The sequence below is a fragment of the Phacochoerus africanus genome, chromosome 2 (assembly GCF_016906955.1).
Source record: "Phacochoerus africanus isolate WHEZ1 chromosome 2, ROS_Pafr_v1, whole genome shotgun sequence".
NCBI classification, from domain to species: Eukaryota; Metazoa; Chordata; class Mammalia; order Artiodactyla; family Suidae; genus Phacochoerus; species Phacochoerus africanus.
This window is the reverse complement of record NC_062545.1, coordinates 268,914,987-268,987,075: the sequence shown is the minus strand read 5'-3', so window position 1 is coordinate 268,987,075 and position 72,089 is coordinate 268,914,987. Positions and strand designations below refer to the sequence as shown.

The window sequence follows — 72,089 nt, the reverse complement described above, 5'->3', positions numbered from 1 at the left end:
TTTAAGTTTGCCATGATATAGTTGTTAATTCCTGCTGACAGGAAAATCTACCACCCTCACCTCTTTTATTGGTTGTGGGTAGGATAGGGCTTTCCCTGTCATTGGATATAGTCCATTCCATTGGTTTGTTTGTTTGTTTATGCTTTTTAGGGCTGCATCCGTGGCATATGGTGGTTCCCAGGCTAGGGGTCCGATCAGAGCTGTAGCTGCCAGCCTACACCACAGCAACATCAGATCTGAGCTGCGTCTGCAACCTACATCATGGCAACACCAGATCCTTAACCCACTGAGCAAGGCCAGGGATTGAACCCGCAACCTAATGGTTCCTGGTCGGATTCGTTTCCATTACGCCACATCGGGAACTCCTGGTTTTTTTTTTTAAACCATAGCATGTATTTAAATAATACTTTAAGAAACTGACCATCACATTGTACTATTGGGAGTCTAGGTTCCTTTTGAATGTGTAGAAATTAAATCTCCCTCAGCATCTCTGCTCTCATCATCACCCACCTTTCTGGAGTCTTGTACCTAAAATACTTGTCATAAGGTTAACAATCTGATAGTTATTCTCTAGAATAACTACCCACCATAGAATATGCTTTAGGGAGTTCCCATTGTGGTGAAGCAGAAACGAATCCAACTAGGAACCGTGACGTTGAGGGTTTGATCCCTGGCCTTGCTCAGTGGGTTAAGGATCTGGCATTGCCATGAGCTGTGCTGTAGGTCTCAGATGCAGCTGAGATCTGATATTGCTGTGGCTGTGGTGTAGACTGGCAGCTGTAGCTCCAATTCGACCCCTAGCCTGGGAACCTCCATATGCCGTGGGTACAGCCCAATAAAAACCAAAAAAAAAAAAACACAATAAAAAAAAATACTATAGTATGGAAGATTCAGCGTACATTGAAAAATATTTGAACTTAGTTTCTTAGTTCTTTATTTCCACCAACCAGTAGTCTTATCAAAGTAAGAGAATGATGAATGTTTGGAGAGTCTTGGGCAGTGGGGAGAAAGAGTGCTAGTTTTATGAAATTATTGATCTAGGGCCTCAGGGAAGCAGAACCCTGTGATTCTGATGACTGCATTAGCAAAATCATGTGAGAGTAATTGTGAAAGAACGTTCATATGCATTATTTAAATTTCATAATGTGTGGTCTTAATAATGAATGCTGAGTGACTCTAGTACTTATTCTGAACAATGTTTTATATATGAAAGTAGTTATAAAACCACTTTTTGGCAAATAATGCATGTGTGAATCTCAAATAATGCATGTATCTGTGTTCTGGCCCTTTATACTAAATCTTGTCAGAATTCTAGAGAAAGTGGCCTTTTGATAAAGCAGTATGGCAATTACATTTTCCACCCTTCTAGAACATGTGGTTTCACTTAAAGCATGATACTTTGACTCTCTTTCATCAGTACCTTAGAACTGGGCAGTGACCTAGGTAGCTGAGTACCAAGCTTTGAGCATTGGCATGAGGTTTCTGGGCAGGCTCACCAGTTTGTCATCTAGAGTTCTTACAAACTGTGCTTTGGTTTGCAAGTAGAGAAGCTACACTTTCCTTTCAATTGACATTTACTAGTGGTTGCCCTCTGCTTAGTATTGACCTATGTATTAGGGATACAGGAAAAATAAGTCTTTCCCTGCTTTGTGGACCTTACAGTGTTGTAGAGGGAGATAAATAGATAAGTGCAGCAAAGTATTGGAGACACAATAATAGTAATTCTGAAAGATACAGAAGTTGTACAGAGGTAAGAGTGCTAGTTTCCATGTGGACTATGAGGTTAGCCTTCAACCAGGAAGGCAACATGACAGATTGGTCAATGTTTATCAAGTGGGTAAAGCAGGAGAGGGTCTCCCAGGCAGCAGGAGCAGCACGAGCAAAGGCGCAACAGTATAAAACAGTCTGAAAGAGGACAGGGTGCCTTTAAGGCCCACATAGGACAGAAAGATTGATCGGTTCTAGATGCAAAGGAAACCCTAGAGAGAGCTTTGGTCTGCGAATGCATACGCATAGCCCTACTGAGCAGAAGAGAGTCCTCTTCACATTCCTGTCAGTCTTTTTCTTGCAAATACGTTGAAGAGATGAATGTACTTTGCTAGGAGTGGGCACAGGTCTGCCCAGAGCCAAAGGCCTGGACACTGCTACTGCTGGGTTTTAGGGAGCATGCTGTAGCCTTACTTTACTTTGTAACAAATTGGAAGGTACTGCAGAAGTAGAGGCCTTGGGTAAATGGTTCTAATAAGTTAAAGTTACACCATCTGTGCTCTGGGGGAATTTTCCAAACAGAAATGGGGTCTGTCGTATTTTTAATGACTAGAAAAGGAGTCTTAATAATATTGTACTCAGACTTTTTCATGAGTTTAGACAAGAAGTTTCTTTTCGTTTTCCAGGGCAAGTTATTTTTTTGAGATAATCATTATAGTTTTTACTAGCTCTTGGTGAAATAGTTGATGACCTAGTAACTAAAGCATTATAATGTTTTGAATAGGTACTCTTGGATTCTTTCCTTTTTCAACTTAATTTAAAAATTAACATGCAGTAAAATCAGGGGTCTTAAAAGGGGTGTACAGTTATATGAATATTTTATGTAACCACCGCTAGAATAAAGATACAAAAGTTTCATTATCCCACCAAAAAACTCCCTCATGCCCTTACCTTAATCCTAAACCCCTAGCAATCACTAATCTGTTCTTTGTTACTATAATTTTATCTTCCCAACAATGTTCTATGAATGGAATCATACACTATGTAACTTTTGAAACTGGCTTCTTTCAGTATAAAGCCTTTGGGATTCATCCAGGTTGTTACATGTATCAGTAGCTCATTCTTTTTCTCTTGATGAGTAGTAGTCCATTGTATATTTGTTGATTCTTTCACCTCTTGAAGGACATGTGAGTTATTTCCAGTTCGCAGTGATTGTGAATAGAGCTGCTGTGAACATTTTATGTACAAGTTGGTGGGTGAACCTTAAGTTTTTATTTTGTATGGTAAATAAATAACTGGGAGTAGACTTGATGGATCTCATGGTGAGTATATGAGAACCAGCCCATCTGTTTTCCATAGTGGTTGTTTCCTTTTACGTTCTTACTTGCAGTATATGAGAGTTCTAACTGATCCAGATCTTCACCATCGCATAGTATTGTCATTTTTAAGTTTTAGCCATTCTATGAATAAAGACTCGATATACAAATACAATGGAATGCTACACAGCCATTAAAAAAGAGATCGTGGCTCAGTGGAAACAAATCTGACTAGCATCCATGAGGACACAGGTTTGATCCCTGGCCTTGCTCAGTGGGTTAAGGATCTGGTGTTGCCGTGCGCTGTGGTGTAGGTCACAGATGTGCCTCAGATCCTGCATCTCCAATTCAAATTCTAGCCTGGGAACCTCCATGTGCCATGGGTACAGCTCTAAAAATACAAAAAAAAAAAAAAGAGAGAGAGAGAAAGAAATGAAATCTTGCCACTTGCAACAACATGGGTGGACCTTGAGGGTACTGTGCTAAGTGAAATAAGCCAGGTGGAGGAAGACAAATACCATGTGATTTCACTCATGTGGAACATAAACAGTAAATGAACAAACTAAACCAAACAAAAACAAACTTTGGTATAGAGAACAGAGTAGTGGTTACCACAGGGTTGGTAGTGGAGGGTGAAATGGTAGAGGAGCAACATGTTGGGACAGATGGAAACTAAATATTTGGTGGTGAGCATGCTGTAGGGTATATAGAAGTAGAAATATGTTGTACACAGGAAACTTACATAGTATTACAAACCAATGTTATTTTAATAAAAAAAATTTTTAAAATAATGATCCAAGGAGTTCCCGTTGTGGCTCAGCAGATTAAGAACCTGACTAGTATCCATGAGGATACAGGTTTAATCCCTGGCCTCTCAGTGGGTTGAGGATCTGGTGTTGTCACAAGCTGCGGCATAGTTCACACATGTGGCCTGGATCCCGTGTTGCTGTGGCTGTGATGTAGGCCAGCAGCTGCAGCTCCAGTTTGACTGCTAGCCTGAGAACTTGCATATCCCACAGGTGCAGCCCTAAAAAGAAAAAACAAATAAATAATAATTATCCAAATAGCAAAAGTATTTATAAAAAGTATTACGTGATTAGAATCTTCTAAAACTTAGTTTATATGTAATTTTTTATTAAAGACTAATATTTGCATAAATGTATCTACCATGGGAATACATAAAGCAGAAAGAATTGAAAAAAAATTTAGCCATTTTAATATTCAGTGGTATCTCATTGCAGTATCTCATTTCTTTAAGGGCTAATGATGTTAAACATCTTTTCATATGTTTATTTGCCAGCCATATTTCCTCTTGGGTGAAATGTTCAGGTTTTTCCTTTTTTTCCCCCCATTTTTGGGCCACACTCATGGCATATGGATGTGCCTGGGCCAGGGATCGAATCTGAGCCACAGCTGCAGCAATGCCAGATTTTGAACCCACTGTGCCAGGCTGGGGATCAAACCAGCCACGCCACAGAGACAAGCTGGATTTAGTCACTGCACCATAGCAAGAACTCCCAAGTCTTTCCTTTTTTTAATTGCAATATGTTTAGTTTTTCATTATTGAATTTTGAGAGTTCGGTATTCTGTATATAGATCCCTTTTCAGATGAAATTTTTTCACAAAAATGGACTGAAGATAGAAGGGATAGAATGTCAAGTTGTTTATAATGGCTTGCTTATATTTCCAGATAATTTTTATTTTATTTTATTTTTTTGTCTTTTTGCCATTTCTCGGGCCACTCTCGCGGCATATGGAGGTTCCCAGGCTAGGGGTCGATTCGGAGCTGTAGCCACTGGCCTACACCAGAGCCACAGCAACGTGGGATCCGAGCTGTGTCTGCAACCTACACCACAGCTCACGGCAATGCTGGATCGTTAACCCACTGAGCAAGGGCAGGGACGGAACCCGCAACCTCATGGTTCCCAGTCGCATTCGTTAACCACTGCGCCACGACAGGAACTCCCTCCAGATAATTTTTAAATCATAGTTTATGCCTCATGCTTTTACAGCTCTCAGCTTTGTTCTTTAATAACCAACTGGTTTTCTCACAATTCTACAGTGCCTTGTGGGATTTAGGAATGTTAAGTAATTGAGTTGATGTATTGTGATTTCCACCCCTGTAATCCTCTCCCTAGATGTAAATTGACTCTTTTGACAATGAGAAAGGATTATTTCCTGTGAGTGGAAGAAAGGAGAACTAGATAAGGTCAGAGAATTAGGCTAGGACCTGATCATAGTGGATTGTATATAGGCCATGGATATTTTAAAAAATTTTATTAAAGTATAGATGACTACAGTGTTAATTTGTGCTGCACAACAGATTGATTCAGTTATATGTATATATGTTCTTTTTCATTCTCTTTTCCATTAAGGTTTATTACAGGATATTGAATATAGTTCCCTATGCTGTACAGTAGGACCTATTTGTTTATCCATTCTGTATAAAATAGTTTGCATCTGCTAATCCCAAACTCCCAATCCTTCCCTCCCCCACTCGCCATCCCCCTTGGCAACCACAAATCTGTTCTCTATATCTGGGAGTCTGTTTCAGTTTCATAGATATGTTGATTTGTGTAATATTTAGATACCACATTAAAGAGATATCACATGGTATTTGTCTTTCTCTTTGTGATTTTGCTTAGTATGATACTCTCTAGGTCCATCCATGTTGCTGCAGGTAGCATTATTTCATTCTTTATTATGGCTGAGTAACATTCCGTTGAACATGTATATGTACCATATCATCTTTATCCATTCATCTGTCGATGGACATTTAAGTTGATTCCTTGTTTTAGCCATTGTAAATAGTGCTGCTGTGAACATAGGGGTACATGTATCTTTTCAATTATAGTTCCTCTGGATATATGCCCAGGAGTGGGATTGCTGGATCATATGGCAACTCTGATTTTAGTTTGGAAACTTTTTGTTTGTTTTGTATTTTTGCCATGCCCATTACATGTGGAAATTCCCAGGGCAGGGATGGAACCCGTGCCACAGCAGAGACCCAAGCTGCTGCAGTAACAACACTGGATCCTTAACCCACTGCACCACAAGAGCACTCATATTTTTAGCTTAGGTTTTTTGTTTTTTGGTCTTTTTAGGGCCACACCCATGGCATATGGAAGTTCCCAGGCTAGGGGTCGAATCAGAGCTGCAGCTGCCAGCTTAGGCCATAGCACAGCAACACAGGATCCAAGCCTCATGTGCAACCTACAAAGCAGCAATTCACAGCAATGCTGGATCCCACTGAGTGAGGCCAGGGATCAAACCCTCATCCTCATGGATACTAATCAGGTTCTTAACCTGCTGAGCCACAACAGGAATTACTTGAGCTTGTTTTTGTGTATGATGTGAAGATATGTTCTAACTTTGTTGCTTTGCATGCAGCTGTCAACTTTCCTCATACCACTTGCTGAAGAGACTTTTTCTCATTGTTTTTTCTTGCTTCCTTTATTGAAGATTAATTGACCATAGATGTGTGGGTTTATTTCCGGGTTTTCTATTCTGTTCCATTGATCCATATGTCTGTTTTTGTGCCAATATCATGCTGTTTTGACTACTGTAGCCTTGTGGTAATGTCTGAAGTATGGGAGGGCTGTGCCTTCTGCTTTTTTCTTTTTCCTCAGAATTTCTTTGGCAATTTTGAGTGTTTTATGGTTCCATATAAAATTTAGGATTATTCTAGTTCTGTGAAAAATGTCATGGGTAATTTGATAAGAATTTCATTAAGTCTCTAGATTGCTTTGGGTAATAAGGCCATTTTAACAATATTAATTCTTCCAATCCAAGAGCATGGATTATCTTTTCATTTATTCAAATCATCTTCTGAATTCTTTTTTTTTTCCCCCCACCTTTTCTAGCGCCAAACCCGCGGCATATAGAGGTTCCCAGACTAGGGGTCTAATCTGAGCTGCAGCCGCAGGCCTATGACACAGCCACAGCAACGGGGAGCTGCATCTGCGACCTACACCACAGCTCATGGCAATGCTGGATCCTTAACCCACTGAGCAAAGGCAGGGATCGAACCCGCAACCTCATGGTTCCTAGTCGGATTCGTTGACTACTGAGCCCCGACGGGAACTCCTGTTTTCTTTTTAATAAAATGTTTTGTAGTTCTCAGTATACTAAGTCTTTTACCTCCTTGGTGAGGTTTATTCCGAAATTTTTTTTGGATGTGATTTTAAAAGGGATTGTTTATATTTGCTTTCTGATATTTCATTGTTAGTATAAAGAAAACCAATTTCTATATGTTAATCTTGTATCTGCTACCTTACTGAATAGTTCTGGCAATTTTTGTGTGGAATCTTTAGGGTTTTCTCTATATAGTATCATGTCATCTGCATAGAATGATAGTTTTTCTTCTTCCCTACCAATTTGAATACCTTTTATGTCTTTTTTTTTTTTTGTCTCATTGCTTCCAATACTGTGTTGAATAGAAGTGGTGAAAGTGGGCATCCTTGTCTTATTCCAGATTTTAGCAGGAAGACTTTCAGCTTTTCACTGTTGGGTATTATATTGTATGCCATGGATTTTATTTCATGTCAAGAAGTATTTAGAGTGTCTTGAAAGAAGAATTGATAGGGTTTGCTGATGATTTGTATGACAGAATAAAAAAGAAAGTAAAGGGATTAAGAATGACTTTAAGATTTTAGGCATGAACAGTTAATGAATATTGTTGTCAGAACGATGGGGAAGATTACCCAAGAAACATGTTGATGTAGGAGGTAGTGTATATAGAATTTGTTTAAAATAGAATTTGTTTGACTTTGATAAGTAGATGTTTATTAGAATGCCAAATGGAATGTTAAATAGTTTGGTTATAGAAATCTGGGGCTCAAGGGAGTTATCATTAAAGACACACTTTGGGGAATTATCACAATATGTGTAGAATGCCAAAGTCATTTACAGAGAGACTCCGTGGAAAAGAGATCCAGGGACTAAGACCCTTAGGAATATGCCAGCATTCAGGACAGCCAGGAGAGTGGTATTTTGGATGCCTAGGGAGGAAAGCGTTTGAAATAGAAGAGAATTCAAATGCCTGTGCAATTTCTTTCATTCATCCAGCAGACGCTCTTGAGTGCTTTTCGTTTTATATGACTCCATGGATAGGTCCAGAAGTGATCAGGAGAGATAAAGTAGTCCACAGTAGCAGTTACTTATATATTTTAAGGATTTCAGTGTGAAGCTATATAGGGGTTCTGGGGGCCCATCTCTATTCAGTTATGATATTTAAATTTCAGAAAGTTGTCTTGAACACTTTAACACTCATGGTTCCATACTATTCCCAGGTTTTTGTTTTATTTTGTTTTACTAGAATAGAAGGTTTGGTATGCCAATTCATGTGATCCAGAGTAGCAACATTGAGTATTACAGATACATGGGTCATTTAAAGGCTAAATGAAATGCAGAGGCAGCTGTAGAGGCAAACATGTGCAAGTTACTTTAATTCTCTAGACCCCAGTTTCTGCATCTGTAAAGTAAGGATGAGGAACTAGTTTATTTCTAAAGGCTTCTCTGGCTCTGAAATTTAATAACTCTGTAATCCAGGACCAAGTAACCAGAGAAGTCACAAATGACTGAGATAGAACAAATACATCAACCCTCAATGTTAGTAATATCCTTATCAATGAAACTTTTAGTAGCCAGATTAACCTCTAATTGAGTGTCTGATGATAAAAGCACAAGATTCCTTCAATTAGAAGCTACACTGAAGAAGGTCCAGGGGAGTGTCTTTGGAATAAACCCAAGGACAATTTTAAATATACATACTTTCCTAAAGGAGATTTTGACAATTCTGTTTTAATGGTTTGGTGTAATTGCATTGTGTGTATTTTCACCTCTCTAATAGAAATCTTTACATTAAAATTCAAGTTCATGGAAGATATTCCTTTTTTTGTTTTTTTTTGTTTTGTTTTGGTTTGGTTTTTTTGGTTTTAGGCCACACCTGTGGCATATAGAGGTTCACAGGCTAGGGGAAGAATCAGAGCCATAGCTGCTGGCCTACACCACAGCCGTAGCAACACTGGATCTGAGCCGCATCTGTGACCTACGCCACAGCTCATGGCAATACCGGATCTTTAACCCACTAAGTGAGGATCAAACCTGTGTCCTCATGGTTGTTAGTCAGATTCATTAACCACTGAACCATGATAGGAACTCTGGGAGATAGTTCTAAAAAGCGCTATGGCCCTTTGATAGGGAAATAATAGCTATAATCATAATGAAATACAACTGTATTTGTTGATCCACATCTTCAAGTACTCTACAGGTCATTTACATATTTTAATGTCATCATCTTGCAGCAGTCCTGTAAGATGAATATTTTTGCTTTATAGATGAAGAACCTGAAGCTTAGAGAGATTGTCACACAGCTAAAATAGGGACTAACTGGGTTATGGCCTGGGGTTGCTTTTGACTTTATAATAACAGTGAAAATAAAACAAACAGAAAAACTTCAAGGGCAATTTACTGCAAAAGCTTAATAAGTAAAATTTTGGTTCTCTAACCTAAGCAGTAATCTTTAAAACCAGAGGTATATGTCAAGGTGGACAATCAGGCTGCTAAGGAGAGCTACTGCGAAAAGGTGTTTTTCTGCCCCTGACTGGTAGGTAAACCCAGTAGGCCCTAGACATGCGTTAGAAACTCACTCAGGCAAATTACCACCTTTCTTCATAGGAACCCTGAATTTTAGATTTGGGACACTTTCTCATATATTCCTATTTAGTCCTCCTAGGAACTTTTCAGGGGGAATCAATATCCTCATTTTATTGCTGAGTAGCCTGAGACAAAATGGTAATGATGTGGTAATAGTAATAATATCACACATTTATTGAGCATTTACTGCGTGCCAGGAACTATATATATATATATGTATATATGTTAAGTCTGTTCTAAGTACTAAGCATATTAAATGTATGAACTCAGTCCCCACAGCAGCCTAATGATACAAGGACTATTGTTATCTTCATTTTTCAAACGAGGGAACTGAGGCCATACATTTAGTAAATGTAAAAGCTGAGGTTTGAATCCAGATAGTTTGACATCATAGCTCATCCTCTTAATCATTATACTTGTAATCACTTCACAACTCATCAAGTCATTATGTTGTACACCTTAATATAGTGCTATGCCAATTATATCAGTAAAATTGAGGAAAGGTATAAATTTTAAAATTAACTTTAATTTTTGATATTAAAAAATCACTGTACTTACTGTATTAATTTTTGATGTTAAAGAAAAATGACCAGCCTGAGAGCACAAGCCTGGCTTAATCCTGACCAATTTCGTATAAAAGCTGAAAGTACAGATATGAAATGTGGATCATGGGCTTCTATTGATGATCCTAAACTAGGAGGGAAAGCTCTTGTCTTTTTTTTTCTTTTTCTTTTTTTGTCCTTTTCGGACCACATTATGGCATATGGAAGTTCCCAGTCTAGGGGTTGAATTGGAGCTGCAGCTGCCGGCCTGTGCCACAGCCACAGCAACGCCAGATCCAAGCCATGTCAGCTCACAGCAATGCCAGATCCTTAACTCAGCGAGGCCAGGGATCGAACTGGCATCTTCATGGATGCTAGTCAGATTCGTTTCCACTGAGGCACGATGGGAACTCCATGCTCTTATCGTCTTAATAGGGAGGAATATCAGGGTGACTCAAACAGGCAGTAAATAGTACCAAGTCCCAGTTTACAGGATGTGAATGAGGTAGCTTGGCAGCAAAACATTTTTAAAAAGACTGAGAGATTTGAGTTACTGTATACTCAGTACTCATCAATAATATTAAACCATTATCTTTTATGCAGTCAGCTGACTTAAAGGTGATGAACCCGATTTGCATTCGTTAAAAACATAGTACACAAAAGGGAGTAGGGAGAATAGATCCCCTCTGTTCTGTACTCAAAGCCACACTAGATTGTGAACATCATATTTTCGTATGAGCCTTACAAGCAGGAACATGTCCAGAGAGGAGGGCAGATGACCAGTGTGATAAGGGGACTAGAAATCATATATTATGTAAGTCAGTTGTTGGGACTAGAGGTATTAAACCCCAAAGGCTGAAAACTCTTGGTGGAGCTGGTGAGGGAGCAGGTTTGTTCAGCTTGGGCAGTATCCACAGATTGAATTAAGATCAGTATGTTTTTATTACAGGGAGTCATTTTTAAGCGTCAGAAGCCATAGTGACTGCTCTCAACCCTAATGAATCCATGGGGTATATAGCACCTCTGCTTTACTTCAGCCCCGGCCCTCATAACCACCACTATCACATAGATGGGTAGCTTCTGCTTTTCCAGAACGAGGCCATCTTACTGGTCTCATTCACAGTTCTAGAGGCACAGAAGAGTCCTCAATTATTTATCCAGTGAATAAATGTCAAGAGATGATTTGAAGCAAGAAGTAATAATTAATGAATAGTGACTCAGTATCTACTTTATACTTCCAATTTCAAAAATACTTATTTGTTGAAAGTTCCCTTATGGTGCAGCAGGTTAAGGATCTGGTGTTGCTGCAGCTGTGGCACAGGCTGCAGCTGTGGTATGGGTTCAGTCCCTGGCCCAGGAACTTCCACATGCCACGGGTATAGCCAAAAAAAATCGCTTTTTTGATTAGATTGTGGATCCAAACTCTCTATTAATGAAATAGCTGTATATGTATATGTGTTTTATTTTTCAGAGAAGACTCCTTGGACTCAACCAGCACCCTTCCCCTCCAGAATGAACAAAGAATCCTTAAAAGATCTGTTAATAATCCAAATAAGACAAAACCACAGATTTTCAAGTTCTTTTCTCAACTGGAAAACCTTTTTTTTTTTTTTTTTTTAATCTTTTTAGGGCCTCAGTCATGGCATATGGAGGTTCCCAGGCTAGGGGTTGAATTGGAGCTGTAGCTGCTGGCCAATGCAGGATCCAAGCCGCATCTGCAGCCTACACCACAGCTCAAGGCAATGGCGGATCATTAACCCACTGAGCGAGGCCAGGGGTTGAATTGGCATCCTCATGGATGCTAGTCAGATTCGTTTCTACTGAGCCATGGGAACTCCTGGAAAACCTAATTTTGCATGAATTTGAAAACTTTTCATTGCAAGTTGAAACTTGATTCCTAATTCAAAAATTACTACATGTAAGAGACTGGAAGGAACTGGGGACTTTGATCTGAAATATTATATTCTTACCCCATCTACTGAGTGATGGGGTAGTGTTTTCACTAGATCAATTCCTTTGGCTTTCAGCTAATTATAATTTGTGAATCATTTCATCTTTAGTTTTTAGGCCTAAGCAGTTAATGGTGGTAACATTTTCTTTTGTATTTTCCCATCTTTTATTCAGTTACCTGTAAGGATAACTCCCAAACATTCAGTCCATACCAATCTTGTAAACTGCTTACTTGTTTTCATTCAACTGATGTGATTTTTTTTAGAAATGTCCTCCGTGGAAATTGTGTGTGGCTTTTTATAATAGTATGTGTAGTGGAGGAGGAGTATATTAGTAGAGGAGAAATACTATGACTTATTTCTGTTTAAATGCTATGTATACAAATGAAATTTTGAAGGTACCGTTTCCTATTTCAATTCTACTATACCACCTGAGGCCTTCACTTGAGGTGCTAGCAACCTGTAATACTGAGTGCAGTCAGTACTTAGACTGTGCAGCCGATCAGGGAGTTGGAATCAGTAATCCAGTTGAAACAGATCCCTTTTGTTTAGATACCCTTTAGCCAGCCAAGTTCCACAGTGTCTTAGTTGTCGGTATAATTTTGGTCTAGTAAGCAGCTGTACTCTCCATTTCCTAAATCTGGCCTTCATCACAGTCTGAAAAGCAGGTTTTGATAAAAATCAGTTTCCAAATGTAATTTGTGTAACCTGAGCCCTTGGAATGGGTAAAATGCCCTTTGTGAGGTCGGGGAGATAGTTTTGTAACAGCAGGGCTGAGTGGAGGTATGAGAGTAAGAGGCATTTTGATAACAGGGTTTGGTCTGTATTTAACCAAATTAAAGTAGAACTGGTTGCTAATATGAAGGTACCAGTGCTCATTCACTGTATGGGAAGAATATATCTAGTTAGTTCTTTGTTTCACAGGTTTTGTTGTGACTCCAGTTGTTGTTGTTTTTGTTTGTTTGTTTGTTTTTTGGTTTAAAAAAAGACAGAGTCAGCACTGAGGCTCAATTTTGTTACATACCATCCTTCTCTTCCTGTACCCTACCCCCCTAGGAGGTCGTTTAGTATAATGAGAAGTCTGTCTTTGGAAAAGTAGTAAGGTTGAGATGAGACTCAGATCCATCACTGACCAGTTGTGTGACCTTGGGTAAATCACTTTCCTTTTCTGACCCATGGCATATACCTTTATCTTTTTCTTTTTTCTTTTTTAGGGCCGCACCTGTGGCATGTGGAAGTTCCCAGACCAGGGGTCGAATCAGAACTACAGCTGCCAGCCTACACCACAGCCACAGCAACAGCAGATCCAATCCCTGTCTGCGATTTACACCACAGCTCATGACAATGCTAGATCATCGACCCACTGAGCGAGGCCAGGGATCAAATCAGAGCTGTAGCTGCTGGCCTACGCCACAGCCACAGCAATGCCAGATCCGAGCTGCGTCTGCGACCTACACCACAGCTCATGGCATTGCCAGATCAGTAACCCCCTGAGTGAGGCCAGGGATCGAACCCTCATCCTATCCTCATGGATACTAGTCGGATTTGTTTCCGTTGCACCACAAAGGGAACTCTTCTATCTTTTTCTAAATTAAAATAAAACACCTAAGAAATATTAAAATATTTATTTTTTACTTTCCATGCAAATTTTTATTTTGGAAGTATGTCTGAATTACAGTTCTTTCTCCTCTTAAAAGCCTTTGTTCTTAAGTTTATCTTCTTTAAATGCGTATGAGGGAGTTCCCGTCGTGGCACAGTGGTTAACGAATGCGACTAGGAACCATGAGGTTGCGGGTTCGGTCCCTGCCCTTGCTCAGTGGGTTAACGATCCGGCGTTGCCGTGAGCTGTGGTGTGGGTTGCAGACGCGGCTCGGATCCTGCGTTATTGTGGCTCTGGCGTAGGCCAGTGGCTGCAGTTCCGATTCGACCCCTAGCCAGGGAACCTCCATGTGCCACGGGAGCGGCCCAAGAAATACCAAAAATAAATAAATAAATAACATAAAATAAATGCGTATGAATTTCTCCTAGTTTAAAAAAATCTGCTTAAATTTATTGCTTCTTCCTGCAAAATATTTCTCTATCACTCTTGGAGTGAAAATACTCAATAAAATACTGCTTATTTTATTTCTTTACCATTCACCTATTTTTAACTGAATCTGATTTTTCTTCTGTGCCAGTTCATTGAAACTGTTCTCACCAGTGACCTTTGCGCCTTTTCTTACTCATCACACTGTTTGACCTGCATTGCATTTGATAGTGCTCCCTTCTTTGTGAAACACTTTTGTCCCTTATCTTTCTCAAACTCATGGATTTATATTGTACCCGTTGCTTCTTTGATCACGTCGTCTCACTTTTTTCCCCCTAACTTACCTTCCCCTCTCTGTGTCTCCGTTTTATCTTGCTGCTGCTTCTCCACACATCCCCTTCCTTCTTGAAGTTCTAATCTCTTGCCATAGCTTCAGCTCTTCCATGTGTTGATGACTCCCAAATCCTTCATTCTAGCCTTAGCCATTGTCCTCTAAAGAACTGCCTTTGGAATACTTGGGCTTGACTTGCCCATCATCCTTTCTTAAAGTGAAGCCGTTGATTTTGTCCCTCATTCCATTTTTGCTTTACTTTTTTCTGTTAGTGATACCACATTTCTCATAGCCACCTTGGCTTAGAACCTCAAGTTCATTTTTTCAATTTTAATGCTTTTCTGTCCTGCCCTCCTTTCATCCCCCCTCTGAATTCGAGTCAGTCAGCAACCCATGTCTGGGGCCCCTAAGCTTTCTTTTCACTTCCATTTAGCCATTTGTTCATTATCCTTCCTGTTACCTAGATGCCCGTGCCATCCATCTTATGACAAAGTGCACATAATTGCGAGATTAATATTCCTAAAATACTGACTGCTTTGATCAAGACATACCTCTATTTAAAAATCTCAGTAGCCTTTTATTGGTAGGATAAAATCTATTGCAGTCTATTCCAAACTAGTTTTCTAGACTTATCTCTAAGTCCTCTGTAATACTCTCTACTTAACTAAAATATCCTGTGCAGTTCCTTCAAATACACCTTATATTTGTTTTCCTTCATTTTGCTGTTGCTGATGTTATTTCCTTTTCCTGAAGTGCTCTATCTTTTGTTTTCAACCTTAACACTCAGAAAAGTACATAAAGCACAAATTTACAGTGTAATGAATTGATATAAAACAAGCACCACTCAAGTCAAGAAATAAAACATTGCTAAGGTCCAAAAGCTTGTCTCCACCCCACCACACTCCTCACTATATGTCTCTTTCCCCTCTATTGCCTATTTGTTTTGTTTGTTTTTTGTTTGTTTTGCTTTTTAGGGCTACACCCACAGCATATGGAGGTTCCCAGGCTAGAGGTCTAATCAGAGCTATAGCTGCCAGCCTTCACCGCAGCCACAGCAACACCAGATCCTTAACCCACTGAGTGAGGCCAGGGATTGGACCCACAACTTCATGGTTCCTAGCTGCATTTGTTTCTACGGCACCATGGCAGCAACTCCTCTATTGCCTATTTGTTGTTGTTGTTGTTACTGTTGTTGTTTTAACTTATTTAATATAAATGGAATCCTATAGTATGCATTCTTTTTTCCTGGTTTCTTTTACCCAGTATTGTTTGTATGAGTCGTCTATGTTGTTGCAGTAGTTTAAGTATTTTATTGTATAGTATGACATTGTATGAATTTATACTATTTATAGTTAAGTTGATAAATATATGGTCATTTTTAAATTTGGGCTTTTGCTGTTGTGAACATCCTTGAACTTGTCTCTTAATACACTTGTGCATGCATTTCTGTTGGGCATATACCTGGGAATGGGTCACACAATAGGTATGTCTTCAACTTTATTAATTACACACTGTTTTCCACGGTAGTTAAACTAATAAACACTTCTACCAATGGTATATGGAAGTTAGTTTTTTCCAAATTGCCACCATAGCTTTTAGTCATTTTTAATCTTTAGCCATTCTAATGAATATGTAATAGTATATCATTGTGGTTTTCATTTGCATATCCTTGATTACTGCTAGTAGGTTTGAACATCTTTACATAGGTTTATTGACTATGTGGCTAGCCTCCTTTGTGATATGCCTGTTCAAGTCTCTTGTCCAGTTTTCCACTGGGTTGCGTTTTTCTTACTGGTGTGTAGGGATTTTATATATTTTGGGTGTGAGCTCTTTGTAGGTTGTGTGTATTGCATGTAACTTCTTTTACACTGTAGCTTGTTTTATCACTCTCTTTAAGTATTTTTTTTGGCTGTGCTGTGCAGTAGCTTGATGTGGGATCTCAAGTCCCAGATGAGGGATTGAACCTGGGCCACAGTGGTGAAAGCACTGAATCCTGACCACTAGACTACTGGGGAACTCCCCAAGTTCTTTATTTTAATGTGGTCCAGTTTTATTAATGTTCTCCTTATGTTAGTGCTTTTTATGGCCTATTTTTAAAATTCCTTCCAATCCCATGAAGATATTCTTCTTCTTTATCATCCTGCAAGTGGTATAATATTTTGCCTTTGATGTTTAAGTCTGCTATCTACTTGGAATCAAATATTTTGCACAGTGTGAAGTAGAATCAAGTATCATTATTTTCCCATATAGATACCTAATTGTCCCAGCATTGTTCAGTGAAAAGAATTGTATTTTCCTCATTGCTCTGCAGTGTCACTCTGTCTTTTTGCCTTTTTCTTGGGCCGCTCCCACGGCATATGGAGGTTCCCAGGCTAGGGGTCAAATCGGAGCTGTAGCCGCTGGCCTACACCAGAGCCACAGCAACGTGGGATCCGAGCCGTGTCTGCAACCTACACCACAGCTCATGGCAATGCCGGATCCTTAACCCACTGAGCAAGGCCAGGGATCGAACCCACAACCTCATGGTTCCTAGTCAGATTCGTTAACCACTGAGACACGACGGGAACTCCTGCAGTGTCACTCTTATCATAAATTAAATATCCATATATATGGTTAAGCTATAGGAGTCTTCCTTTAGTCCCTTTGGTCTGTTTGTCTGAGAGCCAGTATCATATATTAATTACTATAGCTTTAAAATGAATATTGATGTGTGGTAGAGCAAGTTGTCTTATTTTTCCTAAGTATTTGTGCTATTTTTTGCATTTCCATGTACATTTTAGAATTAGTTCCTTGGGTTACACACACGTGCACACACACAGGATTGGGATTTTGAATGGAATTTTACAGAATCTGTAGATCTTTACCGTAATAACTGTTCCAATCTATGAGCATAGTATAATACCTCTCCATTTACTAAAATCTTCAATTTATCTTAGAAATATTTTATGTTAAATAATATATTAAAATTTTTCCATGGAGGAGTTCCCGTCATGGCTCAGTGGTTAATGAATCTGACTAGTATCCATGAGAATGAGAGTTTGATCCCTGGCCTTGCTCAGTGGGTTAAGGATCTGGTGTTACTGTGGGCTGTGGTGTAGGTGGAAGACCGGGCTTGGAGCTCACGTTGCTGTGTCTGTGGTGTAGTCCAGCAGCTGTGGTGGCTCAGAATCAACTCCAGGCCTGGGAACCTCCATATGCCTCCGACTCAGCATTAAAAAGACAAAAGACAAAAAAAAAATTTCCATAGAGATTTTATGTCTTTTTATATTGTATCCTATGCACTTTATAATTTTTGATGCTATTGTAAATGGCATATTTTTAAAAATTAAGTTCTTTTTTGTGGCTGGTATAGAAATATGGTTAGTTTTTGTATCTTTCTTATTTTACTGTGCTGGCTGGAACCTCCAGTACATTGTTGACTAAAAGTGTTAATAATGGGCCATTCTTGTCTTACTTCCATTCTCAAAAGAAAAGTTTTTTATTTACTTTTTATCTTTTTTTTTTTTTTTTAAGGGCCACACCTGCAGCATTGGAAGTTCCCAGGCTAGGGGTTGAATCAGAGCTGTAGCCGCTGGCCTGTGTCACAGCCACAGCCACGCCAGATCTGAGCCTCGTCTGCAACCTACCCCACAGCTCACGGCCACGCTGGATCCTTAACACGTTGAGCGAGACCAGGGATCGAACCTGCGTCCTCATGGATACTAGTCAGATTCATTTCTACTGAGCCATGAATGGGAACTTCAAAAGAAAAGCTTTTTAAAAGCATTTGACAATGGGAACTCCAGGTTTTTTCTTTTTAATGTTCTTATAAACTCAGTTCATTTTTATATTTAAAGTGCTTTAATCCATTGACATCATTTTTCTTTTTGATGCATGGCCTGCTCCGTTTTAGGCCAGTGGATGGCTTTTATGTTGCTCCCTGTATCCTTTTAACATAACTCCATTATTAGTCTTAGGTAGCACAAGACTCATCCTGTATATATCCTGCCTTAAACCTAAAATAAACTATTTCTCTTAGGAGGCCTGGAAATGTTTCTCCTAGGAAATGTTACTTTTAGAATTCACAGTCTGAGCCCTTCTACCTTCTGTCTAGTACTCCTGGTCAAGACAAACATTCAGTTTCTCTGATAAATTAGTAAGAGTCTTCTCTTTCCTACACTTGTTTCTTACCCATTGATATTTTTATAGATGGCAAACTGCTTTGTTCAGAGTTTCAAAAACCTATCATTTTTCAAACCCTCAGATTTTTGTCAACTTCTCTCTCTTACTGACTTATAAGCACTGCAGTTACTGTGAGCCACAGTCTCTACTTCGTTCTTGTTACTGTTGAGATATGTATAACTGAAGTATAGTTATTTACAATGTTGTATTAGTTTCATAATAGTGATTCAATATTTTTGTAGATTATACTCCATTTAAAATTATTATAAAATATTGGCTATGTTTGCATAGTCTCCACTTCGAAGTGCTTATTTGCCTGATTTTCTTCCCGTTATTTTTTCAGGTAGACTAACACAAATTGAGAACATCGAATTAGTAAATTAAGAGCGCTGAATTAGGAATGGTTGTGAACATCTCCTTTGTGTTAGGCTCGCTAGTCAGAGAGTGCTATAGATGTAAGTAATCTGAGATTTCAGTGAGGCGTATGACACAGTTGTTCATGATATCATTATGTGTAAGAAAGAGAAATACAGGCCAGACAACGGTGTCTGGGCCAATTAACAGACAAAACTAGTTGACCAGCTGTTTCCAGTTGGTGAATTTGGTTAAGTCAGATTGGAGAAGGAAATCCAGCAGCTCTCCTGAAGACAACATTCTGTTGAATGTTGTTTTTAGGATGGAAATGAAAATAAGGTTAACATTGACCTTACATAGAGAAAAGAAGGAGGGAGAAATAAAATACTGGGTGATAGGACCAGATCCCCATAAAGATTTAAATAGACTAGAAGGACATAATTAAATTTATTATGTAAAGGTAAAATTGATCAGCATTCCTGCTGTGTGCAGTGAGATTGGCAGCATCTCTGCAGTGCCAGGACGCAGGTTTGATCCAAGGCCTGGCACAGTGGGTAAAAGGACCCAGCATTGCTGCAGCTGTGGTATAGGTCACAACTGTGGCTTAGATCTCATCCCTGGCCCAGGAACTCCCTATGCCCCAGGGCCGCCAAAAAAAGAAAAAAAAAAAAAAGATAAAACTGATCAAAGACAAATGTAAAGTCTACTCTTGGGTTCAAGAAATCCTACTCTTCCCATGAAATAAAAAGACATGGGTTAATAGTATATGTGATAAATATATCAAGATTTAGATGTCTGTGAACCAGATATGAATTAAGTGTAAGGGGTATTGAAAATATAACAGCCTGGAGTTCTTGATGTGGCACAGCTGTAACTAACCCAACTAGTATGCATGAGGATGCAGGTTCAATCCCTGGCCTCACTCAGTGGGTTAAGGGTCTGGTGTTGCCGTGCGCTGTGATATAGGTCACAGACTCGGCTCAAATCCAGCATTGCTGTAGGTTGTAGGGTAGACCGGCAGCTGCAGCTCCGATTCATCCCCTATCCTGGGAACTTCCATATGTCAAGGGTACAGCCCTAAAAAGGCAACAAAAAAAAATTAAAAAAGGAAATATAGCAATCTTAGAATCAGAAGGTCTTAAATTCTAATTATAGTTCCACTCTTGACTGTCTCTGTAACCAATTAAATTTCCTTACCTCTTTGTTTCATTTTTTCCCATTGTAATATGTGTAGCATTTTAATAGCATCAATAATTATAAAATACTATGCGTGTACTGGTGTTGATAGCTACAGAAACATAAACAAAGCTAATCGAGTCTTAAGAAAAACCATTTCTGGATACTTTGTTTTAGAAGAAATTTAGATACTATATGATTAAGAAGAAATGGGAGAAAAAAATTCAGTTAGGGGAACCCCGTTTATCTTGAAATCTGTGAATGGTTGGTTTATGAACTAGGCTAGGTTATACATTTATTTTTTACCCTTGAGCACATAACTCAGGGCAATGAGGAAAGCTTCAGGTTAACAGACTTTGGCTCAATGTAAAGAAAAGCTTTTGAACCATTAAAATTATCTAAAATGGGATGAATGGAATGAAGCACCACATTGAGTCACTGGAGATGTGCAAGTAGTGTGTGGGGCAACCGCTTGTCTTGGAATAGCGTAGAGGGAATTCATACCTCAGGTAAACGGCTATTCGAGCCCATTTCTTTATTTTATTTTACTTAGGGCTGCACCTGCAGGATATGGAAGTTCTGGGGCTAGAGGTCGAGTGAGATTTGACGCTGCCGGTCTACACCACAACCATAGCCACACCAGATCCAAGCCACATCTGCAACGTACACTGCTTCTTGTGGCAAAGCCAGATCCTTTAACCCACTGAGCAAGGCTGGGGATTGAACCCACATTCTCATGCATACTAGTCAGGCTCTAACCTGCTGAGCTACAATGAGAACTCCATGTTGGAGCCTATTTCTAAGGCCCTTTCTAACTGTAAAGATTCCTGATTCTGTAGCATGGGGATAATGATACCTCTCTCAGTTATTGTGATGAATATATAAGGCAGTACATGTAAAAAGTTCTTGAGCAATGCATAGTACACAGTTGGTACTTGCTTAATTTTCTTTGCCATATCTGTGAGATAAAAATAATCCTTGGAGTTCCTGTTATGGCTCAGCAGTAACGAACCCATCTAGTATCCATGAGGATCCTGCATTGTTGTGGTTGTGGTATAGGCTGGCCAGTTTAGCTCCGATTCAACCCCTAGCCTGGGAACTTCCATGTGCCGTGGGTGTCACCCTTAAAAAAAAAAAAAAAAGACCCCCCCCCAAAAAAAAAAAAAAATTCCTCGCCCTGGCCTTGGTACAAGTAAGATAATGAATGTAAACGTGCTTTAAATGCCCTTCAAGTCCTTTATAAAATCAGAGGTGTAGAAATTTTTATCTGACATCTGATGGGACACACAACACAAAGGAAGTGCACTGCCTAGTTGTAGTAGGGGCTCAGTTTGTTCATTTACAAAGGGTGACTTTGGCTTTTTAGTTTTTGCGGGTTTTTTTTCAAGTGGGAAAGGGCCTGACTTACCTGTGTAGAATGGATAGATCTGCTTTACTCTGGCCACAGAATGTGTTAGGTGTATATATTTTGGGGTTCCAGCCCTAGCTCCCTTTCTTATGAGCTGAGTGACTGTTGGAAGCTTATATCACTTCAAGAGCTTCAGTTTCCTCAACTGTAAAACAAGGGTACCTGATTTAGGTTTGTTGTGATGATTCAATACAATAACATGTGTTAAGCGCTGTGGTCAGACAGAGAAGCAGTCAAAGGACCCAAAGGGAATCTAGCCTCTTTGTCACTTTCACTGGAAAAATATTCCCTTCTAGTATTTGATCTCAAATGTGGCTTTTTTTTTTCTTTGTCTTTTTAGGGCTGCACCTGCGGCATATGGAGGTTCCCAGGCTAGGGCTCAAATCAGAGCTGTAGACACGGGCCTATGCCACAGACACAGCAATATCAGATCCGAGCCAAGTCTGAGACCTACACCACAGCTCATGGCAATGCCAGATCCTTAACACCCTGAGCGAGGCCATGGGTTGAACCTGTGTCCTCATGGATGCTAGTCAGATTTGTTTCCGCTGCGCCATGACAGGAACTCCTCAATGTGGCCTTTTTAAACTCTTGTGAAAAGAACAAACAGTGTTACAGGACGTAAGCAGAGTTTTAACAGGTCTGTATTGTTCAATGAGTCCTTTACTCTGGATCCAGATGCTGCAGAGTACCCTCCAAATGCTTTAATGAAGGGGTTATTGATCTCTGGTTCTGATATTGGTAGATTAGGTCCCACTTCCTAAAGGGACTATTTACTTAACTTTTGGGGGGGATCTCCAAATTTTCTCATTTATAAAATGATAACAATTGAACTCACTTTTGGGATTATGAGAATTACCTGACACAACACAAAGGAAGAGCACTGCCTAGTTGTTGTTGTTGTGTGGGGTTTTTTTTGTTTTTTTTTTTGTCTTTTTGCTATTTCTTTGGGCCGCTCCTGCGGCATATGGAGGTTTCCAGACTAGGGGTCGAATCGGACCTGTAGCCACTGGCCTACGCCAGAGCCACAGCAACGAGGGATCCGAGCCGCGTCTGCAACCTACACCACAGCTCACGGCAACGCCAGATCATTAACCCACTGAGCAAGGACAGAGACCGAACCCACAACCTCATGGTTCCTAGTCGGATTCGTTAACCACTGCGCCACGACGGGAAGTCCAGCACTGCCTAGTTGTAGTAGGTGCTCAGTGAAATCATATCTATGAAGAAAGGAAGGTGTAGTTCTTGTAGATATTGATTAATTTTAACTATTTTAAGTCTATTCTAATAAAGTTCTGATTTATATTTTAATGTATACATCTAATAAAATATTGATGGTTTTAATTTAAAATTAGAAAATCTAGGGGGTTCCCATTGTGACACAGTGGAAACGAATCTGACTAGTGTCCATGAGGATGTGGGTTCAATCCCTGGCCTTACTCAGTGGGTTGTGGATCTGGCATTGCCATGAGCTGTGGTGTTGCAGACAAGGCTCAGATCTGGCATCACTGTGGCTGTGGCATAGGCCGGCAGCTGTAGCTCCGATTCAACCCTAGCCTGGGAACTTCCATATGCCAAGGATGTAGCGCTCAAAAGCAAAAAAAAAAAGGAAAAGAAAGAAAGAAAATCTAGATTCTTCTGTAACCAAAAAGGATTTTCTGATAATGTTCCATGCTCTATTTCCAAGCCCTCTTATTAATTTCTTTTGCTTTTTAGGGCAGTACTTGTGGCATGTGGAGGTTCCCACGCTAGGGGTCAAATCAGAGCTGTAGCTGCTGGCCATGGCCACAGCAATGCCAGATCCGAGCCGCGCCTGCAACCTATACCACAGCTCACAGCAATGCCAGATCCTTAACCCACTGAGCAAGGCCAGGGATTTAATCCACAGCCTCATGGTTCCTAGTCGGATTCATTTCCGCTATGCTATGATGGGAACTCCAATTTCCAAGCCCTTTTAGCAGTTCAAGTCCAGCACTCTAGGAAATTCCATCTCACACATAGTGATTTACTGTTGTTATGCCATTCATTTTGCCTACTTGATTGCCTTTCCTGGTTTAGTTTTTTAATTTGCTATTGCAACTGCTCTAATGTTTACCTCGAGCTTCCTTTGCATTTTTAAAAGGAAAAGGAATGCTTATTATATCAGGGCCATTTTTATAGGGCATCGCAGCCAAGTTACTTTTAGCTGCAAATATAAGAACATGGGAATGTCAGTTTGTCACAGTGTGTCAGTTTGACCAAAGTTAGGAAGTGAATCCAGGTCTTAGAAGGGCTTAGAAAGGTCTGTAACTAGTAACTGGAGTTCTTAAAAACCTAGGCAGTTCCCTTCTTTATATCTGTCTTTCTGTATTGGACTAGCTGTGTGGTCTCATATATCTGCTTTTCCCTGCATACATACCCTCTATTTGCTGTGTGACTTTGAGCAGAAATCTTAGTATGTCTGTTTCCTTGTAAGAAAAAAAAAATGGGTATTAGTTTTCTGTGCTGCTGTTAAAAATTACCACAAACTGGGTGGCTTAAAACAATAAAAATGTGTTCTGTCATAGTTTCGGAAGCCAGAAGTCTAAACTTGGTAGGCTGGAATGAAGGTTTAGGCAGAGCTACACGTCCTTCGAGGCTCTGGGAGAGAATCCATTCCTTGCCTCTCTGAGCTTGTAGTGGCTGCTGGTTAGTCCTGGGCTTGTGGCCAACTTCTGCCTATGTCTTCACATCACCTTCTCATGTGTCTGTGTCTGTCTGTCTATATCAAGTCTTCCTTTGTTTCTCTCTTATAAAAACACATGTGATTGCAAATAGGGCCCACCTTTGTGATCCGGAATAATCTGCTCTTAATTTGATCATATCCACAAAGACTCTTTCTTTACAAGATAACATTTTAGGTTTCAGGACCTAATATCTTCGGGTGGCCATTACCTAGCCTGCTACAAATGAGAATCATAAAGATGTATCAGAGTTGGCCTATAATAAAGGCTCTATAAAATGCTGGTCTCCTTCCTCTCTAAATCCTTCCTACCATGCCCCTTTTTGCCTTCAGATAGATGCTTTCCTTTCTTTATTTCTTTTCTTTTTTTGGGGGGGGGGTAGCTTTCTTTTTTCTTTTTTGGCTGTCCTGAGGTACATGGAGCTCCCAGGCCAGGGGTCATATCTGAGACACCATCGAGACCTAGGCTACAGCTGCAGCAACACCAGATCCTTAACTCACTGCTGGGCCAAGAATCGAACCTGCATCCCAGTGCTCCCAAGATGCTGCCGATTCTGTTGTGCCACAGAGGGACTCCCAGATTCTTTTCAGGAATGTCATTATCACTTTAAGTGTGGGCCTGTTATGATGATAATGATAATGAAAATAATAGCTATCATTTATTAACCAAGACATCATTTGCATCTATGGTAGCCCAGGCACTATGCTTCGTACTTTATCCATGGTATATAGATGTCATTATAATCCCCATTTTACAGATGAAAGAAACTAGGCTCAGAGAGTTGAAAGAACTTAATTTGCCCAAGTTCACGCAGCTACTGAGTGTCAGAATTGGGGTTCAAATAAGGATCTCTAATTCTGAGGGCTATCGTTATACCTTACCTGTTACTCAGGAGTGAGACTCAAATCTCTGGTATCCTGCCTTAGCTTCTGACCAAAGTGATTCAGTTATATATGTATATTCTTTTCCACATTCTTTTCCATTATAGTTATTACAAGACATTGGACATAGTTCTCTGTGCTGTATAGGGAACTGTGATTTATGTTATTATTGTTGTTTATCTGTGGTATATATTGTAGTGTGTATATGTTAATCCCAAATTCCCAATTTATCGCTCCCCCTCTTCCCCTTTGGTAACTATAAGTTTATTTCCTGTGTCTGTGAGTCTATTTCTGATTTATAAATAAGTTCATTTGCATCTTTTTTTAGATTCCACATATAGTAGTTTCATATGATATTTGTCCTTCTCTCTGGAGGTTTCTTGTACCCACTAGAAAAATCTGACATCACAGTTCATGGAGGCTTTTTTTACTTTTTGATCATGTGCCTATTCTGTGGCAATTGCTTGATCCTTAGTAAGTGGAATTTGAGGGAAGAGAAAGTGGAGAGCTGTATTCCAGCCTGAATTTCTGCTTTAACTAACTTGTTTGTTGCTAGGCGGGGGAGGGGGGGGTTATTTCTGAATACTCAGTACCTAGTACAGGGTCTGGACACAGAATAGATGTTCTACTAGAATGTAAGCTTCAGCAGAAGCTTTACAACAGTGCCTAGAGTAGAATAGTTGCCCAGTATGTATCTGTTGGATGGATGGATGGATGGCTTGGCTGGACATGGAAGCTTCACTTGTTAACAATTGTAGCTATCATTTGTTGGGTGTGTGCCACATGCTGGGAACTTAGATACATGGTAAGTAATCCTTACCACCTTCCTACAGGTGGTATGGACTGTCACTAAGAAAAGTAAGGGAGAAGGAGGAGCCAAAATTCTCTTCCAGGTTTCTGATTTGGATACTGGTCCAAGTGATGAAACCCAGAGGGAGGAACATGAGTTCTTTTTTCAATAAGTCTATGTTTGTGGTATTTGCAGGTAGATGCCAAAGTCTGTTCCTCTAGCAAGGGCTTTAAAGATGTCCCCTGTTCACCAGTTAGCCTGGAGAGGGTGATGTTTTGGATCTGTCCAGGGTTGCTTGCTTATTTACTTATTTATTGTTTTTCTCTTTTTTCTTCTTTAAAAATTTTTTAAATTAAAAATGTATGTTTTTTAAAATTAAAAAAAAATTTAGGGTTGCTTATTTTAGAACCGCAGGCTTAAAGTCATTATTTCCACTGTGTTATGACTTGAACATGTTCAGTTTCTGTTCCAGATGATCGGGCTGAACAACGAACCTGTCTCATTTGTGGGGACCGTGCCACAGGCTTGCACTATGGAATCATCTCCTGTGAGGGCTGCAAAGGGTTTTTCAAGCGGAGCATTTGCAACAAGCGGGTATATCGGTGCAGTCGTGACAAGAACTGTGTCATGTCTCGGAAGCAGAGGAACAGGTGCCAGTACTGCCGCCTGCTCAAATGCCTCCAAATGGGGATGAACCGGAAGGGTGAGTGCTTGTGGCTCTACTACCCACACTTCATCCATCACTTTACATTTAGCGCCACTTGCTGAGTCTGCACTATATGCCAGGCCTTGTCTTGTGCACTCATAACCCAAAACCAAATCTGCCTACAGGAATCTCCCAGATTAGGTGGGGGAAAAGACTGGTAAGAAGTTAAGGATGCTGTGAGAATGAATGCGCAGGCTCCATGTAGCAAGATCCCAGTTAACATCAGGTCCTCAACTAGGGTGAATATATTCCATTAGTTCTTTTTTTCAAGGCATGATGAAAGAAGTAGGAGTTTTAGATGGAAAGGCATGTTATACATGATAACACATGTGTCATCACATCGTTTGGTAGAATCATGGTGTACTCAGAGGCTAGGCATGCCCAGAAATCTGCATCCAGGTTTGTGAAGACTTTGGGATTTATTGGGAAGTTTTCCAAGAGCCATTAGCCTAAGATGACATGAATAAACTGATATCCTAAGGGGATTAATCTAAAGGTCAGCTTTGACGATAGATTGGATTAGAGGGACCAGAAAAGCTACCTGGAAGGTTTTAGAAGAGTCCAGAACTAAGGTGTGAAGGGTTTGAGGAAGAGAGGGGAGAGTAATGGCACAGATGGGGAAATGGGAGAGAAGCTCACCTGAGAGGAGCTGGTGACATACTGGATATTGGGCAACTCTAGAAGATTCAAATTAGTAGTAAAATGATAAAAGCAGAGTGGGGCAAAATGTTGGTCTTGGTAGGTGCTGGGTTTGAAGTACCTGAGAAGGACCCACATAGCTGTCCACTAAGGAAGTCTGGATTGGAACCAAGGTGAAAATCCTATCTGCAAGTAGAAGTTTGTGGCGCTGTTGGCATAGAGATAGTAAAGTTTTAGTGGGTGGAAATCACCTAAAGGGAGAACTTAGATACAGAAGAGAAGATGGCCAGTGTCAGAAGTCTAGGCGTATTCTCATGGAGGGTGAGAGTGGTGCAGTGTGGTTCAGGAAAAGAATAGAAGCTCAGGGGACAGAGGTTGGTGACAGACTAGCAAGACCTTGGGCAGTTTGCTTTATGTCTTTGATGCGTGATAATATTACCTTTAAAATAGTATGATAGGAGTTCCCATCCTGGTGCAGTGGAGACGAATCTGACTAGGAAGCATGAGATTTCAGGTTCGATCCCTTGCCTCAATCAGTGGGTTAAGGATCCAGCATTGCTGTGAGGTGTGGTGTAGGTTACAGACATGGCTCGGATCCCACATTGCTATCTATGGCTGTGGTGCAGCCTGGTAGCTGTAGCTCCGGTTCCACCCCTAGCCTGGGAACCTCCGTATGCTGCAAGCTTGGCCCTAAAAAGCAAAAAAAAAAACAAAACCCTATCAAGTTATTAGTAACTCATAGTAGTAGTATGCAGGGGTGGGAGTTAGATGAAATGAATGGCTCAAATTGGTTTTGTAGTAGACATCCAGATATCCTTCAGACTTGGTTTTTATTTATTTATTTTTTTTTGTCTTTTAGCTATTTCTTGCGCCGCTCCCGCGGCATATGGAGGTTCCCAGGCTAGGGGTCCAATCAGAGCTGTAGCCACCGGCCTACGCCAGAGCCACAGCAACTCGGGATCCGAGCCGCGTCTGCAACCTACACCAGCTCATGACAACACCGGATTGTTAACCCACTGAGCAAGGGCAGGGACGGAACCCGCAACCTCATGGTTCCTAGTCAGATTCGTTAACCACTGCGCCACGACGGGAACTCCAGACTGGGTTTTTAATTGTATGTGGGATAATAAGAATTTTTTGAAAACTTACCTGTTATGAAGAAAGGGAAGAGAGATGTATTTAGGTAAATATCAAGCATTTATAATTTACTTATAATACTAATATTTATTGAGCGCTGTATGTACCAGAACGTCTTATATACTTCCCGGGTATGATCTCACTAAATACACACAACAGCCCTATTATTAACTATTACCCTGAGTTTGCAGAGGCAGCTTAGGGAGGTAAAATGACTTAACCAGAGGTTAATTTTGTCATGGTTATATTGATAGTTAATAATTTTTAAATTGTAATTTGTTATTAAGCAGAGCTTGAATCTAACCACTTGGACAACATACCGCTTCACATGTCAACCGTATGGGATAACTGTTTACATAAACACCTCTTATTCCCTGACTATGTTTATAACCTCATTTTCTGACCAGAACTTACTGTACCTCAAGTGTGCCTTGCACTGTCCTGCCTATGCTAGGTTCCTTCCTCTACCTAGAAACCTCCTCCCTTCCCCACTGTCAGTTTACTCCTTCAGAAATCCTTCCCAGCCACCAATACCAAACAAGTAATGTTTTGAAATCAGAGTCTGTGGTCATCTACCTACCTTCTGATTTGGCCTTGGTATTTTGATTTCTCTTTGTTGCCCTTACTGAGAGTATTTTATCAAAGCATATTTATGGCGTTGCCTTCTTGACTATTCTCTCTGATGAACTGTCCTGCTTATTTGGTTGGAGTGTGAGATTCTGAGGCTTCCAGCCAAACTCACCTATTTCAGGGAAGAAGAAGTTTGCCCTCATAACCCATCTAAGCATGGTCAGGAGAAGATGACACATAAGGTATGAGGGGTGTAGAGCTGCTTTCCTAGGCCCATTTGCATGCAGAGCAGGCAGGCTCGGTTGCAAGGTAACATCTGCATCTCAGAGAGAAACCCTGCCCCCTCCTGGTTGGTGCTGAGACAGCAGAATTAAAATTGCAGTTCTCATTGGAATATTTTGCGGGTGATGGAATGATGCTATTTGACACATAATTGTGTGTATCTGTCAAAACCTATAGAACTGAAACCACAAAAGGAGTTTTACTGTATATAGGTTTTTTAATTATTTTATTTTTTTTAAGTTTTTAAGTTTTGGGCTGAACCCACAACATTCAGAAGCTCCTCGGCCAGGGATTGAACTCCAGCCACAGCAGTGGCAACACCAGATCCCTAACCTGTTGGGCCACCAGGGAACTCTTACAATTGTTTGTTTTTAAAGCAACACAGTGTGTGGGAGGAAAAGATAGACTGTAGACTATGACAAATGAGTCTAACTGATACTACAAATAAACCACATGGCTACACTGAAGGGAATGGGGGAGAAAAAAGCTGACCTTGGAAAATAGTGTTTTGACTGTATACCATTAGGCTGAAGACCAAAAGAACAGTATACAAACAAAGTACTCTGGTTTATAAATTTGATTCTCTCAAGGTTATGGCTTAGAAATTCTATTTTGGCTATGCTTGCAGAATATGGAAGTTCCCAGGCCAGGAATTGATCTTGAGCAACAGTATTGACCCAAGCTGCTACAGTGACAGTGCCAGATTCTTAACCTGCTGCACCACAAGAGAACTCCAGTATTTTAGGGTTTTTTTGTTTTGTTTTTATCTTCGGAGGGGGAGGTATGTTTTTGTTTTTTGCATTTGGGGGCTGTACCTGCAGCATATAGAAGTTCCCAGGCTAGGGGTTGAATTGGAGCTGCAGTTGCTGGCCAGTCACAGCCACAGAAACACAGGATCCAAGCCTTGTCTGCAACCTACACCACAGCTTGTGTTAACGCTGGATCCTTAACCCACTGAATGAGGCCCGGGATCAAACCGATATCCTCATCGGTACTAGTTGGGTTCATTTCTTTTGACCCACAACGGGAACTCCCAATATATTGTTGATAATGAGAGTCAGTTTTCTCATATCAGAGAAAGAAATAATACATCAGGAAGGGAGAGAGGCTAGAATGAAACCTCTGCTGCTAGATGGGAGTCAGAGGTTTTAATATGGACTCATATTTAAATACATAGATGGAAAGTATAGATATGTGTAGCTGCATGAGTTGGTATACATACATATATTTCCTAGTTCTAGCCATTGAGAGGGGCTAAAAGCAATGGTACCTCAATAGTAATGAGCATTTCTAGTGTCCATTTCTTGGTTTCTTGATATCAGTGAAAGGAATCAGGACTCCTTGGAGAATTGGTTGATTTTAGGGCTGAGGCAAGTTTATAGCCTACAGAATAAAATATCCACAAGTTTATACTGATAAAATGAACTGAATAAATAGAGGAATAATGATTCCTATCCAAGAATTTTAATTAATACGTGTAGAAGAAATGGAAATAGAAAATCACCATTAGAACACCATAGTATTAATTGCTGCAGGCAAGATCCACTGATAGATGCTAAAATAAGAGAGCATGAATTAAGTGACATTCTTTAAAATAACTGGCATTCTACAGCGTACTCTCCAGAAGTATAAAGGTCACACACAAAAGGTAAGGAAAGACTAAGAAGTTGTCACAGATTGGAGGAGAATGTGGAAACATGACGGTTCCATGTATTGTGGGATCTTAGATTGGATTCTGGGACAAAAAAAGGGCATTGGTAGGACTGGGAAAATCTGTATAAAGTCTACTTTGGTGAATAGTTTTGTACCAAAGTTAATTTCTTAGTTTTGATGGATAGATTATGGCTGTGTAAACTTAGTTAACAGAAGAGGAAGCTAGCTGTAGAGTATATGGGAATTCTTTGTATTATTTTTGCAGTTTTTTTGTTAAAAAACTAAACTCAAGTTTTAAAAAATTAACTTAGAAAAATGTAGCTGCCTCAGCCTATGTCCCCATCTCTGGACATAGGTATCTTTTTTTTTTTTCGCTGCACCCACAACATGCGGAAGTTCCCAGGCCAGGGATCGAACTCCAGCCACGGCTATAACCAGAGCCACAGCAGTGACAATACGAATCCTTTTTTTTTTTTTTTGTCTTTTTGCCATTTCTTGGGCCGCTTCCGTGGCATATGGAGATTCCCAGGCTAGGGGTCCAATCGGAGCTGTAGCCGCTGGCCCACGCCAGAGCCATAGCAATGTAGGATCCGAGTTGTGTCTGTGACCTACACCACAGCTCACGGCAATGCCGGATCCTTAACCCACTGAGCAAGGGCAGGGATCGAACCCGCAACCTCATGGTTCTTAGTCGGATTCGTTAACCACTGAGCCACGATGGGAATTCCAGTACTGGATCCTTAACCCACTGAGCCACAGTTAATTCCTGGACATAGATGACTTTAGATATCTTTTCAGAGATGGAAGTTGGCTGGGCAGGAAATTAATTAACAAGGCAATGAGGGAGATTTTATTTTTATTTTTTAATTAATTTTTTTGTGTGTTTTTAGGGCTGCACTGATGGCATATGGAAATTCCTAGGCTAGGGGCTGAATCAGAGCTGCAGCTGCGAGCCACAGCCACAGCCACAACAACACAGGACCTGAGCCACGTTTGCAGCCTACACCACAGCTCACAGCAGTGCCAGATCCTTAACCCTGTGAGCGAGGTCAGGGATTGAACCCATACCTTCATGGATGCTAGTTGGGTTCATAACCTGCTGAGCCACAAGAGGAACTCCAAGGGAGATTTTAAATAAGGGTGGTGAGTAGAGGCTGGACCCTTTCTCTCCATCCCCACTATTACCCCAGTATCCCCTGAAACATACACCCCTCACATATCTTGCAAGCTTCAGGTAAAGTTAGGCTCCTCAAAATGATTTTCAAAGAATGAATATATGTATGTGTGAGTGGGTCACCTTGCTGTACAGTAGAAAATTGACAGAACACTGTAAACCAGCTATAATGAAAAAAAAATTACAGAAAAAAAAATTGTTTTCAAGACCCCTCTGGCATCCCTTTCCTCTCCCTTTGTTGCTCCTCCACATAATCCATTTCATCCTGGTTTTCCAAAAACTCACTGATGTTTCATGCGTTGGGGACTGTGCACATGTGGTTTCATTTTCTCGGAATGTTCTACCCCCTCTGCTGCACCTGACTATGTTTCCTTTTCTTTATAGACTCAGCTTTGATTTGTATCATCCTCTAAGAAGCCTTCTCTGACATCACCCGGCACAGAGTGCTTTTTTGCCCTCTGCTATAGTGCCGATCACCTTGTGCTATCTTTCTCCGGGCACTTGTCTGTTCCTTCCCATTATTAGGTAGTGATCTTCTCAAGGGCCATGACCATGTACTTTTCTCTTGTGTCCTTCAGCAGATAACCCAGTTAGGCTACAGTGATGCTTCCTGGTTTGATGGGTTGACCGAGGTGGGGGGGGGGCCAGGGCAGGAAATGGGAAGGGAGAAATATTAAAATCATCAGAGTCAAGGAGTTCCCATTGCGGCTCAGTGGGTTAAGAACCTGCAGGTTTGATCCCTGGCCTCAGTCAGTGGGTTAAGGATCCAGCATTGCCACAAGCTGCAATGTAGGTCTTGGATGTGGCTCGTATCTGGCATTGCTGTGGCTGTGGTGTAGATTGGTGGATACAGCTAGCCTGGGAACCTCCACATGCTGCAGGTGCGGCCCTAAAAAAAAAATCTTCAGAGGAGTTCCCATCATGGCTCAGTGGAAACCAATCTGACTAGTATCCCTGAGGATGCAGGTTTGATCCCTGCCCCTGCTCAGTGGGTTAAGGATCCAGCGTTGCCTTGAGCTGCAGTGTCGATCACAGATTTGGCTTAGATCTGGTGTTGCTGTTGCTGTGGCATAAGCTGGCAGCTATAGCTCCGATTCAACCCCTAGCCTAGGAACCTCCATATGCCACTGGTGCGACCGTAAAAAAGACAAAAAAAAAAATTATCAGAGGCGAGAGGAAGCTGCACTGAGCCTCATGGGAGAAATTCATGTCAGTTAAGTAATTATATGAAAATATTTTAAATTCCCTTAATTTTGTTGTCTCATAACTTGCTAAATAACTAGTTCAAAAGTGAAAAGGTTAAGGGAAGCGTCTTGGAGGAGGTCGATATTTGCTAAATGGCTCTGTGAGACAGCGATCTTGTGGCATTGCTGTATCACTTCACCAGGATAAATATGGAGCACTAAGAGCTTTGTAAAAATGCTCCCTCTTCTCTCTCTTTCTCTGTGTGTGTATTTCTGTGTGTGCATGTGTGTGTGTTCTTAACTATTTGGGAGTAAGTTACAAACTTCATTTCCCTTTGATTCTCCTTTTTTTCTTTTCTTTCTTTTTTTTTTTTTTTTTTTTGACTGCTCCATGGCATATGGAGTTCCCTGGTCAGGGATCAGATCCAAGCCACAGTTGTGACCTATGCTGCAGCTGTGGAAACTCTGGATCCTTAACCCACTGTGCTGGCCAGGGCTTGAACCTGCATCCTGGCGCTCCAGAGACATCACTAATCCCGTTGCACCACAGCGGGAACTCCCATTTCCCCTTGGTTCTAACACAACCACAACACTATTAGCAAAATAAGAAAATTTAACATGAAATGATACTATTATTTAACTTCAGACCTTATTCAAATTTCATCAGTTATCCCTTTGTCCCTTATAGCAATTTAGATATTCTAATCTAGGAGCCAGTCCAGAATCACACATTATACTTAGTTTTTAGGTCTCTTTAATCGCCTTTCATCTGAAATGGTTCCTCATTCTTTCTTGTCCTTAATTACATGACCAGTTTTGAAGGAAACAATTTATTTTGTAGACTACCCCTCAACTTATGTTTGTCAGTGTCCTCGCAGTTAAGTTGTAGTTACTCAGTTTTGTCAAGAATGCCACGAAGGCAATGTTGTGTTCTTTTGGCACATCCTTTCAGGAGCACACGGTGTAAGTTTGTCCCATTATTGGTCATATTAACTTGAGTCACTTGGTTAAGCTGATGTCACTTGAGTAAGGTGATAGTGTCAGGTTTTTCCACTGTGAAGTTTCTTTCTGAATAGAGGCAACACGTGCAGAGACAAAACTGTGTTATAAAACATCAGGGCAAGAGTTCCCATCATGGCTCAGTGGTTAATGAATCCGACTAGAACCCGTGGGGTTGTGGGTTTGATCCCTGGCCTTACTCAGTGGGTTAAGGATCTGGCGATGCCGTGAGCTGTGGTGTGGGTCGCAGACACAGCTCAGATCTGGTGTTGCTGTGGCTGTGATGTAGGCTGGCGGCTACAGCACCGATTAGACCCCTGGCCTAGGAACCTCCATATGCCATGGGAGCAGCCCTAGAAAAGACAAAAAAAAAAAAAACCATCAGGGCATGTTCAAGAATTAACACATAGTTCTCTATAGTTACACTATAGCATTTGTGACAAAAGGTGAGCATGGGGAGCCCCACGAGGAACCAGATCACAGAGGATCTTGAATGCCAGGCTAGGATTGAATTAGCCCATAGGCCACAGGAAACCACCAGTAAGTTTTGAGCAGGGCTTTTATGTAGTTAGTTTTATATCTTTCTGCTTTTCTCATTTCTGGGTTTGGTTGGCTATGCAGGTCTAAGCAAATGAGGAATGCTAGGTACATGAGTTCTAGAGCAGAAAAAGTATTTGTGCTTCTTTGGAGCGGTTCAGAGAAGCAGAGCAGGTGCCATTCTCTCAGGCTTAGACAAGAGGTGCAGCCGAACCATTCCTGTGATCCTATACCCAGAAGCCCTTTGTTTGGTTTTGTTTTAATAAGTTCACTACCAGAAAGACTCTCAGCGCTGCTGCAAAACTTACTCGTGGCTCAGTGTGGCATCAAGGAACAAGCACAACTTTCAAGTGAGAAGACTAAATTGAAACCCTAGCTCTGTCAGTTCTTCCCTGACTAACCTTGAACAAGTCCCTTTTCCTCTCTGAGCTTTCACTTCCTCATCTCTAAACTACATAGGGTAATAATAATGTGTACTTTCTAAGGTTGTAAGGATCAAATGCAACCACATATATGTGAGTACAATATTAGTTTTAGGATATAATCCAGGTTTTTGTTTTAACAGAGGCACATGGTATAATTGCCACACTTCAGGCAGTTTCATGCCATCTTAACAGGTTTTTACCATCTCTTCTTAAACAATACTATTGTTTACTTTATATTCTTTAAATTATCTTTTTGAAAAAAATCAAAGTTAACTTTCAAAGGAAATTTTTATCACCTCAGTGAATGGAAAAATCAGTATTTTTTTTTAAATGCACAATAGGATAAATACAGAATTAAGAGTTTATCTCTGCACCACTAAAATTATGTTTCTCCAATGGGATGCACACACACTTTGGGAAATTAAGTAGTGGAAAGAAAGTTGGTCTTAATTAATGGTCTGAGTTCCAACCCTGATTCTGATATTTAATTTCTGTCATCCTAAGTATAATACTTCATATCTCTGAGCCTTAAATTTATCTGTTAAATGGGAGTGATAATAGTCATACTTACCTCATGGGTTAATTTTACCCACAATAGTACATTAATTTCTTACTCCAGGTTTGGTTGAGGGACAACTTTTAAATATCAGAAGGAGAAATTGGAAGATGTAAATCTTTAAGATTTGTGGTCTTTTAAACAAAAAGGAAAGTTGAGTCCTTTCCTCACTTCCAAGACACTGAGTCAAATATCAAGTGAAAAGTATTTGGTGTTGTATCTGCCAGTGATAGATGTTTGTTCTGTACCTGTGAGCTGGAAATAGAAGTATCTGGAGACTGTCATAGACCCTGGAACAACAGAGACAGAATTTTAGAGATGTTTAGAACTTGAAATTATGTTGAATGAGAGCTTCTAGACAACAACCAGCGTGCATCTAAATGATACATATTTAGCTGAATATGTTTCTTGCCCTAAATTCACAGCAGCCTTGTAAAGCAGACTATATTACATCCTACTTTATATGCCAGGCCTTATGCTTGGTGCTTTAGCTACACTGTATATAATATACTGCATATAATCCTCACAATACTCCATAAGACAGGTTCCAGTACCCTCTTTATTCTTCAGTAAACTGAAGTTCAGAGAGATGATGAAACGTGTCTGTAGTTACAGAGACCTGGCAGAAACAGGATTTAGACTTAAGCTTGTCTAATTCTGAAGTGTGTTACCTCCTAAGACCAAGAATGATGTCTGCTTTAAGGAAATTAATTTCCTGTCAGCCTTTCAGTCATCCTAGAAACCAGGTGTTAGGCTTTAGAGCCTTTACCTTCGAAGCAACCATCCCTGCCCTAAGATTGTTCACATTAATTTTTTTTTTTCTTCATGCCTTTAAGTTCTGGAGATTTTTCATGTATCATACATCATAAATATCATGTCTTTGATAGTTTTGTCATCTCCATTTTCTCTGTTCTGTGTTTCCAAGAACTATATTAATCACATGTAAGAGCTTAGAGACTGAGTCTCAATTTTATTTTATTTTATTTTTTTCATTTTTGGTTACCCCATGGCATATGAAGTTCCTGCACACGTCATTTTTTTTTGAAGCCAGGTGTATTATAGCAAAGCTTGCTCTCACATAATGCCATTAACCTATCCTCTGCTGTTAATGTTGTCCTCTCCAAGCCACCCTCCGCTGTAGCCATCACAAAGATTTCTCAAAATGCCAACCTGACCACATCCTCCCTTGCATTCCATCTTATCTTCAGGTTCCTCTGCTAAGGTCTATACTCTTAGCCTGGCATTCAAGGCTCTCTGATTTGGCCCCACTTGGCCTCTCCAGCCTCATGTTTTGCTACTCTTCACAAATACACACACACACACACACACACACACACACACACACGCATACACATACACGCTTCAGCCAGATTGAACCACTTGGAAATTCCCAGAAAGAATACTCTCTGCTTTCTTTCAAATTGAAGCTTTTCTGTACACTGTCCACTCAAGCTGGAGCACCTTTCTTCCTGTCTGCATAAATCCTATTTGTCTTTTAGGGTCATGCGTGTGGCATATGGAAGTTCCCAGGCTAGGGGTTGAATTGGAGCTGTAGCTGCTGGCCCATGCCACAGCCACAGCAATGCCAGAGCCTTAACCCACTGAGCAAGGCCAGGGATCGAGATCGAACCCACATCCACATGGATACTAGTTGGTTTTGTTACCATTAAACCACAATAGGAACTTCTAAATCTTATCCTTTACGATTTAGTTCAGAAGTTGTAGTTTCCAGAAAGCTTCACCAGATACCAAAGCCCTTCTGGAATTGCAAATCAGGGATTCCTTCTCTGTGCCATCATATTCAGTGCTTGGTAAAAGATGATGGTAATAGAGTTAGTAGTTGTTGTTTTTAATGAGGCTGCTTTTTTAGTTGGAAATGCTAAATAGCTTCTTTGTGTTGAATCACCTGAGTGGGAAATCAGCTGCAAGGGAACTTTCTTGACTGCCTTTGTAGAAAAAAACAAATAAGGTCAAAATTCTGAGTAGTTAAAAAACAAAAGCCCAGAGTTCCCACTGTGGCTCAGCAGGTTATGAATCCCACTAGTATCCATGAGGACGAGGGTTCGATCCCTGGCCTTGCCCAGTGGGTTAAGGATCTGTCGTTGCCATGAGCTGTGGTATAGGTCACAGACTCAGCTCAGATCCCACATTGCTGTGGCTGTGGCATAGTCTAGCAGCTGCAGTTCAGTTTGACCCCTAGCCTGGGAACTTCCATATGCCACAGGTACGGCCCTAATGCCTATATATATATTTTTTTTTTTTTTTCCTTATCCTACACAAACCTAGCTAGAAATAAAAAATATTTTATTCCTTTTTAGGCTGCCCTGCAACATATGGAGTTCCCAGGCCAGGAATCAGACCCGAGCTGCAGCTGTGACAAGGCCAGATCCTTAACCCATTGTGCCAGACCAGGGGTCCGACCTGTGTCCCGGGGCTCCAGAGATACCACCAATCCCATTGTATCACAGTAGGAACTCCAAATATTTTATTCTTACAGGAAGAATAGGAAATATTCTTTCTATCCTCACCCCACCCCCACCTCTTTGAATTTGTCAAAGCTTTCTATGTATCATTCTGGTGGGATATTTGTAACTGTAGGACTTATTAATAATGCTATCGTCTTTGTTGAGCATATTGAATATACAGAGTGTGTATAGTGTGTACCCAGTGCCTTGAGGACCCAAAAGTACCAGCTGCCTATCGGGTAGCCTGAAACGATGGAAAGAATATGTGCTTTAGGTCCCAAAAGACCTGCATTTTATCTTTTGTCTTTTGTTGTTGTTGTTGTTGTTGCTATTTCTTGGGCCGATCCCGTGGCATATGGAGGTTCCCAGGCTAGGGGTCGAATCGGAGCTGTACGCCAGAGCCACAGCAACGCGGGATCCGAGCCGCGTCTGCAACCTACACCACAGCTCACGGCAACGCCGGATCGTCAACCCACTGAGCAAGGGCAGGGACCGAACCCGCAACCTCATGGTTCCTAGTCGGATTCGTTAACCACTGCGCCACGACGGGAACTCCAAGACCTGCATTTTAATCTTGGCTTCACCAATTACTACCTTGTTCTTTTGGTTAAATAAGTTCTCTTTTTGTGCCTAGACTTTTGTGGGCATGCTTCTTACCATCTTAACTTATGTTTCCTTCCAGCAATCAGAGAAGATGGCATGCCTGGAGGTCGGAATAAGAGCATCGGGCCAGTCCAGGTGAGTTCTGGGTCTTACTCTTTGTGGTCCATTCTGGAAGCTCAGTCCTGTAGATGCTCCTGTAGCTGTTCACCTTGATCCTCTCATCTGCTGCTAGGGAGAGCCATCTTTGCTTTGATTTCTGTTGAACTGCTTTTAGAGCCTAGATGTGAAAGTGCTCTGAAACTCTTAAATATGTAATACAGTGGTTAAAGCTCTTCTTGTGATCCCCCAACTCTTAGAATTTCATAGGAATTGAACCCAATTCTAGTTCTAAACCAGCCAGAGACTTTTTTATGTCAGTCACTTAATGTTGTAGTTAACTTAGGCAGAAATCATCAAGACTACTTTGCTGTTCAGTGTCACTAAAGATATTTCATCAGAAAGCTCATTGGCTTATTTGTAAAGTAAAGATAACACCCATTCAATCCCACAAACATTTACTAAGTACTTACTCTGTGCCAGGCCCCCTGTACTGTGAACTCAGTCTAGCAGGAAAGACAGATATGTAAACAGACATCATAGTTCAATAAGTGATAACAGAGGATGCCCAGGGAGTGCAGAAAGAAGGGGCTTCTTTTTTTGTTTGGACCAGAGCTATGGTTGAGGACTGAAGATACTCAGGAAAGACTTCCTGGAGAAGATAAAGTTTGAGCTGAGGAAAAGGAAGAATTATCTATGTTGAGAAGGGGTGGAAACCCAAATATCTTTTATTCTTGCTAGACAGAATAGACTGTAAAAAGAACCTTCAAGGAATGACAGGCAGTTCAGTCACTCAGGCTGGAGCACTGGGCATGTGTTGTGAGATGGCAGGAGATAAAGAGATAACATTCTTTGAGTTTGGAATCGGGTCTTTAAAAAATGGCCTTCGACTAACTTTGACTATAGCTCCTTAGGTAAATCCTTTGTGGGGCCAGCCTACACCGCTTGTACTTAGGTGAGCAGAAGAACTTCATTAGGATAGGGAATTGGATCTGTTTATCAACTGTGAAGCGACTCCTTCATTACTCTAGTGGGCAGGGACCATGCTTTAAAAACTACCAGGGTTAGGAGTTCCCATTGTGGCTCAGTGGATTAAGAATCCAGCTAGTATCCATGAGGATGTGGGTTCAATCCCTGGCCTCGCTCAGTGGGTTAAGGATCCAGTGTTGCCAGAAACTGCGGCATAGGTCAAAGATACAGCTCCGATCTAGTGTTGCTGTGGCTGTAGTGGAGCCTGCAGCTCAAGCTCCACTTTGACCCCTGTCCTGGGAACTTCCATATGCTGAAGGTGTGGCCCTACAAGGGGTGGGGGGGGGGGCGCGGGGAATTACTGGGGTTGGAGTTCCCACTGTGGTGCAGCAGGTTAAGGATCCACCATTGCCACAGATGCAGTGTAGGTCACACCTGCAGCTCAGAGTCTGTCCCTGGCCCTGGAACTGCCGTATATGCCAGGGGGGAGGAAGGAATTATTGGAGTGGACCAAAAGACAACTACCAAAAGGTTTTAAGTAGAATGAGGGATATGGTCAAATTTGCAGCTTGGAAAGATCATTCTAGCAATGTAAATTATGAGGAGAAGGGTAAGGGTCAGTGAAACTGGAGGCAGAGAAAAGCAGCTGAATGAGTTTTACAGAAGTCTAGGCAAGAGATACAGACAGTGATTTCAAGAAGGGCATTGATAGTGCAGATTGAGGGGAGGGAATAGATTCAATTAATGTTTAATAGGTAAAATTGATAGGACTTATTCAATTGAGTGTGAGGCAATGAGAGAGACAGGGATTCAGAGTTGCTTTGACACATACACGTATGGTGTATGGAGGGTTTTCTATCACATGCGCTTGGTGCACATATGCACTCAGTTGGATGTGGGTGGGTGTTGTATTCATTCCTCTCTTTCTCTCTTTTTTTCTTCTTTTTCTATGGCCACACTTGTGGCATATGGAAGTTCCCCAGCCAGTGGTTGAATCAGAGCTGTAGCTGGGACCTATGCCACAGCCACAGCAACACTGAATCCAAGTTGCATCTGTGGCCTACACCACAACTTACAGCAACACTGCATCCTTAACCCATTGAGTGAGGCCAGGGATCAAACCTGCATCCTCACAGAAACAATATTGGGTCCTTAACCCACTAAGCTACAACAGGAATTCCATTTTCTCTCTCTTTTTTTAAAATTTATTTTTATTATTTATTATTATTATTTTCTTCTTCTTATGGCTGCATCTGCAGCATATGGAAGTTCCCGGGCTAGGGGTCAAATCAGAGCTGCAGCTATAGGCCTACACCACAGCCACAGCAACACTGAATCCAAAGCATCTGTGACTCATGCTGTAGCTTGCATCAACACTGGATCCGTAACCCACTGAGCAAGGCCAGGGATTGAACCTCCATCTGTATGGACCCTGTTTCAGATTCTTAACCTGCTGAGCCATAACGGGAACTCCATTCTCTCTCTTTTTTTTTTTAATCAAACATTTTTATTCATATATTCTAGTCATATATATCACAAACTAATTTATTTCAGTCTCCATTCATAGCTGCTCTTTTTTGTGTGGTTTAAAACAAAACAAAACAAAAAAAACAGTAACATGAAACAGACCTCCTTAACAAATTAAGTATATATGCACATTTTGTACATCAGATCCCTAGAACTTTCTAAGCTTATGGCTGAAACTTTATACCTATTGAACAACAGTTCCTCATTTCTTCCTCCCGTTAGTTCCTGGCAACCATGACTCTACTTTCCCCAAGTGTTTGACAGCTTTTGATACCTTATATAAGTGGAATCATGTAGTACGTGTCCTTCTGTGACTGCCTTATTTCACCTAGCATAATGTCTTCAAGGTTCATTCATACTGTAGCATGTGACAGGATTCCTTCCTTTTTTAAGGCTGAATAATATTCCATTATATGGCATTTTCTGTTTATCTGTTCATCCATCAATGGGCATCTACCTCTTGGCTATAGTGAACATGGCCTTGTCTGCAATGAACATGGGAGTGCAAATATCTTTTCAGGATCCTGATTTCAGTTCTTTTGACTAAATACCCAGAGTGGGATTATTGCACCATATGGTAACTCTATTTTTAAAATTTTTTAAAAAATTCGGAGTTCCTGTCGTGGCTAAGTGGTTATTAGCGAATCCAACTAGGAAGCATGAGGTTTCGGGTTCAATCCCTGGCCTTGCTCAGGGTGTTGCTGTGAGCTGTGGTGTAGGTCGCAGACACGGCTCGGATCCCGAGTTGCTGTGGCTGTGGTGTAGGCCGGTGGCTACAGCTCTGATTAGACCCCTAGCCTGGGAACCTCCACATGCCGTGTGAGCAGCCCTAGAAAAGGCAAAAACACAAAAAAAAAAAAATTTTTTTTTTTTTACTTTTTCTTTTTTGGCTGCCCCATGGCATGTGGAGTTCTTGGGCCAGGGATCAGATCCAAGCCACAGTTGCAACCTACACTGCAGCTATGGAAACACTGGCTCCTTAGCCCACTGTGCTGGGCTGGGCATCAAACCTGTGTCCCAATGCTCCAAAGAGGCCACTCCCATTGCGCCATAGGGAGAACTCCTGGTAATTCTATTTTAACTTTTTGAGAAACCTCCATTCTATTTTCCATAGTCACCGTACCATTTCACATTCCCACCCAGGTATACAAGGGTTCAAGTTTTCTTTTCCTTTTTAAGAATGCTTTTTATTTTTTCCATTATAGCTGGTTTACAGTGTTCTGTCAATTTTCTACTGTACAGCAAGATGACCCAATCACACATACATATATACATTCTTTTTTCTCCCATTATCATGCTCCAACATAAGTGACTAGACATAGTTCCCAGTGCTACACTGCAGGATCTCGTTGCTAATCCATTCCAGAGGCAACAATCTGCATCTCTTAACCCCAAGCTCCCAAGCCATCCTGCTCCCTCCCCCTACCCCTTGGCAACCAAAATCTGTTCTCCAAGTCCATGATTTTTTTTTCTGTGGAGAGGTTCATTTGTGCCATATATTAGATTCCAGATATAAGTGATATTATATGGTATTCATCTTTCTCTTTCTGACTTACTTCACTCAGTATGAGAGTCTCTAGTTCCATCCATGTTGCTGCAAATGGCATTATTTTGTTCTTTTTTATGGCTGAATAGTATTCCATTGTGTATATATACCACATCTTCCTAATCCAATCCTCTGTTGATGAACATTTAGGTTTTTTCCATGTCCTGGCTATTGTGAATAGTGCTGCAGTGAACATGCGGGTGCATGTGTCTTTTTCACGGAAACTTTTGTCCGAATATATGCCCAACAGTGGGATTGCTGGGTCATATGGTAGTTCTATGCATAGTTTTCTAAGGTACCTCCATACTGCTTTCCATAGTGGTTGTACCGACTTACATTCCCACCAACAGTTCCCTTTGGTTCCCTTTTTTCCACACCCTCTCCAGCATTTGTTATTTGTGGACTTATTAATGATGGGGTTCCAGTTTTCCTTATCCCCTTTCAACACTTATTATTTTCTGTTTTTTGTTTGTTTGTTTTGATACTAGCCATCCTAATAGGTGTGAGGTGATATCTCATTATGGCTTTGATTTGCATTTCCCTGATGATTAGTGATGCTGAGTATCTTTTCATATACTTGTTGGGTATTTTTATGTCTTCTTTGGAAAAATGTCTATTCAAATATTTTGCTGTTTTTTAATCAGGCTAGTTAATTAGTTTGCTATTAAGTTGTAGGAATTCCTTATATTTTGAGTATTAACCCTTTATCAGATATATGGTTTGCAGACATCTTTGCTCATTTGTAAGTTGATTCACTTTATTGATTGTTTCCTTTGCTTTGCAGATGTCTTTTAGTTTGGTGTGATCTCGTTGGTCTGTTTTTGCTTTTGACGGCGTAGGCAAGAAATCATTGACAAATTGGGCATGGGATATGGGATTAAGAGATAACTAATTACTATATATAAAATAGAGAAGCAACAGGATAATACTGTATATATAACACAAGGAATTATACCCATTTTCTTGTAATAAGCTGGAATGGAATAGAATCTGCAAAAATACTGAAACACCATGTTATACACCTGAAATTAACACAATATTGGAAATTATACTTCAGTTTAAATAAATAAATAAATCAGGGAGTTCACGTTGTGGCTCAGCAGTAGTGATGAACCCATCTAGTATCCATGAGGACACAGGTTCAACCCCTGGCCTCGCTCACTGGGTTAAGGCTCTGGCATTGCCATGAGCTGTGGTGTAGGTCACAGACATGGCTTGGATCCAGCATTGCTGTGACTATGGCATAGGCTGGCAGCTACAGCTCCAGTTCAGCCCCAGCCTGGGAACTTCTATATGCCGCTAGTGTGGCCCTAAAAAGACCAAAAATTAAAAATTTTTGAAGATTAAAAAAATAAATCACGATGAGAGTTCCCTTTGTGGCTCAATGGTTAACCAACCCAACTAGGAACCATGAGGATGCAGGTTCAATCCATGGCTTGCTCAGTGGGTTAAGGATCTGGTGTTGCCGTGAGCTGTGGTGTAGGTCACAAATGCAGCTTGCTGTGGCTGTGGTGTAGGCCGGCAGCTGTAGCTCCAATTTGACCCTTAGCCTGGGAACTTCCCTATGCCACGGGTGCAGCCCTAAAAGGCAAAAAAAAAAAAAAAAAAAAAAAAAGAATCACAAGTTCCTTTCATGGCTCAGCAGAAACAAATCTGACGAGGACCCATGATGACACAGGTTCGATCCCTGGATTCACTCAGTGGGTTAAGGATCCGGCATTCCCATGAGTTGTTGTGTAGGCCGCAGACATGGCTTGGATCTGGTGTGGCTGTGGCTGTGGTGTGGGCCAGCAGCTATAGCTCTGATTCAACTCCTAGCCTGGGAACCTCCATATGCCTCAGGTGCAGCCCTTAAAAAAAAAAAAAAAAAAAAAAAAAAAAAGAGGCAAAAAAATAAATCATTACCAAAGCCAATGTCAAGAAGCTTTTACACTATGTTTTCTTTTAGGAGTTTTATTTTTTTGAGTTTTATGTTTAAGTCTTTAATCTGTTTTGAGTTGCCTTTTGTGTATGGTGTAAGATAAAACTCTAATTTTTTTTGCATGTGACTGTCGGGTTTTCAGTACTTGTTGAAGAGGCTCTCCTTTTCCCATAGTCTTGGCATCTTTGTCAAAGGTCTTTTTTTGGGGGGTGGGGGAAGCTCCATACCCATGGCATGAAGAAGTTCTGGGGCCAGAGATGGAACTCGTGCCACAACTGTGACCTGAGCCACAGCTGTGACATCAGATCCTTAACCCACTGTGCCACCAAGGGAACTCCTCTCAAAGGTCTTTTGATTAGATGTCTGGATTTATTTAGGGGCTCTGTATTTCTGTCCTTATGCCACTGCTATACTATTTTGATTATTTTAGCTTTATAATATGTTTTAATATCAAGAAGTGCAAGGCCTCTAGCTTTGTTGTTTTATCTCAAGATTGTTTTGGCTATTTGGGGTTCTTTGTGGTTTCGTATGTATTTTAGGATTTTTTTTTCCTGCAAAAAATGCTTTTGGGATTTTGATAGGGATAGCATTGACTCCGTAGAACATTTTAGGAAGTCTGGACTTTTTAACAATATTAAGTCTTAATCTGTGAACACAGGATAGCTTTCCGTTTATTTGTGTCTTTAATTTCTTCCAGCAGCGTACAAAAGTCTTTCACCTCCTTAGTTACATTTATTCCTAACTATTTTATTCTTTTTGATACTGTTGTAAATGAGATTGTTAATTTCCTCTTCAGATAATTCATTATTAGTATACTAAAATGCAGCTGATTTTCTATGTTGGCTTTGTATCCTGCAGCTTTGCTGAATTCTTTTATTCTAATAGTTTTTTGGTGGCATCCATGTGTATGAAATTACTATATGTGTGTATGTATATATGTGTGTGTGTGTGTATAATATCACTTCTTCCTTTCTGATTTAGATGCTTATTATTTCTTTTGGTGGCCTATTGCTCTGGCTAAACCTTCCAGTACTAGCTTGAATAGAAGCTGTAAGAGTGGGCATCTTTGCCTTGATCCTGATCTTAGAGAAAAATCTCCATTTTTCACCATTTATTACGATGTTGGTAGTGGACTTTTCATATATGGCCTTTATTTGTATTCATTCTTTTTATGTTTAGATAGAGTAGAAAGTGTAACCATTGGGAAGAATTCTTAAGAATTTCCTCAGTGAAAGCCTTCCTCAGTATTATCTAGTTTTTTGGTGGTTTTTTGTTTGTTTGTTTGTTTTTAAGCCCCCTCTGTGACTCTTACCATGCTAAAGGATCTTTGGTCATTTACGTCTCCAGATGCTATGTTCTCTCCAGAATTGAGGGAGCTGGTGCTCAGAGAAACCTATTTCATCTTTCATTACATTTGGGGTTTTGATACTGGGCGTATAATTTTCCTTTTAGTCTTTCACTGTTTTTAGTATCTTAGGAAGAGAGAGCTGTGATCTCCAAGTTCTTGAGCGTTTAATGGTAATTAAAAATAAGGGTTAGAATTTCCATTCATTGAGCACCTGTTGTGCACCTGCATTTAATACTTTTATCGTAGATTAACCTCCCAAGTCTATCTGCCTTAAACCTTCATACTTCCCTGTTCAATCACCCTGTAAGGGAACCCTGAGCCATGAGGAAAGTGGTGTTACCTCTGTTTCACAGATGAGGGAGCTAAAGCTTAGAGAACTTATGACTTGCCCAACAGTAAGTACCCAGCTAGGAAGTGACAGATGAGATTTGAACCCAGATTCAGGTACGCCCAACATGTTCCATCCCTTGTTCAGTGCATTAGTGATTGCTTAGTGTTCCACGGGACCTACAGGGAATAAGCTGGATTTTACCATAACTGGCCCTTTTCACCAAGCTGAAGTGCTTTCATGCCCTCACCACCATCACTGAAGCTGCACAGTCAGGGCCTCAGTAGATGTCTTGTAGTTTGATGACAACGTTTGTCTTCACATATCGTATAATATGTAAACAATGATTTTGGTGTTCTAAGAACTCCCGAGAGAAAAGATTTTGTTTTCTGCTACACGTTACTGAATAAAAAAAGACAGCTCTTCCAATTCAATATGCAATTCAGGCCATTTAAAACAGTCACTCAACTCTAGCACCAGTTAAACATTTCTCATTTTCCCTCCAAGTCCTCTGTGTTGGCTGTCTTCCAATTCTGAATGCCTCCTGTATTTATGATGGAGCATCTCAAGGTTCCCTCACAGGCTGCTGGAGCAAAGAAGTATGCAGGTTTGAGTCAGACATACTTGGGAGAAAATGTCCTCCTGGGCTTTCCATAGAAACAGGAAATAAAAGTTCATCTGGCTTTTTCTACTTAGCACTTGTTATCATTGTGTGTACTGAGTTTAGCCAGGTTGGACACTGTGCTGGGTTAAAAGCTTTATGGAAGAAAGTGGCAAAGAAGCTGGAGCGCTGGACTGATACTTGGGTACTTTGGCCTCTTCCTCAAACTCCTACTTAGACACGGGCAAGTTAGTTTGGTTGTCTGAGCTACAGTTTCTTCTTTTATTCAGTAGGCTTAGAAATGTCTTTCTTACTGAGAAAACTCATGGGAAGGTGTATTATGGTCAGTACTTAATAAATGGACATTCAATAAATCAACTATACTTCTAATTAAAAAAATAAGTGGTCATTGATTCATTTATCCAAAATGCATTTATTTGAGTAATGTTTTTTTCCATAGCCTATGGTCTTAGGATATTTTTATGATACATTACCATAAGTACTAAAAACTAACAGTGATTACAAAAATATCAATGTCAACTTCCATAATAGTTGCTATGTGCTAAATCCCTTTTCTAAACATGTGACAATGGAGTTAGTTCCCTGGTTGCCTAGCTGTTAGGGATCCAGCCTTGTCACCCTGGCTCTAGTCACTGCTGTGGTGCAGGTTCGATCCCTGGCCCAGGAACTTCCGCATGCAGCACACATGGCCAAATAAATGAGTAAATATGTGATAATGTAGTAACTAATCAATTCTCACAACAGTCCTCTAAAATAGATACTATTATTCTTGTCACCATTCAAATGAAGGATTTAAATAGTTAAATGACTTGCCCAAGATTGTATAACTGGGAAGTGGCAGAACCTGGATTAGAACAAATATGGTTTGAGTGTAAAATTCATACTCTTAGCCATTATGCTATTCCGCCTTTCTCAAAATACACGCAATTATGAGTAGAGAGAAGGAGGACCTAAAATTCTGTCTAGCTTAGTAATAGAAGGATTCAGAAAGAAAAGGGCATTGGAATTGGGTCTTAAAGGGCAGTAGGAGTTTCTTAGTGAAGATTGGTGTTTCACGGGTGGAAAGAATAGACTCAGGGACAAAGAGGAGTGTTGAGGCTTCTCTTGGAACCCAGAGGCTTCTTGTGGCTTGAGAGGAAGGTAAATGGGCAAAAGGAGGGCCGTGGTGAGCCATAGTGCTGGAAGACAAGCAACCAAGCTCCTCCAGAAACCTGGAATATGGGGGTGGAGGGGAGGGAACTTGGGTTCTCTCCAGAGAGTTCGAGGAATCCCCATGAAGTTTAAATAAGTTCTCTGTTCCTGAAGGAGGAACAGAGGGTATCCTGAGCACCCAGTCTAACATGTATCAATTCCTTGTCAAAGATATCAGAGGAAGAGATCGAAAGGATTATGTCTGGGCAGGAATTTGAGGAAGAAGCCAATCACTGGAGCAACCATGGTGACAGCGACCACAGTTCCCCTGGGAACAGGGCTTCAGAGAGCAACCAGCCCTCACCGGGCTCCACACTGTCCTCCAGGTGAGCTTCAAGGAAAGCATCATCTAGGGGTCATCTAGGGATCACCCAAAGAGTGGGCCCAGAAGGAACCTCCTGGGCTGGGCTGTGGGTATTCCTCCCATTCTGTCTCGGCACTTGTGCTCTTGCTCCTTCAGTCTTTCGGGGTAAGGGAGGCAAGAGGATGCAAAGCAGCATTTTACAGCCCATTTTTTGCTAAAGACCTTGAAAATGTCAGCAGTCTCTTCTGCAGACTGATAAAGTGCTGTAGCCGCTGTCCATGACCATACATTCTTCACTTAACAGAATAACTTTTTTTCTTTTTTTTTCTTTTTTGGCTGCTCCCATGGCACAGGGAAATTCCTGGGCCAGGCATCGAACCTGCGTCACAGCAGCAGCAGCCTGAGCTGCTGCAGTGACAATGCTGGATCCTTAACCCACTGCATCATGAGAGAACTCTCAGAATAACATTTTTTTTTTCTTTTTGGTGCTGCACATGCGGCATGTGGAGGTTCCCAGGCTAGGGGTCCAATCGGAGCTGTAACTGCCAGCCTACGCCACAGCCACAGCAATGTGGGATCTGAGTCGCACAGCTCACAGCAATGCTGGATCCTTAACCCACTGAGCGAGGCCAGGGATCGAACCCGCAACCTTATGGTTCCTAGTGGATTCGTTAATCACTGAGCCACAATGGGAACTCCAGGGTAACATTTTAATTGTAGCTTTTTTCTCTCATTTACTTCATCATTGAAATAAACTACATTGGCAATATTGGATTGTTATTGTTTCTCTGCTTCAACAAGAGTGAAAATTTTCACTTTATAAATTTTAAGGAACAGTAAAAACTTCCCAAGCTAGTCAAATTTACTGATATGATAAAATACCAGTTTGAAGACTCTTTGTCCTAGAATGGTATCTTTAGTTAAGTGTGAAATATTGCTGTCAGCTATCAAAGATTTTCTTTCTCTAGAAATTTTTCTTATAGGACAGGGATTTTTTTTTTTTTTCTTTTTTGGCCACACCGTGGCATATGGAGGTATCGAACCTTCATCCCAGCTCTCCAGACACGCTGCTGATGCCATTGTGCCATAGCGGGAACTCCTAGGATAGGAACCGAGGAACATTTTTTATAAAGGCCAGATAATAAGTATTTTAGGCTTTGCAGGCATACTGTCTAGGTCCCAACTACTCCATTCTGCCACTGTAGTGTGAAAGCAGCCAGAGACAGTGTGTAAATGAATGAGTGCAGCTGTGTTCTGAGAAAACTTCATTTACCAAAACAGGCCATGGGCCATAGTTTGCCAGCCCCTGTTACTGGAGATGCATCCAGGTAAAGCTAGTTGACTGGTTAGCTTTTTCCAAGAAGGGGGAGGAAGATAAGAATGTGCCTTTTTCTTGATAATTCACTGTAGCTTTTATTCATTCAAGTCCCTTTAGTTTGTTGCTTCCTTTGAATGTTTAGGGAGAAGTTGCCACATGCCAAGTTCTTTGCTAGGTGCTAGATTTGTCTTGTGGCCTCACAAGGCACTTAGTCTGTCTCTGCCTTAGTTGTCCTAGCAGTATAAAATATAAACACACCTTTGTCATCATAGTCTCTGAGTTTTCATTAAAAACTCTCCAAACATGACACCTGTACAAAGAGGTCATTTAACCAGTATTTATTCATTACAGCTCTGCCAGGTCCTGGGTGTCCAAAGATGAACCACGCATATACACACCCACAAAGAGACCCCATCTGGTAGGGGAGACATGCGTGTCACCATTAATTATGTCCCTGGCTTGACAAAGACAGAATACATGACCAAAGGACACCTGAGCCACCTTCTAGCTCATTTCCTTTCAGTAGTCAGTAGACCTGCCGTAGTTCAGCTTGACATGAGACTTTTCTCTCCAGTAGGTCTGTGGAACTAAATGGATTCATGGCATTCAGGGATCAGTACATGGGGATGTCTGTGCCTCCACACTATCAATATATACCACACCTTTTTAGCTATTCTGCCCACTCGCCACTTCTGCCCCCACAAGCTCGCAGCCTGGATCCCCAGTCATACAGTCTGATTCATCAGCTCGTGTCAGCCGAGGACTTGGAGCCACTGGGCACGCCCATGTTGATTGAAGATGGGTGAGTGAGCCTTGCTCTACTTAGCCATGCCATTTCAAAGTGGTCCCTACCTACACCCACCTTCATCCCTGCTGAATGAGTGAATCAAGGGGTAATGAGTGATGGTTCAGGCATCAGAGGTCGTATCTGTGCTTATCTTTGAAGTCAGTGGTCCCTTATTTTTCTCTTGAAAATCTTATAGAGTTGGGGCTATTTATCAATCCCCATGACATTGGGATTAAAGGACTTTTGTTTCTCTTTGGGCTTATAAGCCAGGCCCTGGGATGGGTCTGAGTGTTTCTGTGCCAGAGATGAACTATAATTCTGGAGATTATCATACATTGACTTTAAACTTCTTTTTTTTTTTTTGCCTTTTTCTGGGGCCACTCCTGCAGCCTATGGAGATTCCCAGGCTAGGGGTCTAATCGGAGCCGTAGACACCGGCCTACGCCAGAGCCACAGCAATGCGGGATCCGAGTGGCATCTGCAACCTACACCACAGCTCGTGGCAATGCCGGATCCTTAACCCACTGAGCAAGGCCAGGGATTCGTTAACCACTGCGCCACGATGGGAACTCCAAACTTTAAACTTCTTAACACAGCACTCAAGACACTAACTGATTGTGGCCTGTCTGTGTCCCTAGTGCATGTACTTATGGGTAGCCTGTGCTCTGTGTGGCAGGCCTGAGTGGGTGGAAGGTATACTCTTGCAATCCTGTCAGCTCTACTCAGTAGATAATCAATCAGCCCTTCAGGCCCACCCATTACTGTACCCATTACTCATTCCTTTAGCCTGGAGTATAGACTTTTTGAGTGTTATAACCTTAGATAACTCGCCTTGCCCCCCACCAAAAGGCATCCTGAGATTTCTTAAACTAGTCTCTAATTTCATAAGAGAAAGTTAAAATATCCACCTACAAGAAAGCCATTACCAAAACATTTATAAATCTGAGCTTGGGAGTGTGGCCAAGAGTCATGCTAGGGGCCTTAAGAGAAAGAAAACTGAGCCCCTTATCTTCTCCAGCCCACAGATGCTAAATGCCTTGCTCCTTCCATCTACCCATAGCTTAGAAACTCTAGTCTCCTGAACTGTCACCACCAGGGGGTGCAGTGAGAGCAAGAAAAGCTTCTGAATGTTCTATCAGTCATCTGGCCCTGAGGCTTAATTTTGTGCCAGTCCTTGTATTGAGTGGGCACTAGATCCACCCTAATGGAGCTGTCATTGCCAAAAGTAGTGCAAGAGTGACTGGGAATTTTTTCTAACACGTGGAGCATTAGTGGACACCAACATTGAAAGTCATGCTCCCCAGTAATTGCACAAATTTCTAAGCTTCCTTTCCCCTTAGAATGCAGAAGTTCTCTGGCCAGGGATCAAACCCATGCTACAGCAGTGACAACGCTAGATCCTTAACCTCTAGGCCACCAGGGAACTCCCTTCACAACCTTTTCTTATCAAACTGCCTCTCCAGCCCTGAGCTTGCTGCTGGCCCCAGTCCTGTCCCTTTATCGTTAGACCGAATTGAATGGAGCTGGAGATCTGTGGTCAAGGGCAAGGGGCCCACTGCCAGAGACCCTCTGTGTCCTTAGGAGTAGCCTCCCCCTTGGCCCCTGTCCTTACCCTTCTGGCCACTAGAATTAACTTTCCCCTGTTCCTACCTCCCAGATATGCTGTGACTCAGGCAGAGCTATTTGCCTTGCTTTGTCGCCTGGCTGACGAGCTGCTCTTCAGGCAGATTGCCTGGATCAAGAAACTGCCTTTCTTCTGTGAGCTCTCAATCAAGGATTACACGTGCCTCCTGAGCTCTACGTGGCAGGAATTAATCCTGTTGTCCTCCCTCACCGTTTACAGCAAGCAGATCTTTGGGGAGCTGGCCGATGTCACTGCCAAGTACTCACCCTCTGATGAAGAGCTACACAGGTGAGATCTGCTGGCTGGGTGGAAAGTCTCAGGCAACCAAACTGCTGTCATCCCTGCAAGGTGGGTTGCCTGGTACTCCCAAAGGATGGGCACCAAATCACGCAGGGCTAGATTTGAATCCTTACTCGGCCGCTGACTAGCTTTGCAGTTCTGAATTTATAAAATTGGATAGTGACAACACCTCCCCAGGGTTATTGTGAGGAATAAATGATAATGCTCAGCAGAGCTTAGCAGAGTCCTAAGCTGTCATTTTTATCACATCTGGATTACTGAGATAATGTAATGTAGCTAGAAAAAAAAAATCTTAACCTACAAGGTAAGGGGCTCTGAGCTGTAGTTTACAATCTAGGAACAAGACCTAGGAGTTGCCATGACACCTACTGTGTGCCAAGCATTATTTACATTATTGTCTTTCTTTCTCACAGCCTCTAGTATCATAGGTGTTGTATGCCTATTTTATAGATAAGAAAACTAAAGTTCAGAGGGTCCTGCCTTTGAGGTTGTTGGCTGTGAAATCTCTGCCTGCCCAACTGAAAGCCTAAGGCTCTTTCACTGCATTTCAGACGCAGTGAGACAAGAGCATGGGACTGAAATACTGACCTGTCCTCCTCGATGTTTTCTGGCATAAAGTCTCCTCCCAGCTGTTGAGGATCCTTTCTAACCTCACTGCTTAGAGCAGGTCTTTTTTTTTTTTGTCTTGTTTCCAGGGCCGTACCCACGGCACCTGGAGGTTCCCAGGCTAGGGGTCTGATTGGAGCTGCAGCCGCTAGCCTACACCGCAGCCACAGCAACATGGGATCTGAGCCGTGTCTGCGACCTACACCACGGCTCATGGCAACGCCAGATCGTTAACCCACTGAGCAAGGCCAGGGATCACACCTGCAACCTCATGGTTCCTAGTCGGATTCATTAACCACTGCGCCACGACGGGAACTCCTAGAGCAGGTCTTTCACTCACTGACTTTGGAGACCTGGAGCACATGGCGACACCCCAAAATCAGGAAAAATGATCTGTTAATACAGCTTTTCTGACTTAGTTTATCTGTGTGAAAATAAAGTTTGTCACATTTAAATAGACATTTCAATAGTTCCCTTTTACTGGGCAGTTTAAAATAATGGAAGTCATGGGATTCCAGAGCACCCAGAAAGAGGGAAGAAACGGCGCCTCCCTCAGTGAGAGTTGGCCTCCATAGGCCTGAGGTGCATCTCCCTCTGCCACTCAGTCACATGACATAAAGATAAGCCGAGACTTAGGCTGGGAGCAAAGCTTCAACACCTTCAAGGGCCTTTGCACAGCTGAAGGAGGGAGGAGTCTGGGTACTTTTTCTCTCCCCTGGTTTTCTAATATTTCCTTATTAATGATGCTTACAGGCTTGATGGTAATCTATAAATGACAAAGTTTCTAACCTGGCTGACACTTGGTCCTGTAAACAGTGCTGTCTGATTTAGCAGATGACCTAACCCCTTGTCTTGAGCCTCTAATTCATTGTTTCCATCAGATTCCTGTCTCGTGCTCTGTAACTCTGAGCTAGCTAAGTGTTTGGATTGCATTAGGCCTGTTCTAACACTGTCAGAGATTGCAGTGCTGGCCCAGTGAGCCCAGCCTCCCTGTTTGCCTGGAATCCACCAGTGTAGCCTGAGGCTGCCTGTAAAGTCAGCCTGTGGGCTACACTCACTGTGGAATGGTGGGTTTTCCCAGGCGCTCTACAGATAGGCAGGAATCACTCGCCATGTAGGGCTCTTTGTGGCTTTAAGAGTCATAAAAGACACCCTGTCCCACTGTTTCCAATCCCGTGAGCCCCAAGAGCAAGGCTGGGGCCAGTAACAGCTAAGTTAGTGAGAGAATTTTTATTTTCCGAAGGGCCTTTGTCAAGGAGAATCTAAAGCTGCGTTAGCCAGTATGGTAGTTAATAGCCTCAGATGGCTATTTAATTAAAATGAAAAATTGAGGAGTTCCCTTTTTGACTTACCTATCACACACCTGACATAGTGTAAGAACCTGACATAGTGTCTCTGAGGATATGAGTTCAATTCCTGGCCTCCCTCAGCAGGTTAAGGATCCAGCGTTGCTGCTAGCTGCAGTGTAGGCCGCAGATGCGTCTTGGATCCCCCGTTGCTATGGCTGTGGGGTAGGTCAGCAGCTGCAGCTCCAATTCTACCCCAAGCCTGGGAACTTCCATCTGCCACAGGTGTGGCCATAAAAAGAAAAACAAAAACTCGAGCTTCTTATTTATACCAGCCAGATTTCAGGTGCTCAGGAGCCACATGTGGCCAGTGGCTATTGTGTTAGACGGTGCAGATACAGAGCATTTCCATCATCACAGCAAGTTCTGTTGAACTGCGCTGACTCTGGAACATGTGTTACAACTGAGCTCTCAAGTGGGTTCTGAGGAGGAGAGATTCATGTTAGGACCCTCACTCCACTATGGGACCCTTCAATGGAAAAATAGAAGTTAACTTCAACATGTGAGTTCTGAGTTCATGCCCATCTACTGAGCACATGCTGTGTGTGTCGGAAGGAAGGGTGTTGGGATAACAGACGATACACGGCTTCTGACTCTGAGAGGAGAGCACCTATTCTTGGTTTAGGGGCTTGGGCAGCATATAGAAGCAGGTAGAATCTATAGTCCAGGGCAATATTAGTGGAGATGGAGGGGCATGTGAGGGACTGTGCAAAGCATAGACTAGGTGGTGAAGTACCTCTGCTTGCTTAATTAGGGAATGCTTGCCAAAGAGGAAAGGATATTTGAGCTGCATCTTGAAGTGGGTTTTTCTAGGTAGATAATAGAGAATAGGAGGCAGGCAGAAGAATAAGACCTGAGTCCTAGAAGTTAGAGATTCTAAGTGCTTGGTTTATACAGGTAACCAAAAAGCAATCCTGTGGATAGGATGTGTAGAGAATGTATCTGAAAGACAGAGAAATGCGGGGAGAAATGACTCAAGAGAAAGTTACAGAAAAGACAGGTTGTGAAGGTACCCAAATGTTAATACAAAAAATGTGGATCTTATTGTGTAAATAGTATTAAATCAGGAGTTCCTGTCGTGGCACAGTGGTTAACAAATCCGACTAGGAACCATGAGGTTGTGGGTTCGATCCCTGGCCTCGCTCAATGGGTTAAGGATCCGGCGTTGCACGAGCTGTGGTGTAGGTTGCAGATGCGGCTTGGATCCCACTTTGCTGTGGCTGTGGTGTAGGCCGGCAGCTGTAGCTCCAATTTGACCCCTAGTCTGGAAACCTCCATATGCCACAGGAGTGGCTCTAGAAAAGGCAAAAAGACAAAAAAAAAAAAAGTATTAAATCATAGGGACGTTTTTAAGTCAAGCAATCACATGTTAAGATTGCATTTTAGAAAGATTCCTGTGCTATGAATAAAGTTCAGGATGGATTTCATGGTCAAGGCTAACGGACGATGACTGTGTCAGAAGCTGTTCCACAGCCCAGGTAAAAGTAAACAAGGCCTGGACAAGGCAGCAATGACTACGGGAATAGAGAGGGCAGCACAGAATTAGGAGATGACAAGGAGGTAAAGCCAATGGGATTTCAGTGAGTGGAAAACTTGGGTGTGCTGCCAGGTGGGTGGACCTAATTCCCTTAGCCATGGAAGTGAGGCCTGGGAAAAACAGGCTGAGAGATGAGCCACTCTGAGTTTGACTCGGGCTGTGTTGAGTTTGAGATGCATGTGGAACTGCCCAGGAGGCCAGAGGAAGTGGAAGTACGAGAATCTCTGGAATCAGGTTCATCTCTGTAAAGCAGTCCCTGCTCTGCTAGAAACCCAGAGTTTGGAGTCTATAATTGGCCATAGCTCTTTCCTACCTGGCTTGCTCCGGCGTTACTCCCACTCCCCCCAAATGCCTTTCCTTTTTTCACAGCTCCTGAGTGCAAGTGAGTTCCTGCCGTCATGAAACGGCTTTTCCTGGATGATACATGACCATCTCCTTTTCTCTTCTCAAATATTGAATCAAATTTATGGTGCCCATTTCCTTAATCAGGCTGTTATCAGACAGTGAGCCTGGTGAATTTGATTTAAAGCAGATTGTAGCACCAGCCAGTGACTGCTCCTGGCCCTAATCAAGACTCCTTTACTCTCAGGAGAAAATGCCTTGCACTAGATGAGCTTTAACGGGCACTTCTGTCTGTGAGCACTAGCTCCGTTTCTGCCAGATCTCTGGAAAGGTGCCTCACAGCTTTCCCGCACAGACAGTAACTGTAAGTTTCAGGAAACACATACAGTCTTTTCTTTTTGCTGTGATGATGCTACCGCTGTTAAAAATAATAATAGCTAACAATTGTAGACTGTTTGTTGTGCCAAATTCCATCTTAAGTGCTTTGCAAACATTATTTGTTTAGTCCTCACCACATCCCTAAGAGACTGCACTAATATTATCCCTGTTCCACAGCTGAGGAGCTTGAGAGGTGAAAACTCAAGACTACGAAGCTAAGAGAGATGGAATCGAGATTATCACCCAGATTCTGTTGTGCTCCAAAGCCTGGGCTCTTTACCATTACTAAATTTTCTAGCCTTCTCAAGTTGGACTTTCTGTAATGTGTCCTGGGGCTGCAGTCTTACTTTTCACCTTGAAGTCTTCATGTGGGTGCTGAGATGGTGGTTCTGCTTCTGGGGGTAGGTGCTTTTAGATGAATGAAAAAGAGACAACTGGGCCTTTCAGCCCCCTTAATGGGACATAACTTATACAGTGTCAGCTTCAATTGCTAACTGAATGGTCCAGTGGTTTGGGGGCTCCTGGCAGGAATGTTTTCCTTGTCCTAGCATGCTTGTGTAATGGGAACCCAGAAGAAGAATGGGTGTGTTTGTCCAACTTTCTGGCTTTGAATGCTGATAATTTGTAGACGGAATACAGGGGCGTTAGAACTGTGGAGTGGGCAGATGTGGAGGAGGCACGGCTGCAGGAGAAAGTAGGCCCATGGAACAGAGAACAATTTGTTTATCAAGGGGTGGGATGCGGGGTGTGGAGGAAAGCTTTACAGTCAGGCTGTGGAGACTGAGTGGGGGCTGCTGGGCTGGCTGCCAGTCCCCCACAACTACCAGGGGTCCATGATGGTTGCCTATCCTAGGGGACTTAGGAAAGAGAGTATGTGCTCTCCCCCAAAAGAAAGAGCAGATCTGGGTCGTATGCTCAAGCCAGGCATGTGGGAGTGCCTTTGTGTCCCTCGGGTCAAGCCTCCAGTAGGAATAGGTTTGGCATTGCTGTCTAGGGGTCTGGCTGGTGGCCACACACCTGCAGGTTCTGCAGTGCCAGAGTGAGCGCTTGGGGCAGGAGGTCACCGATGAAGGGAGAGAGCGTTATCTTTGCTTGCTACACTGCTCAGCCACCAGACAGTTGCTGACACTGCTGCTCTACTCGCATCCTCCTTTTTTATGCCCTACACCATTCCATCTCCATCCGACCCCTCCAAGCAGATACTAATGGGCATTTTCAGTAAAGACCTCTTGCCTCTCAAGAACAGAAGTAGCCCACAGAGTACTGTGATCAGGTGTGATCTTCACTCCTAGACACACTGCCTCCCGCAAGTCTGAGCATCTTGGAGGCAGCTGAGGGGCAGTTGTATGCACTGCAGCAAATCCAGCACCCACTCTGGGTTGGGCTCTGAGCTGAGCTGCTCTGGGAACACAGACCTCCTGAGGTATCCCCTGGGGTAGCATGCGGTAGCCTTTGCCAGTTGCCAGTAAGGAACAAGACAGTCAGGGAATGGGCCGTGTAGGTGCCGAGAAAGCAACAGGTAAAATGAGGAAGCTTGGTGTCAAACTTTGGCCCCATCACCATTTATTTCCTTTAGTCACTTATAACCTTGGGCAAGTCGCCTCTTCGGCTTCCTCATCCCTAACATGAAGATGATAATTACTTATCTCATGGGTTATCAGGAGGGTAAGATGTAAGAATGTAATAAGGGTATAGTAAATAACCTCTCTGAGCCTTCGTTCCCACATGTGAATTTTAATATCCATTTGTGGATGGATCGGGAGTATCCAGCGAAATAATATATGTAAAATATTTAACACAGTGCCTGGCGAGTAACAAACACTCAACAAATGGTAGAATAGTAGATACAGTTATTATAGTGGTTATTACATATAAATGTGTCTATCAACCAGTCTGGGCAAGTATTAATAAAGTTGTCAAAGCCCTTGGGCTAAATGCAGAGAGAAACGGAATCCGCCATGGTAGTTCAAATCAGGGGCCTGACTGACGGGGAGCCAAGCCTTGAGGAGGTTAGAGCTCTGGATTCCAAGAAGCCTCTGCTGCTGCGACTCCCCCTGGTGCTTGAGAAGTGCAGGTGCCTCTGGCCCTAGTAAGAGCCAAGCTTTCTCCAGGGGGGAGAAAATGTCCTGCTTGCTGGGGAAGCCGAGCCCTTGAAAAGCCTTCAAAGTCAGTGAAGAAAGCAGTAGGACCCAGACAGCAGGAGTACATCCCCAGGAGTTCTGGACCCTACCCAGATAGGGCCTTCTTGCCTGGCACGGGGCTGTAGTGCCCAGATCTGAACATGTCACCAGGGGGCAACCCTGGGGCTGAACATCTCTCTGTGACTTAGCTACATCTAAGACCTGGCTAGAGCACTCCTTATGCCACAGACCAATCCATTCCTAGAAGAGCAGACACTGGGCCTGACCCCAGCTTTTATGAACTACCTTTGCCTCCTTGGTTTAGGAGTATCTCCATCTCTGGTATAAGATATTCCCACTAAGACCCAGAGTATTAGTCCCCTAGTCTGGGGTTCCTTTGCCTAACACTTGGTCTTTCCCCAAGGAATTAAATCCTGATCCAAAAAAAGGAGCATGATTAGTGTTGAGTCTTCTCTGCTAATGGATGCCACCTCCGATAATTGAGAAAACCAAAGGCTTAGAGAGTTAGCCCAAGTTCAAAGTTCTGGCTCTGCCACCAACTGGCTGTTATGGACCAGTCCCCTCTATTCTTTGAATTTCAGTTTTTCATCTATACAGTGGTGGGGGATTACAACCTCACCTAGGCCGCAAGCCTGAGAAAATTAAGTTAAATGAGATGACACACATGAAGTGCTCAGCACAGAGACTGGCGTAGCAGAGAGGCTCGTTTAATTTTTCCCTCCCTTCCTCCCTAGCTGAAGTCGGGGCTGCCAATAAGAAGTATCACTGCCTCAATCCTGCTGGAAACAGTGAACTTAAATAACAGCTAGCAGCTTTTTCTTCATTGTGGCAGAGGCTCACATAGAGTCGCCATGGCAGCTGCCATTGTTCCTGAAGGCTGCATCTCAACAACAGCAGTATCTTAATTATGTCATGTTTCTTTACATTTACATCCTAGACTCCCTTTGTCTCTCATTACCCTGAGCAGACAAGCATTATTATTTAATAGAGGAAGATGTCAAAGTTTAGAGGGGGTCAAAGGACTTTCCCAAGGTCTCATAGCTTCTATGTGATGGAGCTTGATTTGAACTTAGATTTGATTGATCCAGCTGACCTTGAGAACAGCAGCTTGCGTGAGCTGCCTTGACCTCAAAACAAACCACGGATCCACCAGTTCTTTACAAATGTTTCTGGATTCCATTTTCCCCAAGCTCAACTTGTTTCCTATCTTAGCTGCCTTACAGAACTGTAGGAAACTTCTGTCTTCCCACCCATTACTTCCACTGGTATCAGAGCCCCCTACTAACACCTGTGTCTATTCCCCAGATTTAGTGATGAAGGGATGGAGGTGATTGAGCGGCTCATCTACCTGTATCACAAATTCCATCAGCTAAAAGTGAGCAATGAGGAGTATGCTTGCATGAAAGCAATTAACTTCCTAAATCAAGGTGAGTAGCTGGGGTGGGAAGAAGAGACTTTGGGGCGGGGGGTGCCGAGAAGCAGTGAATAACTGCCCTCATGTTTCACCCCTACCCCCTTTACCTTCAGGGCTGTCATACAGAATCTGTCACACCACGTAGGTTCAATCTTGGGAGTCCTGTTATCATCCGGCCCTACTATAGTGCAGGGCATGGTTTGGATTTCTTTCTTCAAACCTAAATGCCACAGCCTCTATAACTCATAGTGGAAGGAAGAGAATTGCTTTGTTTAGTCAGTTTTAATGCATTTAAGCACAGACACCAAGGACAGTACATGCGTCATTTAAAATATGCACCAAGTTTACCAGCAACTGAAGAAGAGCAGAGAGACTGATGAAACCATTGGAGATAAGGTCTCTGCGACAGGCTTGGCAGTGGTTCTGACGGCTCCTTCAGGGTAGAGTAGCGGGGGAGGGGGGAGCACAAAAACTCACACACCCACTTCAAGCATGAATTTAATTAGAAGAATGGTAGATGTGATTTACATGGAGTATTAACCACATAGTGACACTTGGTAGCTGCTGGTAACCAGGGCATGCAGGAGAATTTGTGTTCTGTCTTTTCCATTGTAGCATATGAGTGCTCCAGTCTCAGAGTGAGACTGGCTATTTTGCTGCCTGTGGCATTAAAAGTGCCCTCTTCTCGTATTCAGTTTTCTAGTCCAGAGACTCTTGATCCCCTCCTTTTTGCCCACTCCTCCCGCAGTACTGACCAAACCTCCTCTTCCTGCTTCTGCACTATTCGTGCATGTATCTGGTGTTCTGTATGCCTCCCTTAGGTTAGGCCCTTCATGAGCATTAAAGACATTGAAATAAATTAGATCCCAGGTTCCTGGCCTCAAGAAGTATATTCTAATGGCACTTCATACATTGCTTGAGCCTCAGGTAGGGGGAGATTAGTAACAACTACCTACCTGAGAGCTGGGCCTCAAAGGCTGGGTAAGATTTATATATAGAATGTTTATATTCTACATATAAAGAAGGTGTGTGTCTATATATATAAATAATATGTATATAATATTTTATGTGTATATAAAATACGTGAGAACGAGAGAGGCATCTACAGGCATACCTTAAAGACACTGCAGGTTTGGTTCCAGGCTACCACAATACAGTGGATATTGCAATAGAGTGAGTCACACAAATTTTTTGGTTTCCTAGTGCCTGTAAAAGTTATGGTATGCTATATATATATATTGTCTACTAAGTGTGCAGTAGCATTATGTCTTAAAAAGCAGTGTGCTTACCTAAAAGAAAACTTTATTGCTAAAAAATGCTAACCATCACCTAAGCCTTCAGCGAGTCATAATCTTTTCGCTGGTAAAGGGTCTTGCCTCAGCGGTGTTAGCAGCTGACTGATCCGGGTGGTGGTTGCTAAAGGTTGGGATGGCTGTGGCAGTTTCTTAAAATAAGACAGCAGCGAAGTGTGCTGCATCCGTTGACTTTGTCCTTCATGAACAATTTCTCTTTAGCATGCAAAATGCTCTTTGAATATTTTACCTAGAGTGGAACTTCTTCCCAAATTGGAGTCAGTTCTTTCAAACTGCTGCTGCTTTATCAATTAAGTTTATGTAATATTCTAAATCCTTTGTTGTTATTTCAACACTCTTCACAGTTTCTTCACCAGGAATGGATTCCATCTCAGGAAATCACTTTCTTTGCTCATCCATAAGAAGCAACTCATCTGGTTTTTCTGTTTGCTTGTTTTTTGCTTTTTCAGGGATGCATCCGCAGCATATGGAGGTACCCAGGCTAAGGGTCTAATCCGAGCTGCAGCTGCCGACCACAGCCACAGCCACAGCAACATCAAATCTGAGCTGCATCTGCAACATACACCACAGCTCACGGCAGCACTGGATCCTTAACCCACTCAGCTAGGCCAGGGATAGAACCCGCAACCTCATGGTTCCTAGTCAGATTCGTTTCCACTGCACCACGATGGAAACTCCTCATCTGTTAAAATTTTATCATGAGATTGCAGCAGTTTAGTCACATCTTCAGGCTTCACTTCTCATTCTGGTTCTCTTGCTATTTCCACCACATCTGTAGTTACTTTCTCTCCTAAAGTTTTGAATCTCTCAGTGTCATCCATGAGGACTGAAATCAGCTTCTCAAAATCCTGTTAATGTTGATATTTTGACCTTTTCAGGGAATCGTGAATGTTTTTAATGGTGTCTAGAATGGCCAATCCTTTCCAGAAGGTTTTCAATTTACTTTGCCCAGATTCATTAGAGGAATCATTACCTGTGGGCAGTTATACCCTTAGGAAGTGTATTTCTTAAACAGTAAGACCAGAATGTTGAAATTACTCCTTTATCCATGGGCTGCGGAATGGATATTGTGTTAGCAAGCTTGAAAACAAAAGCTCTAGGCTGGCCAGGTGCTTTGTCAGTGGGCATTAATATTTTGAAAATGTCTTTTTTTCTGAGTAATAGATCTCCAGAGTGGCCTTAAAATATTTAGTAAACCGTGTTGTGAACAGATATGCTGTCATCAAGGCTTTGTGTTTCCATTTATTAGAACACAGAGTAGTTTTAGCATAATTCCTAATGGCCCTAGGATTTGGGGCATGGTAAATGAGCATTGACTTCAGCTTTAAGTTACCAGCTGCATTAGCCCCTAACAAAATCAGCCTGTCCTTTGAAGCCAGACACTAGCTTCCCTTCTCTAGCTGTGAAAAGTCTGTCAGGTCTTCTTCCAATATAAGGCTGTGTCTACACTGAAAATCTGTCATTAGTGTAGCCGCTTTTTTTTTTTTTTTTTTTTTTTGCTTTTTAGGGCCATACTTGCAGCATATGGAAGTTCCCATGCTAGGGGTCAAATCAGAGCTACAACTGCCAGCCTACACCAAGCCACAGCAACGCAGGATCCAAGCCGCATCTGCAACCTACACCACAGCTCATGGCAACGCCAGATCCTTAACCCACTAAGCAAGGCCAGGGATCGAACCCACAACCTTATGGTTCCTAGTTGGATTCGTTTCCGCCGAAGCACAACGGGAACTCCGCCAATTTCTTTAATTATCTTAGCTAGATCTTCTAGACAGTTTGTTGCAGGTTCTAAATCAGCACTTGCTGCTTCATCTTGTACTTTTATGTTGTAGAGATAGCATCTTTCCTTAGATTTCATGAACCAGCTTTTGCTACCTTCAGACTTTTCTTCTACAGCTTCCTCGGCTCTCTCAGCCTTCATAAAATTGAAGAGAGTTAGAGTCTGGCTCTGGATTAGGCTTTGGCTTAAGGGAATGTGTGTTCATTGGAGTAGTGCTTTTAATTTCCATTAAGAACTTTTCCTTTGCATTCACAACTTGGCCAAGGCTGAAGAGGCCTAGCTTTCAGCCTGTCTCAGCTTTTTTTTTTTTTTTTAATTCAAGTATAATTAATTTACAGTGTTGTGCCAAGTTCTGCAATACAGCAAAGTGACCCAGTCATATATATGTGTGTACACACACACACACACATTCCTTTTCTCTTTTTCTTTTTTTGGTCTTTTTAGGGCCGCACTCACAGCATATGGAGGTTCCCAGGCTAGGGGTTGAATCAGAGCTACAGCTGCCGGCCTACACCACAGCCACAACAATGCAGGATCCAAGCCGTGTCTGTGACCTACACCACACCTCACAGCAACGCTGGAACCTTAACCCACTGAGTGAGGCCAGAGATTGAACCGCAACCTCATGGTTCCTAATCGGATTCGTATCTGCTGCGCCACCAAGGGAACTCCACCTTTTCTTATATTATCTTCTGTCATGGTCTATCTCAAGAGATTGGCTGTAGTTCCCTGTGCCATACAGTAGGATCTCATTGCTTATCCATTCTAAATGTAATAGTTTGTATCTACCAACCCTAAACTCTCAGTCCATCCCTCTCCCTCCCCCTTGGCAACCACAGATCTCTTCTCTATGTCTGTGAGTCTTTCTGTTGTGTAGATAGGTTCATTTTTGCCATATTTTAGATTACATATGTAAGTGATATCATATGGTATTTGTCTTTTTCTGACTTCACTTAATATGATACTCTCTAGTTGCATCCATGTTGCTGAATTATTTCATTTTTTTATGGCTGGGTAATACTCCATTGCATATATGTACCTCATCTTCTTAGTTCATTCATCTGTCTGTTGACATTTTGGTGGTTTCCATGTCTTGGCCATTGTAAATAGTGCTGCAATGAACATAGAGGTACGTGTATCTTTTTTAATTATAGTTTTGTCAAAATATATGCCCAGGAATGGGATTGCTGGATCATATGGTAGTTCTGTATTTAGTTTTCTGAGGAATCTCTGTACTGTTTTCCATAGTGGTTGCACCAACTTACATTCCCACCAACGATGTAGGAGGGTTCCCTTTTCTCCACTGTCTCAGCTTTTGACATGCCTTTCTCACTGAGCTTCATCATTTCTAGCTATTGATTGATTGATTTTGGCTGCATCCATAGCATGCAGAAGTTCCCAGGCTAGGAGCCATAGCAGTGCCAACACCAGATCCTTAACCTGTTGAGCCACCAGGGAATTCCTCTACCTTGTGATTTAAAGTGAGAGATGTATGAATCTTCCTTTTACTTGAACACTTGCAAGCGATTATAGGGTTATTAATTGGCCTGATTTCAGTACTGTTGTGTCTCAGGAAATAGGGAGGCCCAAGGAGATGGTTGGAGATATGGGAAGAGCCAGTCAGTGGAACAGTCAGAACAGACATTTATCAATTATGTTCACTATTTTTTTTAATTTTTTTTTATTTTTATTTTTTGCTTTTTAGGGCCGCATCTGTGGCATATGAAAGTTTCCAGGCTTGGGGTCAAATAAGAACTGCAGCTGCCGGCCTACGCCATAGCCACAGCAACGCCAGATCCAAACCACATGTGTGACCTACACCACAGCTCATGGCAGTGCTGGATCCTTAACCCACTGAGTGGGGCCAGGGATTGAACCCACATCCTCATGGATACAGTTGGGTTCATTACCACTGAGCCACAGTGGGCACTCCTAAATTCACTGTCTTATGGGCATGGATATTGGTGCCCCCAAACAAGTACAGCAGTAACATCAAAGATCACTGATCACAGATCACCGTTACAGATGTAATAATAATAATGAAAAGGTTTGAAATATTGCAGAAATTGCAAAAATGTGACACAGAGACGTAAGGTGAGCAAACACTGTTGGAAAAAAATGACACCAACAGACTTACTTGGTCAGAGTTGCCACAAACCTTGAATTTGTAAAAAGCGCAGTATAAGTGCAGTAAAGCAAAGCATAATAATGTAAGGTTTGCCTGTATGTAGGAAAAACCCTGAAGTGACCCAGTAGAGTACCAGTGGCCCAGGTGGAATCGTGTTAAGTAGGAGCACATAGGAGCCTGTGTGTGAATGTATGTACAAGTGTGAAGGTGTAGGTATCAGCAAGATATCTCAGTGGCTCCAGCAAAAGACAAATTTAAAGATATTGTGAAGAATAAATTGGGAAAGGTAGATTATTCAGTCATTTGTTCAGCATCCACTGGTGCCTTTTTTGTGCCAAGCCCTATGCTGGGAGCTGGGAATGGAGTTGAGAAAGATACAGAACTAGCTCTCAAGGGGCTCAGTCCGGTGATTGTCCTTGATAACTTTTTTCTTTTTAATCTTCTTTCTCTTCCCTTACCCAAAGCTTTGTTTCTGCATGTCAGAAAGAGAAAAGGTCCCCTGTTGTGACAATGTTTAATAACTTTTCATTGAAAGATACACATACTCAATGGGCTGGTGTTTCTCTCATATTAGAAAGCCCTTCCCATTTCCTGTGTGGTTTTTTTCACAGATATCAGGGGTCTGACCAGTGCCTCGCAGCTGGAACAGTTGAACAAACGATATTGGTACATTTGCCAGGATTTCACTGAATATAAGTATACACATCAGCCGAACCGTTTTCCTGACCTCATGATGTGCTTACCTGAGATTCGCTATATTGCAGGTAACATTCTGGGTCCTGGGCTTCCAGCCCTTCCTTGCATATCTTAATTTGTGAAAGGAATGAGAAAAGCAGTGTTTTCAGGATACTAATGCCAGGCCTATCACCAGCTGTAAATAAAAGAGGTACCACTGTGCCCTCAGAAAAGTTGCATTATAATGAGAAGTTTGTTTTTTTCTTTGTAGGGAAGAGAATAATCTAACATTTCCTAAGTTCCTGTGATGTGCAGGGTTCTCTGTGGCCTGATGGCCTGATATCATTTGGTCTCAGAACAATGTCTGCAAAACCAATGGTTGGTGGTATTATGACCATTCTATAGATGGGTAAACAAGCTCAGAGTTTCTCAGATTAACTTCATTTCCTGAATTATATACTTTAAAAGGGTAGATTTTATGGTATGCGAACTAACTATATCTCAGTTTTTGAAATTAACTTTATTTCATAGGATTATCTGTAGGTTTTTGAGGATCATTCATTTAAAGTGATAGCTTTAAAATAATTCTCAGAGTTCCCTGATGACTCAGCAGATTAAAGATCTGGTGTTTGCACTTCTGTGGCTCTGGTTACAGCTGTGGCACAGGTTTAGTCCCTGGGACTTCTTCAGGCTGCAAGCATGGCCAAAAAAGGAAAAAAGGATTTAAAAAAAATTTTTTTAAAGAAAACAAGATTCTTGCTGTGGTACAACAGGATAGGTTGCATCTCTGCAGCACCAGGATGCAAGTTCAGTGCCCAGCCCGGAAGTCCATATGCTGCAAGGCGGCCAAAAAAAGAAAAGGAAAAAAGAGAACGTACTTCTAGGAGTTCTCTTGTAGTGCAGCAGATTAAGGATCTGGTGTTGTCACTGCATCAGCTTGGGTCCCTGACCCAGGAACTTCCACATGCCATAGGTGCAGCCAAAAAGAAAAAAACATTTATTTAAATAAATAAGATCAGAGTTCTTATTGTGGCTCATCGAGTTTAGGACCCAACATAGTGTCCGTAAGGATGCAGGTTTGATGCCTGGCCTCTCCCAGTGGGTTAAGGATCTGGCATTGCCTCAGGTTGCAGCGTAGATCAAAAGCATGGCTTGGATCCGTCACTGCTGTGGCTGTGGCATAGGTTGGCAGCTGCGGCTCCAATTCCATATGTCGCAGGTGTGGCCATAAAAAGAAAAAAAGAGAGAAAATAATTCTCAAAAATCCTATGTTTGCAAAAGAATTTTATTGACTTTTTTTTTTTTTTTTTTGGTCTGTTTAGGGCCCCACCTGTGGTAGATGCAAGTTCCCAGGCTAGGGGTCGAATCAGAGCTGCAGCTGTCAGTGTACACCACAGCCGCAGCAATGCAGAATCTGAGCCACGTCTGCACACCTACACCACAGCTCACGGCAACGCCGGATCCTCAACCCACTGAGTGAGGCCCGGAATTGAACCTGAGTCCTCAAGGATACTAGCCACAACAGGAACTCCTGAGCTTCTTGACATTTAAATAGGTCCATTTCAACATAAAATCCTAGCTTTTGTTGTTGTTGCTTTACTTAGTAAAAGATTTATTAGTAAGGATTCTTGTTTATGGTTATCTAGCACGTACTGAGGGGCAGCTCAGAAATGTGATCCCTGAGCTGAGATTGTTCCTGTAAAATTCAGCATAGGATTTTTGAAGGAAAAATTGTATCCTAGTCTGATAAAAATCAAAATTTACTTTTGGGCCACTGAGTAGTCTAGGAGATATGAATTGGACTTAAAGTATTGGAATTTTAGGAGTGTTTTCATAGTTAATGTCTTGGCATTTTCAAAACTATGTTCTACCAAATGAGATATTAATCAGTGCTCTATGAAATGGGGGTCAGTAATTATACCACACTGTTCCCCTCAGAGCTGTGTTGGCAACCTTGGCAGCCCTTTGAATCATTTGGGAAGCTTTTTAAAAAATATCTGTGCTTGGGTTGCACCTCCAGAGATTCTAACTTAATTCATATGGAATGGAGCCTGGTCATCAGCATTTAAAAAAAAAAAACTCCAGGTGACTCTAGGGTTCTATCAGGGAGAAAACTCACAGCCTCAGAGATTCACAAAGTGTATTAGCACACTGAGCCCTCTAAGAAGTCCATCAATAAAGAAACCTTTTGTAGGAGTTCCTATGGTGGCACAGTGGGTTAAGAACCTGATTGCAGCTGGAGATCCCGTCATGGCGCAGCGGAAGTGAATCCGACTAGGAACCAGTGAGGTTGCAGGTTCGATCCCTGGCCTTGCTCAGTGGGTTAAGGATCCAGCGTTGCCGTGAGCTGTGGTGTAGGTCACAGACACAACTTGGATCCTATGTTGCTGTGGCTCTGGCGTAGGCCGACAGCTACAGCTCTGATTGGACCCCTAGCCTGGGAACCTGCCTATGCTGCTGGTGCGGCCCTGAAAAGATAGATAGATAGATAGATAGATAGATAGATAGATAGATAGATAGATAGATAGATAGATAGATAGAAAGAAAGAAAGAAAGAATGAATCTGACTGTAGCAGCTCAGGTCTCTGAAGAGGCATGGATTCTATCCCGGGCCTGACACAGTGGGCTAAAGGATCTGGCTTTGCCAAAGCTGCAACATAGGTCACAGCTGCGGCTCAGATTCAGTCTCTGGCCCAGGAACTTCCATATGTCATGGGTGGGGGCAAAAAAAAGAAACAAAGAGAAAGAAACCTCTTTTAACCCTGAATTCCTCACTTTATATGCCCCTATAAACCACCACCCTCTTTTCCTAGACACTTTTATTTACCTATTGTTCTATTCCGAAGCGCCATGTTTTGTTTTTCGGCCACACCTGCATAAGGAAGTTCCTGGACCAGGGCTCAAATACAGGCTGGAGCTGCAACCTGTGCCACAGCTGCAGCAACGCTGTCCTTAACCCGCTGCGTCGGGCCCAGGATCTAAGCAGTGCTTTCACAGAGACAAGCCACATCATTAACCCACTGCACTACCTCAGGAACTCCTGAAGAGCAATGTTTTATAGAAGGCTAGTTAAAGAATCTACCAGAAAATAAGTTTCCCATGGTATTTTCACTCTAAGAGGACATCGAGGAGTACCTCTCAGTTTCGGATTCCTCATCTGTAAAATGGAAGAAAAAGTAATAACTGTCATATAGAAATAGTGTGAGAATGAAATGAGATAATGCATTTAAACACCTAGCACAGAGTTAAGTATTCTTTAGACAGTAACAATAGTTGTAGCTTGTACCATTACTAGACTCCCTAGGGCACCAAAATGGATCTGGGTATTAGGATATTAGCCCGGCCTGTTTTACCCTTATGATGCTCCTGGCACTGACCTTGCCTGAGTCACTGAAAGGCAGTGACCAGCCCAAGAGGAGGCAGACACACCCTTCTTGTAGCAGCCACAGCTAACTCTTCTTTTCACGTCTTTTCCCAGGAAAGATGGTGAATGTACCCCTGGAGCAGCTGCCCCTCCTCTTTAAGGTGGTGCTGCATTCCTGCAAGACAAGTGTGGGCAAGGAGTGACCTGTCCCCAGCACCCCTCCTCAGGCTGACCACAACACCTGGGGTGGGCAGGACAGGCTCCGGAAGAAAGAGCCAGAGAGACCAAGATGGAGGCTGTGGAGCAGCGTTGCCGGTTGCCTCCATAGCAAGAAGAGTTTTTGTTTGTTTGTCTGTTTTTTAACCTCATTTTTCTATATATTTATTTCACGACAGAGTTGAATGTATGGCCTTCAACATGATGCACATGCTTTTGTGTGAATGCAGCCGATGCATTTCCTTGCAGTTTACAGAATGTGAAGATGTTTAATGTTACAGTGTTGTCATTGTTTAGAGATAGTTCTTTTGTATTTTGAGGGGAGAGGGTGGGATGGGGCTGAGATGACTATTTCCATAATGTTGACAAAGATGACTACCTCAGTGGAAAGGGAGGGGTGTGACCAACCCTACTTTTTCCACATGTTCTCAGCAGACTCATGTATTTGTCTGTCAGAGAGCAAACTGCCTTTTTCTAGCTCCAGAATTGCCAGGTAAAAGAGCACACCGTAAAAGGGAAAGTGGTGTTAGGAGGTTTACTGAGTGAGGTGGATGAGACATAGGGAAGAGGACAAGAGATGAGGCTCGAACCGTCTCTTTTCTTTGGAAAACGTGAAGGTTGAGAGTGTCGGGCACAGTGACCACATCTAAGTCAGGTGTCCTCCTTCCAGACAGGTGCTCAGGGAGAAGGGTTTCTGTTCTCACACCACTCTGTGCCCCTTGCCCCCGTCCATATTGCCGCTGATTTCTACCACTGTCACCTTTTCGTCCAGGTGAAGTCCTGGCAATGAGCTAATACTTGGGACTTGCCTCCCAGCTCCCTTGAGGCTCACAGCTACCTAGTTTCCTTACCTTGCTCAAACTCATTGCCTCTCTCGCCCTTGTAAACTCGACTTCCTGTTGGCCCCTGGAAAAAAAAACAACAAAATGTCCTGCTCTGAATCCTGGCACCCACTGCTGGTTTATTCTCCTTTTACCTTCAGAGGGTAGTGGGACAAAGGCCAGCCTACTAATAGAAGAAACACTCCTCCTTTGGAGTCTCTGTTTCTCTCCCCACTTCACCCCTTCCAGTGCCACCCCCAGGTCTGAATCCAAAACTGTGGTCTCTTTTCCAAACAGTGCGAAGGACCGTTCGCCTGTCTGCTGACCAGAATTTTTCCCCCTGCATTCTACTCCAGGCTCTCCTCATCTCCGAAAATGAGACCAGCTTTCCTCAGGATGGGAAGCCCAAGACCCAGAGCAGCCCAGCTGCTCCGTAGAGTATCAGCAGACTGGCTGACCAAGGCCTGGAGGTCTGGAGTCCAAAGCTCCTGGAAGGGAGGGGCGGCTTTAAACTACCTCATTTTTCTAAAGGCCTGGCTGCCCCCTCTGCAGCTATGGCCTATACCCCTGTTCTTTCACGACCTGCCCACCTAGTGCCGGGAAGTGTTCCTTACCCTCTTTGCTTTGGCCAGCGATCACACCAGCTCTGTCGTGGAACTCTCTCAGGGGCTTTTCCCTTCTCTGCCTTACTGTAGTGGTTGCTCCTGTGTAACCCAGGTACCTCCCCGAGCCAGTGCAGCAGGCAGACCCCTTAGCTGGGTGGGCTTGAGGGGCCTGTAGCACCTCCTTTTGCCTGTTGAGTCAAAGGCCGTTTGCTCTCTTCCCAACTCAGCATAGTTACTCAGAGGGCCACCACACTGCGTGCATGTCGGGTAGTCTGGGTCAGATTGTAATTTTTTCTTTCTGGTGAAATGTTACGGGTACCAGCAGTGATGACTTTGTCCCTTGATGGATCTAAAACTCAGAGCACTACTTCTTGATGCTATTTCCCCGACTGCTCTGAGAAAGGGCGGGGGGGGGGGGGGGGTGTAAAGGAAGAAGAGACACGTTTCTCAGGAAAAGCTCCAACCAGAATGGTTTTCACATGTCAGTGGGAAGATTTGTGTGTATCTATCTGTTTATTTCTAAATCACGATATTTTTGTTTCTCTGATATTTTGTTTAACCAACTGGATCACATTCTTTGGCTGCAGGTCAGACTCCAAGCTGCTTTCCTCA

General features: G+C 42.2%; 1 protein-coding gene across 1 annotated transcript; it reads left to right on the top strand.

Moving 5' to 3' along the window:
- Positions 1-26,459: 26,459 nt before the first annotated feature.
- Positions 26,460-71,874, top strand: NR6A1 (nuclear receptor subfamily 6 group A member 1). The gene is made up of 8 exons (XM_047768374.1): positions 26,460-26,703; positions 39,010-39,065; positions 48,650-48,804; positions 50,678-50,902; positions 52,545-52,799; positions 60,467-60,588; positions 66,408-66,560; positions 69,950-71,874. Exons 1-8 carry the CDS (start codon positions 26,628-26,630, stop codon positions 70,036-70,038), a joined length of 1,131 nt encoding a protein of 376 aa, XP_047624330.1. The 5' UTR covers positions 26,460-26,627; the 3' UTR covers positions 70,039-71,874.
- Positions 71,875-72,089: the final 215 nt, after the last annotated feature.

Bases quoted from the DNA above. Each gene is read 5' to 3' on its own strand.
- NR6A1 (XM_047768374.1), top strand. From the start codon at position 26,628: ATGTCTCGGAAGCAGAGGAACAGGTGCCAGTACTGCCGCCTGCTCAAA. The intron at 39,066-48,649 runs GTGAGTTCTGGG...TCCTTGTCAAAG, and splicing joins AGAGCATCGGGCCAGTCCAG to ATATCAGAGGAAGAGATCGA. The intron at 48,805-50,677 runs GTGAGCTTCAAG...TCTCTCCAGTAG, and splicing joins GGCTCCACACTGTCCTCCAG to GTCTGTGGAACTAAATGGAT.